The 72,089-nt window shown below is 45.5% G+C and overlaps 1 protein-coding gene across 1 annotated transcript; it reads right to left on the reverse strand.

Annotated features, from left to right (window-relative positions):
• Positions 1-37,367: 37,367 nt before the first annotated feature.
• Positions 37,368-58,723, reverse strand: LOC123731454 (guanine nucleotide-binding protein G(I)/G(S)/G(O) subunit gamma-4-like). The gene is made up of 3 exons (XM_045710266.1): positions 58,318-58,723; positions 49,956-50,057; positions 37,368-38,263 (listed from the first exon to the last, which is right to left on the reverse strand). The coding sequence occupies exons 2-3, from the start codon at positions 50,046-50,048 to the stop codon at positions 38,135-38,137; spliced, it is 222 nt and encodes a 73-aa protein (XP_045566222.1). The 5' UTR covers positions 50,049-50,057; positions 58,318-58,723; the 3' UTR covers positions 37,368-38,134.
• Between the last annotated feature and the right edge of the window lie 13,366 nt (positions 58,724-72,089).

Raw genomic sequence — 72,089 nt, forward strand, 5'->3', positions numbered from 1 at the left:
TGGAGAATCCAGCTACAACCGGTCCATTTTGTTTAAAGTTTGTGACCTCATTTAGAGACAATACAGCCACATTACCATAACTCTGTTTATACAAGAGTCTCAGTTATGAGATTTGCATCTAATTATTGTATAGAATGAATGAGTAAAGATGAAACTATTTGTGAAATTATGTAATGTGATTTTAAACTGTTTAATGAAAGAGAATCCAATTCCCTTTAAAGTTAACTAAGTCATTGGCCTGTTGAATATCGAGGGAGCTAAGGTTTGAGAAGAGATCATAAAACCTGAGTATAAGCTAAAGTTGTAATGGTTGTTGAAACTCTGAGACTATCGATTCCGACAGAATAAGAGCAACTCTTCGATACTAATTACTAGTCTGCAGCTAGGAATTCTCTACCATTGGATGCGAAGACAGACAACCGCCGAAACATCTATCCTATAAGAACATTTCTCAATGGGACTCTGAAGTATCCATTCTAACCACGAAAGACGGGCGGATGAACTTCCAACAGAAAGACGGACGATTCCAACAGAGATCATGACGACACACTGAGCGTAAATATATATATTGATTGCAATTATTCCCGAATGAGTGAGCGTTCATGTGCAAAGGATTAGCATTTAAATGATATAATTATCAACTCTGTAGTGACTTTTGTCTTTCACGCACTTCTCAGTCCACACCCACATTCCTTTTGTCCACCAAGCCGCCATACCGGTTAAGCCCACTAGGGCACATCCCCTATCATTTCCTAGTAGCTATATCTACTGTTTGTTTATGCATTTCTGTGATTTAGTTAGTTAGTAAATCAATTATTAAGACAATTGATGTATGGATGATTCATAGCAAAGACTGGGTTCGTGCAGATAACTAACATTTTACGACGTTTGGAATGAGACTAACGTGAGGTAAAGAATAATTCATTAATTAGAAGACGAATTGATCAGATATTAAAGTATCTGAAAAGTTATATTAGGAAAATTATAACTTTGTAATCTGAAGATTTTCCTTGGTGCCCCGACTTCCTAGTTAATTACATTTACATAATTAGTTTAATCACGTAATAATAGTTACAGAGAAATGATTTGATAAAGTAGCAGTCTTCACTTTAATGATGCCAAAGACACGACACATGAAATGGAAAATACCCTGACTAGCTCTTTAGTCATATCCTGGTTTACCTATTTGATTGTGGCCCTGCAACTTGTTTTTTTAAATTATATTAGCAAAAAAGATTCCATGTTATTTGCAATGGCAAGCCAGACAAAATTAAAAGGGCCTATTTATATACTGAATATGAATTCGGATGGCAGAAATGATTAAATATTAAAGCATTAGACCTCTCACTAAATGCTTCAGTCATACAAAATGTATACTTAAATCCAAAATGGTTCTCTAGTAAATTGGTAGGAATGTCTCACCCCATGTTCAAGAATGGCCTTTTTCCCTTTATTCAGATTACAACGGCTCACTTTCGGTTATTTGAAAATGAAATCATCTCCAAAATATCTCTATTTTTAAAACAAGCCATAGAAATTTGGTTTGCAATTTCAGTTTAATCCACCAGAAAAGACAGAACAAATAATACAACAAATATTGTGGTTAAACTCAAATATACTAATGTATTGATAAAAAAAAAGTTGTACTTTTTTTTATGTTATGAAAAAAATTATCTCTTGTAAATTATATCATAAATAGGACTGTTGGAGTTTATGTCTTACATGCAGCTAACAAAAATATATTACAATTAACTAATTGCAGCGTTACTCCAAAAGTGGAAGGGGAACTTGTCTGTTGCATTAAAGACCAAAATTGGTTTACAAAAGTATACCAGTTGGCAGCTGTGCCATATAGAATTTGGTGTCTTACTACATGATTCCATATGTTATTTCATAGTTTTAATGTCTTCACTGTTGTCTTCACTGTTTCTACAATGTAGAAAATTGTAAAAATAAAGAAAAACCCTTGAATGAGTAGGTGTCCAAACTTTTGACTGGCACTGTACATAAATACATACAATGCATTCGTAAAGTATTCAGACCCCTTGACCTTTTTCCACATTTTGTTACGTTACAGGCTTATTCTAAAATTGATGAGTTATAAAAAATTATCCATCTACGCGCATTACCCCATAATGAAAAAGTTGAACAGGTTTTTCGAAATTTTGCCAAAAGTATTAAAAATAAAAGACGTTTATCACATTTATGTAAGTATACAGACCCTTTACTGAAATTATATGTTATTTGTCACGTGCTGATTACCACAGGTGTAGACTTTACAGTGAAATGCTTAATTACAAGCCCTTAACCAACAATGCAGTTTTAAGAAAATACAAAAAAAAAAGTATGAGATAAGAATAACAAATAATTAAAGAGCAGCAGTAAATACAAATATTGGGGCTATATACAGGGGGTACCGGTACAGAGTCAATGTGGAGGCTATATACAGGGGGTACCGGTACAGAGTCAATGTGGAGGCTATATACAGGGTATTACGGTACAGAGTCAATGTGGAGGCTATATACAGGGGGTACCGGTACAGAGTCAATGTGGAGGCTATATACAGGGGGTACCGGTACAGAGTCAATGTGGAGGCTATATACAGGGGGTACCGGTACAGAGTCAATGTGGAGGCTATGTACAGGGGGTACCGGTACAGAGTCAATGTGGAGGCTATGTACAGGGGGTACCGGTACAGAGTCAATGTGGAGGCTTTATACAGGGGGTACCGGTACAGAGTCAATGTGGAGGCTATGTACAGGGGGTACCGGTACAGAGTCAATGTGGAGGCTATATACAGGGGGTACCGGTACAGAGTCAATGTGGAGGCTATATACAGGGGGTACCGGTACAGAGTCAATGTAGAGGCTATATACAGGGGTACTCGGTACAGAGTCAATGTGGAGGCTATATACAGGGGGTACCGGTACAGAGTCAATGTGGAGGCTATATACAGGGGGTACCGGTACAGAGTCAATGTGGAGGCTATATACAGGGGGTACCGGTACAGAGTCAATGTGGAGGCTATATACAGGGGGTACCGGTACAGAGTCAATGTGGAGGCTATATACAGGGGGTACCGGTACAGAGTCAATGTGGAGGCTATATACGGGGGTACCGGTACAGAGTCAATGTGGAGGCTATGTACAGGGGGTACCGGTACAGAGTCAATGTGGAGGCTATGTACAGGGGGTACCGGTACAGAGTCAATGTGGAGGCTATATACAGGGGGTACCGGTACAGAGTCAATGTGGAGGCTATATACAGGGGGTACCGGTACAGAGTCAATGTGGAGGCTATATACAGGGGGTACCGGTACAGAGTCAATGTGGAGGCTATATACAGGGGGTACCGGTACAGAGTCAATGTGGAGGCTATATACAGGGGGTACCGGTACAGAGTCAATGTGGAGACTATATACAGGGGGTACCGGTACAGAGTCAATGTGGAGGCTATATACAGGGGGTACCGGTACAGAGTCAATGTGGAGGCTATATACAGGGGGTACCGGTACAGAGTCAATGTGGAGGCTATATACAGGGGGTACCGGTACAGAGTCAATGTGGAGGCTATATACAGGGGGTTACGGTACAGAGTCAATGTGGAGGCTATATACAGGGGGTACCGGTACAGAGTCAATGTGGAGGCTATATACAGGGGGTACCGGTACAGAGTCAATGTGGAGGCTATATACAGGGGGTACCGGTACAGAGTCAATGTGGAGGCTATATACAGGGGGTACCGGTACAGAGTCAATGTGGAGGCTATATACAGGGGGTACCGGTACAGAGTCAATGTGGAGGCTATATACAGGGGGTACCGGTACAGAGTCAATGTGGAGGCTATATACAGGGGGTACCGGTACAATGTGCAGGGGCACCGGTTAGTCATGGTAATTGAGGTAATATGTACATGTTGGTAGAGTTATTAAAGTAACTATGCATAGATAACAGAGTAGCAGTAGGGGAGGGGGCAATGCAAATAGTCTGGGTAGCAATTTGATTAGATGTTCATGAGTCTTAAGGCTTGGGGGTAGAAGCTGTTTTTAGAAGTCTCTTGGACCTAGACTTGGCGCTCCGGTACCGTTTGCCGTGCAGAAGCAGAAAGAACATTCTGATCAGGGTGGCTGGAGTCTTTGACAATTTCTAGGGCCTTCCTCTGAACACCGCCTGGTGTAGAGGTCCTGGATGGCACGAAGCTTGGCCCCGGTGATGTACTGGGCCGTATGCACTACCCTCTGTAGTGCCTTGCGGTCGGAGGCTGAGCAGTTGCCGTACCAGGCAGTGATGCAACCCGTCAGGATGCTCTCGATGTTGCAGCTGTAGAACCTTTGGAGGATCTGAGGACCCATGCCAAATCTTTTCAGTTTCCTGAGGGGGAATAGGTTTTGTCGTACTTTCTTCACAACTGTCTTGGTGTGCTTGGACCATGATAGATTGTTGGAGATGTGGACGCCAAGGAACTTGAAGCTCTCAACCTGCTCCACTTCAGCCCGGTCGATGAGAATGGGGGCGTGCTCGGTCCTCCTTTTCCTGTAGTCCACAATCATCTCCTTAGTCTTGATTACATTGAGGGAGAGGTTGTTGTCCTGGCACCACACGGCCAGGTCTCTGACCTCCTCCCTATAGGCTGTCTCATCGTTGTTGGTGATCAGGCCTACCACTGTTGTTTCATCGGCCACCTTAATGATGGTGTTGGAGTCGTGCCTGGCCATGCAGTCATGAGTGAACAGGGATGACAGGAGGGGATTGAGCATGCACCCCTGAGGGGCCCCCGTGTTGAGGATCAGTGTGGCAGATGTGTTGTTACCTACCCTTACCACCTGGGGGCGGCCCGTCAAGAAGTCCAGGATCCAGTTGCGGAGGGAGATGTTTAGTCCCAGGATCCTTAGCTTAGTGATGAGCGTTGAGGGCACTATGGTGAATAGCATTCCCACATAAGTGTTCTTTTTGTCCAGGTGGGAAAGGGCAGTGTGGAGTGCAATAGAGATTGCATCATGGGTGGATCTGTTTGAGCGGTATGCAAATTGGAGTGGGTCTAGGGTTTCTGGGATAATGGTGTTGATGTGAGCCATAACCAGCCTTTCAAAGCACTTTATGGCTATGGACGTGAGTGGTACGGGTCATTTAGGCAGGTTACCTTAGTGTTCTTGGGCACAGGGACTATGGTGGTCTGCTTAAAACATGTTGGTATTACAGACTCGGACGGGAGAGGTTGAAAATGTCAGTGAAGACACTTGCCATTTGGTCAGCGCATGCTCGGAGTACATGTCCTGGTAATCCGTCTGGCCCTGCGGCCTTGTGAATGTTGACCTGTTTAAAGGTCTCACTCACATCGGCTATGGAGAGCTTGATCACACAGTCGTCCAGAACTGCTGATGCTCTCATGCATGTTTCAGTGTTACTTGCCTCGAAGCGAGCATCAAAGTTATTTAGCTTGTCTGGTAGGCTCGTGTCACTGGGCAGCTCTCGGGCTGTGCTTCCCTTTGTAGTCTGTAATAGTTTGCAAGACCTGCCACAGCCGACGAGCGTTGGAGCCAGTGTAGTACGATTCGATCCTAGTATATATCACTGGTCATCCCCAAAGCCAACACCTACTTTGGCCGACTTTCCTTCCAGTTCTCTGCTGCCAATGACTGGAACGAATTGCAAAAATCGCTGAAGCTGGAGACTTTTATTTCCCTCACTAACTTTAAACATCAGCTATATGAGCAGCTAACCGATCGCTGCAGCTGTACTGTTTATTCCATGTGTAACTCTATGTTGTTGTTTGTGTCGCACTGCTTTGCTTTATCTTGGCCAGGTCGCAGTTGTAAATGAGAACTTGTTCTCAACTAGCCTACCTGGTTAAATAAAGGACTTGTTCTCAACTAGCCTACCTGGTTAAATAAAGGGTTATATATATATATAATATATAAATACCTGGTTAAATAAAGGTGAAATCAAAAGAAATTACAAAAATAGTTCTGTATTGACAATTTGCCTGTTTGATGGTTCGTCGGAGGGCGTAGCGGGATTTCTTATAAGCTACCGAATTAGAGTCCCACTCCTTGAAAGCAGCAGCTCTACCCTTTAGCTCCGTGTGGATATTGCCTGTAATCCATGGCTTCTGGTTGGGGTATGTACGTACAGTCACTGTGGGGATGACGTAATCGATGCACTTATTGATGAAGCCAGTGACTGATGTTGTGTACTCCTCAATGCCATAGAAAGAATCCTGGAACATATTCCAGTCTGTTTTAGCAAAACAGTCCTGTAGCTTAGCATCTGCTTCATCTGACCACTTTTTTATAGACAGAGTCACTGGTGCTTCCTGCTTGAATTTTTGCTTTTAAGCAGGATTCAGGAAGATAGAATTATGGTCAGATTTGCCAAATGGAGGGCGAGGGGGAGCTTTGTACGCCTATCTGTGGAGTAAAGGTGGTCGAGAGTTGTTTTCCCTCTGGTTGCACGTTTAAAATGAAATTTGGTAAAACAGATTTAAGTTTCCCTGCATTAAAGTCCCCGGCCACTAGGAGCGTCACCTCTGGATAAGCGTTTTCCTGTTTGCTTATGGCGGAATACAGCTCATTGAATGAGGTGTTAGTGCCAGCATCCGTCTGTGGTGGTATGTAGACAGCTATGAAAAATACAGATAAACTCTCTAGGTAGATTGTGTGGTCTACAGCTTATCATGAGAGAGTCTACCTCAGGCGAGCAAACCTTGAGACTTACTTAGATTTCATGCACCAGCGGTTATTTACAAATATGCATAGGCCCCCGCCCCGCGTCTTACCAGAGGCTGCTGATTTGCTGGGAGGGCCACATAGTATTCCGCTGCCTGTTGTAGGCCATAAGCCCTACTGGCCATAAGCCCCACTGGCCATAAGCCCCACTGGCCATAAGCCCTACTGGCCATAAGCCCCACTGGCCATAAGCCCTACTGGCCATAAGCCCTACTGGCCATAAGCCCTACTGGCCATAAGCCCTACTGGCCATCGCAAGTCTTAACGAAAGGATGTTTTAGTGTTTCAAGTGTACTCTTTTAAGTTATGAATGAATGGATTCTGTTACTTCCAACCTTGTGTATTAAGGATAGTTATCATCCATTTAGGAGGACCATCTGAACTATTCCCTATATAGAGTTAAAGACGGCTGACTCTGTTGATGGTAGCATTAGGCTCCTGGTTAAGTGACAAGCTAAGTGCCTTCCTAGCTAGTCTCATTTTCACAGCCACTCCACTTACATCACAGAACTTCAGCTACAGTATGCTTGATGCTACAGTATGCTAGCTACACTATGCTAGCTACACTATGCTAGCTACAGTATGCTAACTATTAGCACACTATGCTGAGACTGTCGGATCATGTTAGCTGTCCTACAGGTCTCTCTCTGTCCTGAATGTTTTATATAGTCCTCTATAGAGTGACTGTCAGTTACTCAGGCTATCCCCCCCACAGGCTAACTACAGCTCCTCATATTCTGGTGAGCAGTTTTCCCCATATGGCTTGTGGTGAATAGACAATTCAAGTTTGTGTGAACAAAGATGCCCAATTAAGAAACATTTGTTCTGTTTGACTGGCATCGTTGGCATCCCAATAGCCTCCATTTTAAAAATGTATAACATTGGTGACCAGATTGTTGGAACAAACAGCTCCCTAAGTAATAGCTGACATGCTATCTTCATACACTATCTGTTATAATAGTGTCACAGTGATATTATTCAGGGGCTCACCAGCACAGCGATTACACAGCTCTCATCTCAAAGAGCCCTGCCTCTTACACCCTCCCGCCATCTCTTTCCATCTCTGCTTCATCTCTTTCCCTCTCTCAGCTCTCTCTCTCTCTCTCTGTGTGGTGGGCAGTAGCATGGTTTATATGGCAGTAAACCCGGCAGAGTGACTGAGCATGATTGCCGCTCGCTGTCATCAGTCGCCTCAACACCATGGAAACATCATCCTCGCCCCTAGATACAGCCATCCAGTGACTGACTGGTTCACGCCCCCCCAGATAAATCCAGTGACTGACTGGTTCACCCCCCCCCAGATAAATCCAGTGACTGACTGGTTCACCCCCCCCCCCAGATAAATCCAGTGACTGACTGGTTCACGCCCCCCCCCAGATAAATCCAGTGACTGACTGGTTCACCCCCCCCCAGATAAATCCAGTGACTGACTGGTTCACCCCCCCCCAGATAAATCCAGTGACTGACTGGTTCACCCCTTGGTCTGGCTGTTTTATTTATTGTCAATCAGTAAACACACCTCTCTTTCCATATCTATAATACAGAGCCTCCATAATACAGAACCTCCGTGACTCCTGAAAGCCTTTACCAGCTACAGCCTCTCTAGCAGCCTCTAGACTGCCTTGAGGTTGTCAACTGTCCCTGTCTGGGAACAGCAGCTAATAAGTAGTACAGTAGTTGGCTCTGTCTAGTGGTCTGTGGGCTAGCAGAGAGGCTCTGTCTAGTGGTCTGTGGGCTAGCAGAGAGGCTCTGTCTAGTGGTCTGTGGGCTAGCAGAGAGGCTCTGTCTAGTGGGTCTGTGGGCTAGCAGAGAGGCTCTGTCTAGTGGTCTGTGGGCTAGCAGAGAGGCTCTGTCTAGTGGTCTGTGGGCTAGCAGAGAGGCTCTGTCTAGTGGGTCTGTGGGCTAGCAGAGAGGCTCTGTCTAGTGGTCTGTGGGCTAGCAGAGAGGCTCTGTCTAGTGGGTCTGTGGGCTAGCAGAGAGGCTCTGTCTAGTGGGTCTGTGGGCTAGCAGAGAGGCTCTGTCTAGTGGTCTGTGGGCTAGCAGAGAGGCTCTGTCTAGTGGGTCTGTGGGCTAGCAGAGAGGCTCTGTCTAGTGGGTCTGTGGGCTAGCAGAGAGGCTCTGTCTAGTGGTCTGTGGGCTAGCAGAGAGGCTCTGTCTAGTGGGTCTGTGGGCTAGCAGAGAGGCTCTGTCTAGTGGTCTGTGGGCTAGCAGAGAGGCTCTGTCTAGTGGGTCTGTGGGCTAGCAGAGAGGCTCTGTCTAGTGGGTCTGTGGGCTAGCAGAGAGGCTCTGTCTAGTGGTCTGTGGGCTAGCAGAGAGGCTCTGTCTAGTGGGTCTGTGGGCTAGCAGAGAGGCTCTGTCTAGTGGTCTGTGGGCTAGCAGAGAGGCTCTGTCTAGTGGTCTGTGGGCTAGCAGAGAGGCTCTGTCTAGTGGGTCTGTGGGCTAGCAGAGAGGCTCTGTCTAGTGGTCTGTGGGCTAGCAGAGAGGCTCTGTCTAGTGGGTCTGTGGGCTAGCAGAGAGGCTCTGTCTAGTGGTCTGTGGGCTAGCAGAGAGGCTCTGTCTAGTGGGTCTGTGGGCTAGCAGAGAGGCTCTGTCTAGTGGTCTGTGGGCTAGCAGAGAGGCTCTGTCTAGTGGGTCTGTGGGCTAGCAGAGAGGCTCTGTCTAGTGGTCTGTGGGCTAGCAGAGAGGCTCTGTCTAGTGGGTCTGTGGGCTAGCAGAGAGGCTCTGTCTAGTGGTCTGTGGGCTAGCAGAGAGGCTCTGTCTAGTGGGTCTGTGGGCTAGCAGAGAGGCTCTGTCTAGTGGTCTGTGGGCTAGCAGAGAGGCTCTGTCTAGTGGTCTGTGGGCTAGCAGAGAGGCTCTGTCTAGTGGGTCTGTGGGCAAGCAGAGAGGCTCTGTCTAGTGGGTCTGTGGGCTAGCAGAGAGGCTCTGTCTAGTGGTCTGTGGGCTAGCAGAGAGGCTCTGTCAAGTGGGTCTGTGGGCTAGCAGAGAGGCTCTGTCTAGTGGTCTGTGGGCTAGCAGAGAGGCTCTGTCTAGTGGTCTGTGGGCTAGCAGAGAGGCTCTGTCTAGTGGGTCTGTGGGCTAGCAGAGAGGCTCTGTCTAGTGGGTCTGTGGGCTAGCAGAGAGGCTCTGTCTAGTGGGTCTGTGGGCTAGCAGAGAGGCTCTGTCTAGTGGTCTGTGGGCTAGCAGAGAGGCTCTGTCTAGTGGTCTGTGGGCTAGCAGAGAGGCTCTGTCTAGTGGGTCTGTGGGCTAGCAGAGAGGCTCTGTCTAGTGGGTCTGTGGGCTAGCAGAGAGGCTCTGTCTAGTGGGTCTGTGGGCTAGCAGAGAGGCTCTGTCTAGTGGTCTGTGGGCTAGCAGAGAGGCTCTGTGAACAACTTCTTTGCTCGCTTTGAGGACAATACAGTGCCACTGGCACGGCCCGCTACCAAAACCTGCGGGCCCTCCTTCTCCGCTGCCAATGTGAGTAAAACATTTAAACGTGTTAACCCTCGCAAGGCTGCCGGCCCAGACGGCATCCCTAGCCGCGTCCTCAGAGCATGCGCAGACCAGCTGGCTGGTGTGTTTACGGACATATTCAATCTCTCCCTATCCCAGTCTGCTATTCCCACATGCTTCAAGAGGGCCACCATTGTTCCTGTTCCCAAGAAAGCTAACTGAGTTAAACGACTATCGTCCCTTAGCACTCACTTCTGTCATCATGAAGAGCTTTGAGAGACTAGTCAAGGATCATATCACCTCCATCCTACCTGACACCCTAGACCCACTCCAATTTGCTTACCGCCCCAATAGGTCCACAGACGACATAATCACACTGCACACTGCCCTAACCCATCTGGACAAGAGGAATACCTATGTAAGAATGCTGTTCATCGATTACAGCTCAGCATTTAACACCATAGTACCCTCTAAACTCGTCATTAAGCTCGAGACACTGGGTCTCAAGACCCTGGGTCTCGACCCCGCCCTGTGCAACTGGGTCCTGGACTTCCTGACGGGCCGCCCCCAGGTGGTGAGGGTAGGTAACAACATCTCCACCCCGCTGATCCTCAACACTGGGGCCCCACAAGGGTGTGTTCTCAGCCCTCTCCTGTACTCCCTGTTCACCCATGACTGCGTGGCCATGCACGCCTCCAACTCAATCATCAAGTTTGCAGACGACACTACAGTGGTAGGCATGATTACCAACAACAACGAGACAACCCTACAGGAAGGCGGTGACGGCCCTCGGAGTGTGGTGTCAGGAAAATAACCTCTCAACGTCAACAAAACAAAGGAGATGATCATGGACTTCAGGAAACAGCAGAGGGAGCAGCCCCCCATCCACATAGACGGGACAGTAGTGGAGAAGGTTGAACGTTTTAAGTTCCTCGGCGTACACATCACGGACAAACTGAAATGGTCCACCCACACAGACAGCGTGGTGAAGAAGGCATAACAGCACCTCTTCAACCTCAGGAGGCTGAAGAAAGAAATTTGACTTGTCACCGAAAACACTCACAAACCTTTACAGATGCACAATTGAGAGCATCCTGTCGGGCTGTATCACCGCCTGGTACGGCAGCTGCTCCGCCCATAACCGTAAGGCTCTCCAGAGGGTAGTGAGGTCTGCACAACGCATCACCGGGGGCAAACTAGGAGCGATTTTATACATTGTTCAGCAGTCTTATGGCTTGGGGGTATAATCTGTAGAGGAGCCTTTTGGTCCTAGACTTGCCGCTACGGTAGCCGCTTGCTGTGCGGTGGCAGAGAAAACAATCTATGACTTGGGTGACTGGAGTCTCTGACAATCTTATGGGCTTTCCTCTGACACCGCCTATTATATAGGTCCTAGATGGCAGGAAGCTTGGCACCAGTGATGTACTGGGCCGTTCGCACTACCCTCTGTAGCGCCTTACGGTCAGATGCCGAGCAGTTGCTATACCAGGTGGTGATGCAACCGGTCAGGATGCTCTCGATGGTGCAGCTGTAGAACCTTTTGAGGATCTGGAGACCCATGCCAAATCTTTTCAGTCTTCTGAGTGTCGTGTCTTTGGCTATGCCGGATTAAGTGATATGACAATAATTTCTCTGTAATTACCGTATATGTACATGTATACCCCCCTGTATATAGCCTCCACATTGACTCTGTACCGTAACACCCTGTATATAGCCTCCACATTGACTCTGTACCGTAACACCCTGTATATAGCCTCCACATTGACTCTGTACCGGTACCCCCTGTATATAGCCTCCACATTGACTCTGTACCGGTACCCCCTGTATATAGCCTCCACATTGACTCTGTACCGGTACCCCCTGTATATAGCCTCCACATTGACTCTGTACCGGTACCCCCTGTATATAGCCTCCACATTGACTCTGTACCGGTACCCCCTGTATATAGCCTCCACATTGACTCTGTACCGGTACCCCCTGTATATAGTCTCCACATTGACTCTGTATCGGTACCCCCTGTATATAGCCTCCACATTGACTCTGTACCGGTACCCCCTGTATATAGCCTCCACATTGACTCTGTACCGGTACCCCCTGTATATAGCCTCACTATTGTTATTTTACTGCTGCTCTTTAATTATTTGTTACTTTTATTTCTTATTTGTATTTTTTTAAGCTGCATTTTTGTTTAGGGGCTTGTAAGTAAGCATGTCACTAAGGTCTATACCTGTTGTATTCGGCTCATGTCACTAATAAAATTAGATCTTGATTTCATTTGATTTGAATGTTGTAAATTGCTGCCCTACCCTGGCTGGCTAGGACACTCAGGGGAAGTGCTGCCTTACCCAGGCTGGCCAGGACACAGGGGAAGTGCTGCCCAAACCTGGCTGGCCAGGACACAGGGGAAGTGCTGCCCAAACCTGGCTGGCCAGGACACAGGGGAAGTGCTGCCCAAACCTGGCTGGCCAGGACACAGGGGAAGTGCTGCCCAAACCTGGCTGGCCAGGACACAGGGGAAGTGCTGCCCAAACCTGGCTGGCCAGGACAGTCAGGTGAATAATAATAAACACACAAACTGAAGAAGACTATTTTAGTATTTTATTACCTTAAGATTCAAGACAGGCAGACAGTCCAGACAGACAAACAGTACAGTAGGCTAAGCACAAGAAGTGTATACGCTATTTAAAATAATTGAGAAGCGTTCACTAGCCTGCAATTCAGTGGAGTGGGTGTGTGGTCCAAGTCTGGGTTTAAGGGTCTCTTTTCCAAGCTTAAAACGATAAACATTCAACACCATGGGCCAGAAAAGGTTGAATACATTGGCCATGCTGTCAATCCAGCATGACTTCTGCCGCGTTCAAAACAACGGGAAACTCTGAACTGGTAAATCTCAGACTTCAGTGAGTTCAAGACAACTGGAAACTTAGAAATGGTAAATCTCAGACTTCAGTGATTTCAAGACAACTGGCAACTCAGAACTGAGAAATCTCAGACTTCAGTGATTTCAAGACAACTGGCAACTTTGGGGGGAAAAAAAGAGCTCAGACTGGGAAAATACGTTTTGAAAGGTCATCCAACTCGGAATTCGAAGTCGGGATATGGTGCCTCTTTCTAGATCAGACGTCTTGATTCAACCTTGTTTTTTTCCCAGTTGTCTTGAAAGCACCATAAATCCAGAGAATGCCGGACTTTGATGACAAAATTTGCCCACAAGGACCACCGCGCCACCTTCCTGTTCAAGTGAGCACAGCATGTCTTGTATGCTGCTGCATAAATGATGTAATATGCCAGGGAAGGTGGTTCCAAACTTCTTCCATTTAAGACTGATGGAGGCCACTGTGTCCTTTGGGACCTTCAATGCTGCAGACATTTTTTGGTACCATTCCCCAGATCTGTGCCTCGACACAATCCTGTCTCAGAGCTCTATGGACAATTCCTTTGACCTCATGGCGTGGTTTTTGCTCTGACATGCACTGTCAACTGTGGGACCTTATATAGACAGGTGTGTGCCTTCCCAAATCATGTCCAATCAATTTAATTTATCACAGGTGGACTCCAATCAAGTTGTAGAAACATCTCAAGGATGGTCAATGGAAACAGGATGCTCCTGAGCTCAATTTCGAGTCTCATAGCAAAGGGTCTGAATACTTATGTAAATAAGGTATTTCATTTTTAAATTTTTTTAAAATACATTTGCAAAAATGTCAAACTGTTTTCAATTTGTCATTATGGGGTTGTAACGGTCGTCGTACGTAGTGGACCAAGGCGCAGCGGGTTGAGTGTGTCACGTTCCTCGTATTCTCCCTCATCGGAAGATATGTTGAAATCACTCGATGACCAATACGCAGCGGGTTGACTGTTCCACATCATATTTATTATAGATGGAAACGACAAAACAAAATAAACACGCAAAGGAGAAAGGTGACAGTTTCACAGGTGAAACGAAACACAGTGCAAAATACAATTACCCACAAACACACAGACAAACACACCCTACTAATATAGGACTCCCAATCAAAGGCAACTCAACACACCTGCCTTCAATTGAGAGTCCAGCACCCAACCTACACATAGAAAACCTAACCTAGAACCTAAACCAACACTCACAACCCCACTATACCATAACCAAACATAACTCTGCCACGTCCTGACCAAATATAATACAAAAATACCTAAGTATATGGTCAGGACGTGACATTACCCCCCCCCCCCTAAAGGTGCATACACTGAATGCACCAAACCAACAGAAAAAAAACCCACACACAATTAACCCCCTAACTAAAGGGAGGGAAGGGAGGGTGGCTGCCGTCAACGACGGCACAGTGCTACACCCCCCCCCCCCAATCCACCTATATTGGAGGTGGCTCCGGTTCTGGCCTACTGTCCTCCAGACTGTAGACAGACCTGTTGGGCTTAGGACAGTAGGCAGACTTCTTTGGTTCTGGGTCGTGGGCCGACTCCTTCGGTCCCAGGCTGTAAGCAGACTCCTTCGGTTCTGGGTTGTAGGCAGAATCATCACAGTCATAGTTAATCAACTTTACTTTAGAATTGTGACCAGACTCACCCGGTTCTGGTTCACAGGCAGCTCCCCTCAGTCCCGCGTCGCAAGCTGTTGTCGAATACTCTGGTCCGCACCCCGGTGTCGGATCCTCTGGGTCGCACCCCGGTGTCAGATCCTCTGGACCGCACCCTGGTGTCCCTGGCGGTTCCAGTGAGGCGGGCCACTCTGGCGGGTCCGGCGAGGCGGGCCACTCTGGCGGTTCCGGCGAGGCGGGCCACTCAGGCGTCGGATCCTCTGGGCTGCACACTGGTGTGGGATCCTCTGGACGGGGCCCAGTCTCCGTACTCTCGAGGCTGGACTGACGCGCTGGAAGCTTGGTGCGTGGAGCTGGTACAGGTCGTGCCAGACTGGAGGCATGCACTTCCGGGTCAGCACGAGAGGCGGGAACTGGCAAGACTGGGCCATGGAGACGCACAGGTGGTCTTGATCGCACCGCCTGCACAACCCGTCCTGGCTGGATGGAACTAGTAGCCCTGTACGAGCGGGGTACTGGTACGGGGCGAACTGGGCTGTGCAGGGGCTCGACAGTTACCGTGCGTAGAGCGGGCGTAGGGTAGCCTGGTCCTAGGAGGCGTACCGGCGGCCAGACGCGCTGCGCAGGCATCATCCTACCAGGCTGGATGCCCAATCTAGCACGGCATCTGCGCGGGGCTGGAATAGCTCGCACAGGACTGTGCAAGCGTATGGGCAAGATCGTGCGCACTTCTGCAAACTTCGGCGCCCTCAACTCCATACTTCTCTCCATGTAAGCACGGGTAGTTGGCTTCTGGCTATTCCTTGCCCTAGCCAATCTACCCTTGTGCCCCCCCCCCAAAAAAATGTATTGGGGGTGCCTCTCGTGCTCCTCCACCAGCGCGGTCATGGCCTCAAAACGCCTCCTCTCCGCCTTGGCTGCCTCAATCTCCGCCGGAGGAAGACGGTATTCCCCAGCCTGATGCCAGGGTCCGGCCCCGTCCAGAATCTCCTCCCAAGTCCATCTCTCACCATAATCCATATACTCAATGTGCAGCTCCTTCCCCTGCTGCTTGGTCTTGGTTTGGTGGGTAATTCTGTCACGTTCCTCGTATTCTCCCTCATCGGAAGATATGTCGAAATCACAGTGCAAAATACAAGATGGCTGCAGTGCAGAAAACAAGATGGCTGCTATTCCTTTGTTAGCTGTAGCATCTCGTGCCAGCTAGCTATTCTTATACTGTTCCCACAGCACAAAGGATTCCATACAACATGGAAAGGAGGTTTACTAGTGACGTCTCACATTAACCCATTCGGTATACTCTTTGCTAGCATTATATTACCGAAACGCACGGTACATAAAAACAGATACGCCTGTGGCCTAACCACGCTGGCTCATCGCGATAGGCAGACAGATAACACTTTGGCTCCGAACAGGTCTATCCCTAATTTGTAACATTACTGGATCTATGCCCTTGCTCTAGAAATTAATATTGAACGACAGATATAGTTTTAATTTTTTAATAACATTTTTTTATTTTTTTATTACAAAAACACAAGGAAGGGGTAACATTAAAGTATTAGAACATGTAGGACAAACAATACAGCATCAAGACACTATCAAACATGTATCAGTCTTTCCGCAGCAGAGCCATCCTTATGTGTGAGGGTGCGTGTGCATGATAGTGATATATACAACAGAGCCATCCTTATGTGTGAGGGTGCGTGTGCATGATAGTGATATATACAACAGAGCCATCCTTATGTGTGAGGGTGCGTGTGCATGATAGTGATATATACAACAGAGCCATCCTTATGTGTGAGGGTGCGTGTGCATGATAGTGATATATACAACAGAGCCATCCTTATGTGTGAGGGTGCGTGGGCATGATAGTGATATATACAACAGAGCCATCCTTATGTGTGAGGGTGCGTGTGCATGATAGTGATATATACAGCAGAGCCATCCTTATGTGTGAGGGTGCGTGTGCATGATGGTGATATAAAATATCATAGTTTCCTTTTTCATGATCACAATCTAGTGAAACCCGAACCCTCCAAGATCCCCCCACAGTTCCCTAATAGCTGCTCCCTCAACCCTCCAAGATCCCCCACAGTTCCCCAATAGCTGCTCCCTCAACCCTCCAAGATCCCCCCACAGTTCCCCAATAGCTGCTCCCTCAACCCTCCAAGATCCCCCCCACAGTTCCCCAATAGCTGTCCCTCAACCCTCCAAGATCCGCCCCACAGTTCCCTAATAGCTGCTCCCTCAACCCTCCAAGATCCGCCCCACAGTTCCCCAATAGCTGCTCCCTCAACCCTCCAAGATCCGCCCCACAGTTCCCCAATAGCTGTCCCTCAATCATTCGAGACCCCTCCCACAGTTCCCCAATAGCTGCTCCCTCAACCATTCCAGTCCCCCCCGTAAGAAAAAAAATACAATTAATTCCATTCCCCCCCAAGAACCCCCACAATGCACCAACAACCAAGAGAATGAACTAAAGAGACAAAGGAAAAGACAGAAGAAAACAGCAAACAACAATAATAAATAATCCATTTAAAACAAAGGACATCAAGGACAACTAAAATCATAACAGTAATTCCTACTTTATATGTTTGTGTGCATGTCTGGCACTATTACATGTATGTGTGTGTTCTTGTACGAGTTTATTTGAACGAGAGTGTGTGTATATGCATGTGTACAAACACCTGCACGGCATCAGCCTCAGGCAAACCGGCATTAGTTGTAAAAACACTGCCACTTACTGTCATTCAAATGTACTTTTAATATGTTTTATTTAGATTTTTTTCCCCCTTTATCTTTGACCATCATTCTCTCTCTTACACAGCAACTCCACTCCCACTTGTCTCCAGCCCATCCCATCTATCTCTGCTGGCCACCCACTTCCTGTTTCTACGCAACATATCTTTCAACTATGCTACGATATTTAATGTACAATTTCAATCTATCTAATCGAATAGAATCCACAGATTGCGAGTTGAAGATAAATACTTTTACTAAGAGTATTAGTATATTAGTAATTGACTGACCCGGTCTCTCCAGATCTCCTCACAGTACTATTTCTAGGGTCAATTTTAGACCAATGCTTTGCATTTTCAGCCATTCCTGAACCTGAGACCAGAAACAGGCTACCTGAGGGCAATACCATAATAAATGATCTATTGATTCTGTATCTGTCACGGGCGTCGTATTGATTAGACCAAAACGCAGCGGGAATGTGTATACTCATCTTCTTTTATTCGGCAGAAAGAAGGAAAACCAAAACAAAACACACGTAAACAAAAAACGACGACGACAAACAGTCCTGTCAGGCACACAGCTATACAAAGAACAACTACCCACAAAACCCCATGGGAAAAACACCCCTCTTAAATAGGACCTTCAATTAGAAGCAACTAGGAGCAGCTGCTTCCAATTGAAGGTCAACCCAACAAACACCACATAGAAATATACATACTAGAACTAACATAGAAATAGACTAACAAGAACATAACCCAACAAACCCCGAAACACTCTAAACAAACACACCCTCTGCCACGTCCTGACCAAACTACAATAACAAATAACCCCTTTATACTGGTCAGGATGTGACAGTATCCTTACAACAAAATATGCAGCGCTTCGATGATTTTATGCCCCAAATATTCAACATTTTGTTGGTGGCAAGAATTCTATATAATAATTTTAGCTGAAAAGCACGAAGTCTTGAATCTTGCGTAGTTTTATATATCAACTCATACACCCTGTACCATGGAATCGGTACATCAAAAATCTCTTACCAACTATTATGCAATCTGGTGGGCACAGTTGTCAACATCCTGGTCCTCAAATGAAACTGGTATACTTTCCTATTTATGCTATTTTTATTCCTCCGCCAGTTTTGATCCTTTATATTGGGCAGACAGACCAGTTCCCTACCTCCTCCCGCTGCCACCCGCCTCCTCCATTTTTGGGGTAATGCTGTAATCAATTGGTTGTACTCTTGGATTGAGCAGACCTTCCCGTACAATTCTGATAACTCCATGAAGGACATAACTCTACCATTACAATTTACAATATCATTTAAGAACAAAATACCCTTTTCAAACATCTTTCCCATAAATACAGGTATTTTATCAACCAGCACATTTGAGTTCAGCCATAATATTTGTTCTATCTTTTCAGGGGGATGAAATTGAAATTGTAGCCATGCAATGCTTGTTTGAAAAAGACAGACTTTGAAAAAAAGTATCATTTTCAATTAATAGAAAATGAGGCAATCTGCACAAAGGCAAAAAGGTCATTTTCAAACAATGGATGAGCTTTTCTTAGTAATCTACTGGAGAACCATTTAGGGTTCAAATAAAACTTTGAATAAGTGAAGCTTTTAGAGATTTAGTTTAGTGGTTTAGTGCTTTTATATTTAATAATCTCAACCCACCCAGTTCATATTCATTATGTAGATAGGCTCGTTTTATTTTGACTGGTTTAGCGTCCCAGATAAAGTGAAATATGTTTTGCTCATATGATTTGAAAAACGAATCATCAGTAGTAGGCAGCGCCATAAGTAAGTGAGTAAACTGAGATATGACTAAGGAGTTAATCAGGGCAATTTTTCCATAAATAGAGTGAACACTTAATTAGGTCTTAGTCCAGAGAGTACAGAAAATATATCTAGATTTTTAATGAGACATTGCAGGGATCTAGCTTGCGGACTTAACATAAAACTTGAGTCAGCGGCATGCATGGACACCTTTGTTTTTAAGCCTTGGATTTCTAATCCTCTAATGTTGTTATTGGATCTGATTTTAATAGCAAGCATTTCGATGGCCATAATGAATAGATATGGTGACAGCGGACACCCTTGTTTAACTCCTCTTGACAATTCAAAACTCTCTGAGAAGTAGCCGTTATTTACTATTTTACACCTGGGGTTGCTATACATTATTTTTTACCCATTTTATAAGAGAATTACTGAAATTGAAAAAATCCAGGCATTTATAATTAAAATCCAGTCTTACTTTATCAAATGCCTTTTCAAAATCCACTATAAATACCATTCCTGGCTTCTTAGATATTTCATGATCTATTATTTCTAGTAGTTGTCGTATATTATCTCCAATGTATCGTCCAAGTAAAAAAACCTGTCTGTTCAGGATGAACAATACCTGGTAAAGCCTTTTTAATTCTGAGTGCTATGCATTTTGCTAGTATTTTTGCATCACAACATTGACGTGTATAGATATAGTATATATAGAGCGTCTATCTCACGAATCCACTCTTAAAGATCTGTCGTGTCTTTGGCTATGCCGGATTAAGTGATATGACATGCTATTCTATGAAATAATTTCTCTGTAATTTAATATTACCTGATTAAGCTAATCATAAAGAGAATAAACTCTTAAAGACCTAGTAGTCTTTTACATCAATAGCAGTCAATATTTAATCGTTGCCTTATTCAGTCTCATTTGAAAGTTGTAAATTCTTGGTTATCTTCACAAACCCTGGCTAACAAGTTGAATCAGCAATACAAAATTTGGTTTAATTATTTATTTACTAAAAACCTAAATAATCACACAGAAGTACATCTACACAGAATGGATCATACATTGATTACAAATTATGTCATAAAGGAAACCGTCCCTAGCGGACAGAACAGGTATGACGGCTGTTTACACAAAGAAAGGGGGTTGGGTTTTGAATGAAAGAGCGGGAAGACTGAGGAACAAAAATATTTTGTCTCTATCGGGCCATAGGCAGCTATGCTATCATAAATACAGTATCTTATGCATTCTAAATAACCGCCCATTTGAAAAAGGAGAATGCAATAAATATTTACTCTGAGCTGCGCTTCGGTAGATTGGTCGTAGATAGAAGGCCGGGTTTCCCAGCAGGGATCTCTTGTCCTCTGAAGAATGTCTCTGGTGGTAAACTGGATACGTTGTAGTATCGTTGTGTGTTAGACTGGATACGTCGTCCGTCCTTTCCTAGCCCACATTTACAGCGGCTGCTGCTAACTCAATGGCTAGGAGGTATCACTTCTAGAGTGAATAATAGTTCAAAGTTCATCCAAGTTGCCATACTTTTAAGCTCGTGCTATATTCTGGCTGGTATAGTCAAAATGTATCCTTTCGGCGTGTCGATCGTCACCTAAACATTGAACACGTTGCTAATTTCGTTAGGTTATTATCTGAGCCCTTTTAACGTAGGACCGTCGTCCTCACATCCTCGGAACAGGAAGTTGAATTTTCGTCAACGGGTTTATATAGTGGTGAAAGAAGGGCGTGTTTCATAGTTAACAACCAGTGTCTGTTCACTTGGGCCTCTGAGTGAGCAGAGTTTCTCTATGACAAACCGTTCTCTCATTTAAGAAGTTAAAATTACATTTAATCTTTTCACAAATAGTTTCATATTCAAACATTTAAATTGCACAACAATTCCATGTGAATCTGATAACTAGAATGTGTCGACTTTCCAAGATACAGTTTATGTCATCCTGTCATTAGTAGTAATGTCTCAGACAACAACTGATCTGAGATCATATTCATTAAATACCAACGCATGTTTTCAACTGGTTGGATTACCGAAATATGGTTCCATTTCCCACCTTTCGATGTTACGACTCTCTATGTTACAAAGGCTTTACAAGAGTGAACTCTATAGAGTAGTAGAGAGAGAAAAAGGGGAAAGGTATTTATGGGGGTCATAAACCTCCCCCAACAGGCCAACGTCATGACAGATCTGAAGATCTTTTATCAATAGCAGTCAATTAGTCATTAATAACTAATTAATTAGTCATTAATCATTAATTAATTAGTCATTAATCATTTTTTACCTAATATCAGTATCATCTGAATGTCGTAAAATTCTTGGTTATCAGCCTTTACTATGAGTCATCCATACTGTCATACAATAGATCTGCAGGAGGGGTGAAGTCAGGCGCAGGAGACTCAGGTACGTGAAACACGTTTTAATGAAGAATGCAAGTCCAAAGAACCGAACCGACAAGGCAGGGTAAAAATGATTCCATACAAGACAAACACAGTCTAGGAACGTAGTGGGACTCAGCCCAGCAACCCAAATGCCAAAACGCGTAATGCTTAATAAGACAAGAAAAAATAAATCCCCAACCTACAACAACAGACACGAAACAATCCCGCACATCCCCAAACACAAAACAGACAGACTAAATACTAATTACTAAACACAAAACAAACAGACTAAATACCCCACTAATTACTAAACACAAAACAGACAGACTAAATACCCCACTAATTACTAAACACAAAACAGACAGACTAAATACCCCACTAATTACTAAACACAAAACAGACAGACTAAATACCCCACTAATTACTAAACATAAAACAGACAGACTAAATACTAATTACTAAACACAAAACAGACAGACTAAATACCCCACTAATTACTAAACACAAAACAGACAGACTAAATACTAATTACTAAACACAAAACAGACAGACTAAATACCCCACTAATTACTAAACACAAAACAGACAGACTAAATACCCCACTAATTACTAAACACAAAACAGACAGACTAAATACCCCACTAATTACTAAACACAAAACAGACAGACTAAATACTAATTACTAAACACAAAACAGACAGACTAAATACCCCACTAATTACTAAACACAAAACAGACAGACTAAATACCCCACTAATTACTAAACACAAAACAGACAGACTAAATACTAATTACTAAACACAAAACAGACAGACTAAATACTAATTACTAAACACAAAACAGACAGACTAAATACTAATTACTAAACACAAAACAGACAGACTAAATACTAATTACTAAACACAAAACAGACAGACTAAATACCCCACTAATTACTAAACACAAAACAGACAGACTAAATACCCCACTAATTACTAAACACAAAACAGACAGACTAAATACCCCACTAATTACTAAACACAAAACAGACAGACTAAATACCCCACTAATTACTAAACACAAAACAGACAGACTAAATACCCCACTAATTACTAAACACAAAACAGACAGACTAAATACCCCACTAATTACTAAACACAAAACAGACAGACTAAATACCCCACTAATTACTAAACACAAAACAGACAGACTAAATACCCCACTAATTACTAAACACAAAACAGACAGACTAAATACTAATTACTAAACACAAAACAGACAGACTAAATACTAATTACTAAACACAAAACAGACAGACTAAATACTAATTACTAAACACAAAACAGACAGACTAAATACCCCACTAATTACTAAACACAAAACAGGTGCTACCAGACATTACGAAACTAAAACAGAAAAGGAAACCGGTGGCGACGACGACCGCCGAGCGCCGCCCGACCGGGGAGAGGCGCCACCTTCAGTGGACGTTGTGACACATACACAAATTGGCTCAATTTATTTACTAACTAATTAAACATTTACAGAATATACAGTAAATACTTCCCCTAGTGGACTAAACAAAAACAGTTTGGTTATAACACGATGGATTCAGAGAGAAGAGAAAGGGGTTTTGGAAGGAAGACTAAGGAACATGGGTCTCTATCGGACCTCGGAAGCTATTCTCACATATATATATATAGATATGCCACTAACGATCGCTCATTCGGAAAAGCAATGCATTGTATTTACGTGAAGCTGGTGATGTGAGGCTCTGGTTTGCCCAGTCGATGTTGGCATCGTCCTTTGTGGAATCGTCCGGGTCGTCGTGTGAGAGGTTCACGTGGTCTGAGAGGTTCATCTCACTCTGGAGATGCTTCCTCGTCGGTCAGTGTTCTCGTACTAGATTTGCACATATGTTCAGCTGCAGTCTGATATATGCTAGTTTAGTATGCACTTCTTCTTTAGGTGATCAATAGTTCAGAGTTCATTTCATTTCACATGTGGTGCACGCTCTCACATTTCCTGGCCTGTAGAGTTGAAATTAGAATGAGCCCTTTTTAAACGTGAGGACAAGTCCAGTATCCAGTCAGTATTTGTAACTTAGGTGACTTTTCATCACGGGGGGCTTTTATTCTAGAGTGGAAAAGGGGTTGGTTCATCATTTCCAACCAATGTCTATTCACTTGGACGGGGCCACTGACTGGGCACACGTTACCATAAAACAAACACTTTACATTTTAGAAGACTAAATCACATGATCTTTTCAAAGTATTCTTATACTTGGTCAAACATCTTATCCAACACTCAGATACAAGCCTCATAACTGAGGAACCTGTATAAACAGAGTTAGGGTAATGTGGCTGTCTTTCATGATGTCACCGGGTCGTAGCTGGCTTCTCCACCGTCTGCTTCCACATTCTCTAAATTAGGAAAAATGTTTAATTCTCCAAAATCGGGAGGTAGGAGTATTTGGCAGGAGAGTTATTTTGTTCTACTGTGACCCTCTCTCTCCCATACTGCATTGTCAGGAAGAGAAGAGTCTCTGGTTGTTAAATTCATAAAACTGCTTAACAGGAGGGGGGGGTCACATCTCTGCTAGAGGGCTAGCATCATGACACTGGTAAGGTGGAGGTGATATGGTCCTTGGCTAGCCTCTCAAAGCACTTCATGATGACAGAAGTGAGTGCTACGGGGCGATAGTCATTTAGTTCAGTTACCTTTGCAGTCTTGGGTACAGGAACAACGGTGGCCATCTTGAAGCATGTGGGGACAGCAGACTGGGATAGGGAGAGATTGAATTTGTCTGTAATCACACCAGCCAGCTGGTCTGGGCATACTCTGAGGACTCGGCTAGGGATGTCGTCTGGGCCGGCAGCCTTGCGAGGGTTAACACGTTTAAATGTCTTACTCACGTCAGCCATGGAAAAGGAGAGCCCACGGTCCTTGGTAGCGTGCCACGTCGGCCACGGAGATGGAGAGCCCACGGTCCTTGGTAGCGTGCCACGTCAGCCATGGAAAAGGAGAGCCCACGGTCCTTGGTAGCGTGCCACGTCGGCCACGGAGATGGAGAGCCCACGGTCCTTGGTAGCGTGCCACGTCAGCCATGGAAAAGGAGAGCCCACGGTCCTTGGTAGCGTGCCACGTCGGCCATGGAAAAGGAGAGCCCACGGTCCTTGGTAGCGTGCCACGTCAGCCATGGAAAAGGAGAGCCCACGGTCCTTGGTAGCGTGCCACGTCAGCCATGGAAAAGGAGAGCCCACGGTCCTTGGTAGCGTGCCACGTCGGCCACGGAGATGGAGAGCCCACGGTCCTTGGTAGCGTGCCACGTCAGCCATGGAAAAGGAGAGCCCACGGTCCTTGGTAGCGTGCCACGTCAGCCATGGAAAAGGAGAGCCCACGGTCCTTGGTAGCGTGCCACGCTGGTGGCATTGTATTATCCTCAAAGCGGGCAGAGAAGGTATTTAGTTTGTCTGGAAGCAAGACGTCGGTGTCTGTGACGTGGCTGATTTTCTTTTTGTAGTCCGTGATTGTCTGTCCGTGATTGTGAGTTTCTGCCTATCGGAAGGGAGGAGCAAAATGGAGTCGTGGTCATATTTGCCAAAAGGAAGGCGGGGGAGGGCCTTGTATGCATCGCGGCAGTTAGAGTAGCAGTGATCCAATTCTAGGTCAGGTGAACAAAAGGACTTCTGTTCCTGTATGTTGTTACAATTACGCCATGAGTCATTAATCATGAAACATACATCACCGCCCTTCTTCTTCCCGGAGAGATGTTTATTCCTTTCGCTCGCGACACAAAGATTCCCGCTGGCTGTACCGACTCCAACAGCATACACCGAGAGAGCTATGTTTCCGTGAAAACGGAGTATGTTTCAATCCCTGATGTCTCTCTGGAAAGCAACCATTGCCCTAATTTCGTCTACCTTGTTATCTAGAGACTGGACGTTAGCAAGTAATTTACTCGGAAGCGGTGGGTGGTGTGCGCGCCTCCGATGTCTGACCAGAAGACCGCTCTGTCTGCCTCTTCTCTGGCGGCGTTGTTTTGGGTCAGCCTCTGGAATCAGTTCAAATGCCCTGTGTGGTTCGGACAAAGGATCCGCTTTGGGAAAGTTGTATTCCTGTTCGTAGGGCTGGTAAGATGACGTCGCTCTAATATCCAATAGTTCTTCCCGGCTTTATGTAATAACACTTAAGGTTTTCTGGGCTAACAATGTAAGAAATAATACACTGTTGTTCTGAAACAGACTAAGTTCCCAAAGAACTAAATCAAATGTAAGAACATGAACTAGCAGGTTGAATTGCACGTGTATTGCAGTTGACAATGTCTGTACTGGTCTGTGTTCACTGACAGCTATGAATAACTAGCCTCTAGTCAGGGGGCTGCACCTGGGTCATGTTAGGACATTCTGAACATGCTGACACAGCACCCCCACCAGCCATATGCTCAGTGTTATGGGCCTTTTCCATTGAGACATACCCCCACACCAGTGGGTCGCCAGTGCTTTATGTTAATGCAGCTCTAAACAATACGGACTTGTGGCGAGCAGAATCAACAACCAACCTCTGCATCATCAAGGCTGCTGCTTTGTGAGAAGATGTTAAGGTCACAGTTATGTAAATGACAGCTGAAATGTACCCCGGGCCTTGGCTCCAAGTGGGAGCGGGTCCTCCGGAACCATGGCCCAGTAAGACACGGGTGCCGGCCCGCGTAGATGGAAACAATCTGAGCCTTTTGGATAAAACACTGTGGTAAATCTGCTGCTACAGTGTCTAGTCTGGGTTCAACAGCAGGCCAGTGTGTGTCCCAAATAGTTCCCTATACCCTATGTAGTGCACTACTTCTTACCAGGGCCCATGGCACGCCATTTGGGGCACAGGCTAGGTTAGTATCAGCCCTACTACAGCTTCTACTGTTGTCTAGGAGGAGGTCATTCACTGCTGTCTTTAGCTTCACCTTACGTAACCAGGGCTCCATGTCCACTGTATGCCAGTCCGTCTGCTAGCTCAGTGAATCTGAGTCTCTCAGATCACTCCCTACCATACAGCCATTGCTCCATACTGAAGCAGAGCCTTGTCAGGTAGCTCCCTCTACTGAAGAATAGCTGTGACACAACACCACAGCAGGACTTCACTGAACATGACTAGACAGTACAGGAGAATCTCAATTGAATTTCTTTGATTTCCTCACGTCACACTGAGACTCTGCACAACGCCAGTCCCCTGATAGATGACATTGAGGACAGTTTTACACTGAAGAGAGGTTTCCCTGTAGCCCACAGCATCTATGGAGTCCCCTGTGTTATCAACCCTGCCAACTACGTCTACTTCCTGGGACTGGAGAAGGTGAGTCCTTGATTGGTTGATTGATGGGTACTGTTTAAAAGTACAACATCTCAGGGGATAACACACTTTCTGTTTCCTTGGTTACCTGGGTTCAAGACAAAGGGCTATATAAGAACTATGCATTATTATTATTATTATTATTATTATTAAGCATTAAACAACATTTCTTTCCAATGTGTTCCTCTGTGTGTAGGTGTTGACCCTGCAGCCCCCGGACTCACTGTGTATTATTGTTATAAAGTGTATCGTCATCCTGTAGGTCCTGACCCTGGATCACCCCGAGGCGGTTTGTGTGTTCACCCGTCATCTTGTGGAACTCCACCGTGGCCTTGACATCCACTGGAGAGATACCTACCCATGCAGAGATACCTACCCATGCAGAGATACCTACCCATGCAGAGATACCTACCCATGCAGAGATACCTACCCATGTTTTACTGAATACTTTTTTATAGCAAATGACGAGAGTATTCAGTATTTACTATAGTAGTTTATATGGATCCCCAATAGCTAGTGATAAAGAAGCAGCTACTCTTCCTGGGGTCCAAACAAACATGAAACATAATACAGAACATTAATAGACAAATACCAAGTTCACTATTGGCTCAGTTCCCCTGAAGTGAAACGAGCCACATACACTGTGTACAAAACATTAGGAACACCTGCTCTTTGACAGATTGACCAGGTGAATCCAGGTGAAAGCTATGATCCCTTATTGATGTCACTTGTTAAATCCACTTCAATCAGTGTAGATGAAGGGGAGGAGACATGGTTAAAGAAGGATTTTTAAGTCTTGAGACCATTGAGACATGGATTGTGTATGTGTGTCATTGAGCGTGAATGGGCAAAACAAAATATTTAAGTGCCTTTGAACGGGGTATGGTAGTAGGTGCCAGGCTCACAGGTTTGAGTGTGTCAAGAACTGCAACGCTGATGGGTTTTTCACGCTCAACAATTTCCTGTGTGTATCAAGAATGGTCCACCACCCAAAGGACATCCAGCCAACTTAACATCTGTGTGAACATGGGCCAGCATCCCTGTGGAAATCTTTCGACACCTTGTCGAGTCGATTAGAGTGGCTCTAGTGGTTAGTGTCTAGAGGCGGCAGGTAGCCTAGTGGTTAGAGCATTGGACTTGTAACCGAAAGGTTGCAAGATCGAATCCCCGAACTGACAAGGTTAAAATCTGTCGATCTGCCCCTGAACAAGGCAGTTAACCCACTGTTCCTAGGCCGTCATTGAAAATAAGATTTTGCTCTTAACTGACTTGACTAGTTAAATAAGATTCAAAAATGAAGGCTGTTCTGAGCGCAAAAGGTGTCGCAACTCAATATTAGGAAGGTGTTCCTAATGTTTTGTACACTCAGTTACACACTGGAGTTGAATGTTTCTGAGTGGCCTAGTTACAGTTTTGACTTAAATCGGCAAGACTTGAAAATGGCTGTCTAGCAATGATCAACAACCAACCTGACAGAGCTAGAATAATTTGTAAAATAATAAAGTGCAAATATTGTACAATCCAGGTGTGCGAAGCTCTGAGAGACTTACCCAGAAAGACTCACAGCTGTAATTGCTGCCGAAGGTGATTCTACCATGTATTGACTCAGGGAGGTTGAATACGTTTTCACTTTGTCATTCTAAACTATATACTGGAGGCTGAGACAGGAGGGATCAGGAGACACTGTGGCCCCATCCGATGATACCCCCGGACAGGGCCAAACAGGTAGGATATAACCCCACCCACTTTGCCAAAGCACAGCCCCCACACCACTAGAGGGATGTCTCCAACCACCAACTTACCGTCCTAAGACAAGGCCGAGTATAGCCCACAAAGATCTCCGCCACGGCACAACCCAAGGGGGGGGCGCCAACCCAGACAGGAAGACCACGTCAGTGACTCAGCCCACTCAAGTGACGCACCCCTCCCATAGACGGCATGGAAGAACACCAGTAGGCCAGTGACTCAGCCCCTGTAAAAGGGTTAGAGGCAGAGAATCCCAGTGGAGAGAGGAGAACCGGCAAGGCAGAGACAGCAAGGGCGGTTCGTTGCTCCAGCCTTTCCGTTCACCTTCACACTCCTGGGCCAGACTATACTTAATCATAGGACCTACTGAAGAGATGTGTCTTCAGTAAAGACTTAAATGGACTGTACTGCATAGTGATAATGGACTGTACTGCATAGTGATAATGGACTGTACTGCATAGTGATAATGGACTGTACTGCATAGTGATAATGGACTGTACTGCATAGGGATGATGGACTGTAATGCATAGTGATGATGGACTCTCATAGTGATAATGGACTCTCATAGTGATAATGGACTGTACTGCATAGGGATGATGGACTGTACTGCATAGTGATAATGGACTGTACTGCATAGTGATAATGGACTGTACTGCATAGTGATAATGGACTGTACTGCATAGGGATGATGGACTGTAATGCATAGTGATGATGGACTGTACTGCATAGTGATAATGGACTGTACTGCATAGGGATGATGGACTGTAATGCATAGTGATGATGGACTCTCATAGTGATAATGGACTCTCATAGTGATAATGGACTGTACTGCATAGGGATGATGGACTGTACTGCATAGTGATAATGGACTGTACTGCATAGTGATAATGGACTGTACTGCATAGTGATAATGGACTGTACTGCATAGGGATGATGGACTGTAATGCATAGTGATGATGGACTCTCATAGTGATAATGGACTCTCATAGTGATAATGGACTGTACTGCATAGGGATGATGGACTGTACTGCATAGTGATGATGGACTCTCATAGTGATAATGGACTGTACTGCATAGTGATAATGGACTGAACTGCATAGTGATAATGGACTGTACTGCATAGTGATAATGGACTGTACTGCATAGTGATGATGGACTCTCATTGTGATAATGGACTGTACTGCATAGTGATAATGGACTGTACTGCATAGTGATGATGGACTCTCATAGTGATAATGGACTGTACTGCATAGTGATAATGGACTGAACTGCATAGTGATAATGGACTGTACTGCATAGTGATAATGGACTGTACTGCATAGTGATGATGGACTCTCATAGTGATAATGGACTGGACTCTCATAGTGATAATGGACTGTACTGCATAGTGATAATGGACTGTACTGCATAGTGATGATGGACTGTACTGCATAGGGATGATGGACTGTACTGCATAGTGATGATGGACTGTACTGCATTGTGATGATGGACCCTCATAGTGATAATGGACTGTACTGCATAGTGATAATGGACTGTACTGCATAGTGATAATGGACTGTACTGCATAGTGATGATGGACTGTACTGCATAGGGATGATGGACTGTACTGCATAGTGATGATGGACTGTACTGCATTGTGATGATGGACCCTCATAGTGATAATGGACTGTACTGCATAGTGATAATGGACTGTACTGCATAGTGATAATGGACTGTACTGCATAGTGGACTGTGATTACAGCTGTGAGTCTTACTGGGTTAGTCTCTAACAGCGATTACAGCTGTGAGTCTTACTGGGTTAGTCTCCAACAGCGATTACAGCTGTGAGTCTTACTGGGAGGGAGGGAGGGAGGGAGGGAGGGAGGGGGAGGCAGTGCATTGTATAATGCGACTAATGATCCATTTATTAAAGTGGCCAGTGATTGGGTCTCAGTGTAGGCAGCAGCCTCTTTGTGTTAGTGATGGCTGTTTAACAGTCTGATGGCCTTGAGATAGAAGCTGTTTTTCAGTCTCTCGGTCCCAGCTTTGATGCCCCTGTACTGACCTCGCCTTCTGGATGATAGCGGGGTGAACAGGCAGTGGCTCGGGTGGTTGTTGTCCTTGATGATCTTTTTGGCCTTCCTGTGACATCGGGTGCTGTAGGTGTCATGGAGGGCAGGTAGGTTGCCCATGGTACAGCCCGACAGGATGCTTTCGATTGTGCATCTGTAAAAGTTTGTGAGTGTTTTAGATGACAAGCCAAATTTCTTCAGCCTCCTGAGGTTGAAGAGGCGCTGCTCCTTAAAGTTTGCAGTTGTCTAGAAAACACTATTTTACTGCAAACATTTTTTTTTTACAAAAAACATTCCCCTTAACCTTAACCTTAACCTTAACCTTACCCCAGGATACTTCAACTGATGACTATCTGGGAGAACGAAGAACTCTGCAGAAACTCGGTTGCTGCATGAATCTGTTAAATTTATTGACAGGACAAGTAAACAATCGGCTCAAATGATTTTGAGACTAAAGCTGAAATTAGGGGAAAAAGATGTCCCTGGAACGCTGCTACAGCGATAGTCTCCTCAACGTCACTCATAAGCCGTCAAAAGAGAGACTGATAGAGCCGCCTTCTCACCAAAAAAGACACGTGAGGAATCTGCTACGGTTTGTATTTCCACTGAATACAACCTGTCTACAGAGCAGTTAATAAAAAGCGTGATCCTCAAACACTGGCACATTCTTCAGAGTGACCCCCTCACTCAGACTTTGAATCTAACCCTTCCTTGATATGCTTTTTGAAGGGGGCGCAACATCAGCGATGGCCTCATGCACAGTGTCCCTAATCCTGCACCTGCGCCCACTACCTGGCTGCCAGGTCCTCCTAATGGGTTCTACCATTGTTCTAACTCAAGTGAGGAACGTTTTGGGGATTTTTAAGTCCCTCAGTCGAGTAACTGATTCCTCAGTTTTTGATTCGCTGGGCTGAAGCGCGTTTGGGTACACCTTCTCTATACCTTCCGTATACCTTCTTTATACCTTCTGTATACCTTCTCTATACCTTCTGTATGCCTTCCGTATACCTTCTCTATTCCTGTATACCTTCTCTAAACCTTCTCTATACCTTCTCTATTCCTGTATACCTTCTCTAAACCTTCTCTATACCTTCTGTATACCTTCTCTAAACCTTCTCTATACCTTCTATACCTTATCTAAACCTGTATAACTTCTCTAAACCTTCTCTATACCTTCTGTATACCTTCTCTATACCTGTATACCTTCTCTATACCTGTATACCTTCTCTAAACCTTCTCTCTACCTGTATACCTTCTCTATACCTTCTCTATACCTGTATAACTTCTCTAAACCTTCTCTATACCTTCTCTATACCTGTATAACTTCTCTAAACCTTCTCTATACCTTCTCTATACCTGTATACCTTCTCTAAACCTTCTCTATACCTTCTATACCTTCTCTATACCTTCTCTATACCTTCTCTAAACCTTCTTTCCATATTTCTTTACCCTTTAGTGTGTGTACTTTACTGTATTTATACTTGGGATATCACTTTTCAACAGGAAAGGTTTAAAAAGAATCTCTGAAGGACGTGTTTAAACTATACTGGCTTTGTCACATTTATATAAATGAACTGCAACTATACGCTATTTCCTATAAAGGGACCACAGACCACTTGGGTTTCCATTTCCTTTCATTCATGTTCATCCTGCTAGGAGATGAATACAAAGCCTGCAATTCATTTATACATTTTATTTTTCAAATAAGTAATTCCAGTGATTTGTACAGCTGCACGTCTATACACCCAAACCTCTACACAATATGTGCATTTAGTAACACACCCATAATCTATACACAGGATGCGTCCCAAATAGGACCGGATTCCATATATAGTGCACTGCTTTTGACCAGGGCCAATGGGCCCTTGTCGATGGGCCCTGGTCAAAAGCAGTGCGCGACGTGGCGAATAGGGTTCCATTTGAAAGTAGTGCACTACGTGGCGAATAGGGTTCCATTTGAAAGTAGTGCACTACGTGGCGAATAGGGTTCCATTTGAAAGTAGTGCGCGACGTGGCGAATAGGGTTCCATTTGAAAGTAGTGCACTACGTGGCGAATAGGGTTCCATTTGGAAGTAGTGCACTACGTGGCGAATAGGGTTCCATTTGGAAGTAGTGCGCTACGTGGCGAATAGGGTTCCATTTGGAAGTAGTGCACTAAGTGGCGAATAGGGTTCCATTTGGAAGTAGTGCACTACGTGGCGAATAGGGTTCCATTTGGAAGTAGTGCACTACGTGGCGAATAGGGTTCCATTTGGAAGTAGTGCACTACGTGGCGAATAGGGTTCCATTTGGAAGTAGTGCGCTACGTGGCGAATAGGGTTCCATTTGGAAGTAGTGCGCTACGTGGCGAATAGGGTTCCATTTGGAAGTAGTGCACTACGTGGCGAATAGGGTTCCATTTGGAAGTAGTGCACTACGTGGCGAATAGGGTTCCATTTGGAACGAAGACAGTAAAAAGAGCCAACATTTTTTATCACAAGATTTCTCAGTTAATAATATAAATAAATCCATGTAAATTTCACGTTTGAGACATGAAATCCATGGCAGGAATCCCAAAATTGCACTGTATTCCTTACATATAGTGCACTACTTTTGACCAGGGTCCATCGACCAGGGCCCATCGACCAGGGCCCATCGACCAGGGCCCTCCCTCCCTCCCTGGTCGAAAGTAAAGCACTATGGATAAGAGTAACATTAGGCACAGAGACCATGTTTAATGTTCAGATTAGGCACCACCTTGGAACTGAGGTCTGGGGGATTTAGAGACCCTGAGAAACGGCTCAGGTCACTAAGACAGAAAAACACTCAGCATAGTTCTACTAAAACAAAGTGAGTTAAATGTACTATCTGGTTTCAGTGATAGGAACGGTGTAGCCTGAGTACCAGTCTATGCCGTCATGCCACTGACAGCGTGTGGCATAGAGTGACATGATGACACAGACTGTTATGCAGGCTAGGAAATGTGCATGATACCTACAACAAACCCCTACTACTGTAAAATACAGAGAACCAAATTCAACTACGATAGTGTCGCAAAATTCCGCTTAATGTCCCCAAAGTTCCAGATTACCCAGAAATCCTGGGTGGAAGAATCTGGATTTCCAGCCTATTTTTTTTTTTCTTGATTCCATGAATTATCCAACTGGGACTTGTGGGTAACCTGAGGATTTGGGGAAAGTTTACATAACGTGAAGTGTAATACTGAGAGAGAAGTAACAATAATCATTATTTATTATTATTACCCATTACTTCTACTTTGCACTTTCTTCTACTACAAATCTACCATTCCAGTGTTTTTCTTGCTATATTGTATTTACTTTGCCACCATGGCCTATTTATTGCCTTTACCTCCCTTATCTCACCTCATTAGCTCACATTGTATATAGACTTATTTTTCTACTGTATTATTGACTGTATGTTTGTTTATTCCATGTGTAACTCTGTGTTGTTGTATGTTTCAAACTGCTTTGCTTTATCTTGGCCAGGTCACAATTGTAAATGAGAACTTGTTCTCAACTTGCCTACCTGGTTAAATAAAGGGTTAGGGTTATAATATATAAATACCTGGTTAAATAAAGGTGAAATTAAAATAAATAAAATAATAACACATTTTCTAAACGGTTTAAACCTAATATCTCCAGTCGGCAGCACTACACACCATGATGTTGTCATGCTCAGTGCTGTGCCACAGGTATATCAAAGTAATAATAAATACAACTAATAATAATTTAAACATAAAAAAAATGCTAATAATAAATAAGTAACTATCATCATGAAAAGGATACATTTGACATATTGTGGTTTTTAAAAACAGAATTAAAAGTCTGTGGGTTGAGATTTTCTTAGAGAATAGGCCTCCTACCAGGGTTGGGGTGAATTCCATTTCAGTCAATTAAGGAAGTACACTGACATTTTAATTCCAATTCTAATTCTCTTCATTGCTTTTCATTGAGGAAAATGTGGATTTGGAATTTGGTTAACTTTGTGAATTGACTGGAATTGATCCCAACCCTGCCACCCACAGACGTTGGCACTAATGACCGACACACTAAATGACTGTACTGTACACTCCAGCAGAAGCACAAATGGTACCCTATTCCCTAAAGAGTGCACTACTTTTGACCAGAGGCTTATGGGAACTATATCACAGGGATGTTATAGCCTGAAACAAAATAAACACTGTTCCTACAGAAACTGTCTCAGTGGCTGATCAAAGGCAGTGCACTATATAGGCAATAGGGTTCCATTTAGGACATATCCACCCTGTAGGAGGCAGAGGCGGCTGTAGGGTTGCAAAATTCCCTTAACTTTCCCCAAGTTCCCAGGTTTTCCAGAAATCCCGGTTAGAAGATTCCAAAAATCAGCAGGAAATCCAGAATCCTGCTACCAGGATTTCTGGAAGAACTAGGGATTTTGGGAAATGTAAGGTCATTTTACAATCCTAAACTCGAATGGAGCAAAACAGAGTGACACGCAGGCCTCTGGGTTGGCTGGATGGTATAAAGCCTTTCACAACAATGTATTCATTCACTTAGGACAGACAGGCAAAATACATTTAAAATGATACAGGCTCAGGAAACACATTTTGCTCTTATACTTACCTAAAAATAAAGAAATAAACAACATAAGACATTAAAGGGGACCCTGGGGGACACCAGTAGAGAGACATTAAAGGGGACCTAGTGTCGAGCCCTGGGGGACACCAGTAGAGAGACATTAACCTGTTGGGGTTAGGGGGCAGTATTGACACGGCCGGATAAAAAACGTACCCGATTTAATCTGGTTACTACTCCTGCCCAGTAACTAGAATATGCATATAATTATTGGCTTTGGATAGAAAACACCCTAAAGTTTCTAAAACTGTTTGAATGGTGTCTGTGAGTATAACAGAACTCATATGGCAGTCAAAAACCTGAGAAGATTCCATACAGGAAGTGGCCTGTCTGACAAGTTGTTGTTCATCTTGGCTCTTTTTATTGAAGACTGAGGATCTTTGCTGTAACGTGACACTTCCTACGGCTCCCATAGGCTCTCAGAGCCCGGGAAAAAGCTGAATGATATCGAGGCAGCCCCAGGCTGAAACACATTTACGCTTTTGGCAAGTGGCCGATCAGAGGACAATGGGCTTAGGCGCGTGCCCGAGTCGACCCCATGCTTTATTTTCTTTCGTCTGTTTACCTAAATGCAGATTCCCGGTTGGAATATTATCGCTTTTTTACGAGAAAAATGGCATAAAAATGGATTTTAAACAGCGGTTGACATGCTTCGAAGTACGGTAATGGAATATTTAGAAATTTTTGTCACGAAATGCGCCATGCTCGTCACCCTTCTTTACCCTTTCGGATAGTGTCTTGAACGCACAAACAAAACGCCGCTATTTGGATATAACAATGGATTATTTGGGACCAAACCAACATTGTTATTGAAGTAGAAGTCCTGGGATTGCATTCTGACGAAGAACACCAAAGGTAATAACATTTTTCTTATAGTAAATCTGACTTTGGTGAGTGCTAAACTTGCTGGGTGTCTAAATAGCTAGCCCTGTGATGCCGGGCTATCTACTTAGAATATTGCAAAATGTGCTTTCACCAAAAAGCTATTTTAAAATCGGACATATCGAGTGCATAGAGGAGTTCTGTATCTATAATTCTTAAAAGAATTGTTATGCTTTTTGTGAACGTTTATCGTGAGTAATTTAGTAAATTCACCGGAAGTTTGTGGGGGGTATGCTAGTTCTGAACGTCACATGCTAATGTAAAAAGCTGTTTTTTGATATAAATATGAACTTGATTGAACAAAACATGCATGTATTGTATAACATAATGTCCTAGGTGTGTCATCTGATGAAGATCATCAAAGGTTAGTGCTGCATTTAGCTGTCTTCTGGGTTTTTGTGACATTATATGCTAGCTTGAAAAATGGGTGTCTGATTATTTCTGGCTGGGTACTCTGCTGACATAATCTAATGTTTTGCTTTCGTTGTAAAGCCTTTTTGAAATCGGACAGTGTGGTTAGATTAACGAGAGTCTTGTCTTTAAAATGGTGTAAAATAGTCATATGTTTGAGAAATTGAAGTAATAGCATTTCTAAGGTATTTGAATAACGCGCCACAGGATTCCACTGGCTGTTACGTAGGTGGGACGATTTCGTCCCGCCGGCCCTAGAGAAGTTAAAGGGGACCTAATACTAAGCCCTGAGGGACACCAGTAGAGAGACATTTAAGGGGACCTAATACTAAGCCCTGGGAGACACCAGTAGAGACATTATAGAGGACCTAGTATCTCACCATCTCCCCTTCCATCTCCCCCTCCCTCCCCATCTTCTTTCTTTCTTTCTTTCTCCCTCCCTCCCTCCCTCCCTCCCTCCCTCCCTCCACCCATCTTCTTTCCCTATCCCTCTCCATCCCCTCTCCTCTCCCTCCCCTCTCCCCTCCCTCCCCATCTCCCCCTCCCCATCTCCTCTCCCTCCCCATCTCTCCCTCTCCTCTCCCTCTCCCCATCTCCTCTCCCCTCCCTCCCCATCTCCTCTCCTCTCCCTCTCCTCTCCATCTCCTCTCCCTCCCCTCTCCCCTCCCTCCCCATCTCCGCTCCCTCTCCCCATCTCCGCTCCCTCTCCTCTCCCCATCTTCTTTCCCTTTCTCTCTCCCCCCTCCTCCCCCATCTCATCTCCCTCCTTCCTGATGGTAATGTGAAATGGATAGTGGGGACTAACATGCTATATGGTATGTTGGTTCGATCCTATATAAAATACTGGGCTTTAGAAATACATTTAAAAAACATTCCCACGGTTTGTGTTTGTTTCCTGAGGCGTGTAAATAAAATAAGCTAGTGTAAACAAAAACAAAAAAGACATGTTAATAAAAAGATAATCTCATCATGCTATCATAAAGCTTCTCTCTAACAACGAAGAAGAAGCTATAACAAACCAACCAATGAAACGACACTGGAGACTAACACGCAGACGCAGTCACTGGGTTGCCAGATGGAAAAGTATGTAAACCCTCCCCAATGCAGCCACCTGGGACAGAGCTGCCCAACAACACAGTGTCCACCTGGCAACCTCAACCCAACTCAACAGTAGCCAGAAGGATGTTATTAAGCTAGTGGCAGTAACGTTAGTTAGTTCGCTGTTAAAGAGAAGACCACTTCCGCTTTACTTCCGGGTACTGGGCTTTGATTGGGCGTAAAGGTTGAATTTACTTCTAAAAGATGCCTTTTATGAAGATTCTTTTTAATGAAGAAAATGTATCTATGTTTTTTGTACTTGAAGACCATAAAAAAAAAATTAAAAAAAATACAAAAGTTTAAAAACTACAAGGCTGAAAGGGCATTCACTTCCTGGTTACTTTCACAGCGTTTTGTTAGCTTGGTACGGTGAAGACAGAAGAGGAGACACCAGGCTGGTCTGCCCCCGACTGGGCATCAGAGGATGGTGCAGAATAACTTCTTCTCCCTAAAGGGGTTCTCCGAGGCTGGCACGGGCACGATGAGGGGGTCGTCACGTATGTGGGCGTCGCAATACACCATCAGATCCGCTGCTGCTTTGGAGACCTGGGATGGTGAGACAGGAACAGGGGAGAAAGACCGTTAGGATTAGGTATGATAAGGCAGAGGAGAGGAGAGGAGGAGAAGGAGGGGAGAAGGAGAGGAGGAGGAGAAGAGAGGGATGGTGAGACAGGAACAGGGGAGAAAGACCGTTTATGATTAGGTATGATAAGGCAGAGGGGAGGAGGTGAGGGGAGGAGGAGGAGGAGGGGAGAAGGAGAGGGGAGGAGGAGAAGAGAGGGGAGGAGGAGGAGGAGAGGAGGGGAGGATGAGAAGAGAGGGGAGGGGGGAGGAGGGGGGAGGAGAGGGGAGGAGGTGAGGGGAGGAGGAAAAGAGATGGGAGGAGGGGAGGAGGAGGAGGAGGGGAGGAGGTGAGGGCAGGAGGAGAAGAGAGGGGAGGGGGGAGGAGGAGGAGGAGGAGGAGGGGAGAAGGAGAGGGGAGGAGGAGGAGGAGGGGAGAAGGAGAGGGGAGGAGGAGAAGAGAGGGGAGGAGGAGGAGGAGAGGAGGGGAGGATGAGAAGAGAGGGGAGGGGGGAGGAGGGGAGGAGGAGAGGGGAGGAGGTGAGGGGAGGAGGAAAAGAGATGGGAGGAGGAGGAGGAGGGGAGGAGGTGAGGGCAGGAGGAGAAGAGAGGAGGGTCCCATACTGTCTACAGTGCATTCGGAAAGTGTTCAGACCCCTTGACTATTATAACATTTTGTTGCATTACAGCCGCATTCTAAAATGTATTACACATTTTTTTTCCCTCATCAATATACACACCAACACCCCATAATGACATCACAACACCCCATAATGACATCACAACACCCCATAATGACATCACAACACCCCATAATGACATCACAACACCCCATAATGACATCACAACACCCCATAATGACAAAGCAAAAACGGGTTTATTCGAAATTTTTGCAAATGTAATATCACATTTCAATAAGTATTCAGACCATTTACTCAGTACTTTGTTGAAGCACCTTTGGCAGCGATTACAGCCTCGAGTCTTCCTGGGTATGACGCTACAAGCTTGGCACACCTGTATTTGGGGAGTTTCTCCCATTCTTCTCTGTAGATCCTCAAGTTCTGTCAGGTTGGATGGGGAGCGTCGCTGCACAGTTATTTTCAGGTCTCTCCAGAGATGTTCGATCGTCCTGAGCGCTCTGGAGCAGGTTTTCATCAAGGATCTCTCTGTACTTTGCTCCGTTCATCTTTACCTTGATCCTGACTAGTCTCCCAGTCCCTGCCGCTGAAAAACATCCCTACAGCATGATGTTGCTACCACCACGCTTCACCGTAGGGATGGTGCCAGGTTTCCTCCAGACGTAACGCTTGGCATTTCAGGCCAAATAGTTCAATCTTGGTTTCATCATACCAGAGAATCTTGTTTCTCATGGTCTGAGAGTCTTTAGCTCCAAGCAGGCTGTCATGTGCCTTATACTGAGGAGTGGCTTCCGTCTGGCCACTCTACCATAAAGGCCTGATTGGTGGAGTGCTGCAGAGATGGTTGTCCTTCTGGAAGGTTCTCCCATCTCCACAGAAGAACTCTGGAGCTCTGTCACAGTGATCATTGGGTTCTTGGTCACCACCCTGACCAAGGCCCTTCTCCCCCGATTGTTCAGTTTGGCCGGGCAGCCAGCTCTAGGAAGAGTCTTGGTGGTTCCAAAACTTCTAAAATAAGGTATTTCTGTTTTTACCTTTTTTTTTTACATTTGCAAACATAAAAAAAAAACTGTTTTCACTTTGTCATTATGGGGTATTGTGTCATTATGGGGTATTGTCTGTAGACTTTTTTTAATATACATTTTAGAATAAGGCTGTAATGTAAAATATGGAAAAAGTCAAGGGGTCTGAACTCTTTCCGAATGCACTGTATCTGTAATTACAGTAGAGCCTCGTGATGGAGAGGAGGGGTCCAGACTGTCTATCTGTAATTACAGTAGAGCCTCGTGATGGAGAGGAGGGGTCCAGACTGTCTATCTGTAATACAGTAGAGCCTCGTGATGGAGAGGAGGGGTCCAGACTGTCTATCTGTAATTACAGTAGAGCCTCGTGATGGAGAGAGAGGAGGGGTCCAGACTGTCTATCTGTAATTACAGTAGAGCCTCGTGATGGAGAAGAGGGGTCCAGACTGTCTATCTGTAATTACAGTAGAGCCTCGTGATGGAGAAGAGGGGTCCAGACTGTCTATCTGTAATTACAGTAGAGCCTCGTGATGGAGAGGAGGGGTCCAGACTGTCTATCTGTAATTACAGTAGAGCCTCGTGATGGAGAGGAGGGGTCCAGACTGTCTATCTGTAATTACAGTAGAGCCTCGTGATGGAGAAGAGGGGTCCAGACTGTCTATCTGTAATTACAGTAGAGCCTCGTGATGGAGAGGAGGGGTCCAGACTGTCTATCTGTAATTACAGTAGAGCCTCGTGATGGAGAGAGGAGGGGTCCAGACTGTCTATCTGTAATTACAGTAGAGCCTCGTGATGGAGAGAGAGGAGGGGTCCAGACTGTCTATCTGTAATTACAGTAGAGCCTCGTGATGGAGAGGAGGGGTCCAGACTGTCTATCTGTAATTACAGTAGAGCCTCGTGATGGAGAGAGAGGAGGGGTCCAGACTGTCTATCTGTAATTACAGTAGAGCCTCGTGATGGAGAGGAGGGGTCCAGACTGTCTATCTGTAATTACAGTAGAGCCTCGTGATGGAGAAGAGGGGTCCAGACTGTCTATCTGTAATTACAGTAGAGCCTCGTGAGGAGAGGAGGGGTCCAGACTGTCTATCTGTAATTACAGTAGAGCCTCGTGATGGAGAGAGAGGAGGGGTCCAGACTGTCTATCTGTAATACAGTAGAGCCTCGTGATGGAGAGGAGGGGTCCAGACTGTCTATCTGTAATTACAGTAGAGCCTCGTGATGGAGAGAGAGGAGGGGTCCAGACTGTCTATCTGTAATTACAGTAGAGCCTCGTGATGGAGAGGAGGGGTCCAGACTGTCTATCTGTAATTACAGTAGAGCCTCGTGATGGAGAGGAGGGGTCCAGACTGTCTATCTGTAATTACAGTAGAGCCTCGTGATGGAGAAGAGGGGTCCAGACTGTCTATCTGTAATTACAGTAGAGCCTCGTGAGGAGAGGAGGGGTCCAGACTGTCTATCTGTAATTACAGTAGAGCCTCGTGATGGAGAGGAGGGGTCCAGACTGTCTATCTGTAATTACAGTAGAGCCTCGTGATGGAGAGAGAGGAGGGGTCCAGACTGTCTATCTGTAATTACAGTAGAGCCTCGTGATGGAGAGGAGGGGTCCAGACTGTCTATCTGTAATTACAGTAGAGCCTCGTGATGGAGAGGAGGGGTCCAGACTGTCTATCTGTAATTACAGTAGAGCCTCGTGATGGAGAGAGAGGAGGGGTCCAGACTGTCTATCTGTAATTACAGTAGAGCCTCGTGATGGAGAGAGAGGAGGGGTCCAGACTGTCTATCTGTAATTACAGTAGAGCCTCGTGATGGAGAGGAGGGGTCCAGACTGTCTATCTGTAATTACAGTAGAGCCTCGTGATGGAGAGAGAGGAGGGGTCCAGACTGTCTATCTGTAATTACAGTAGAGCCTCGTGATGGAGAGATAGGAGGGGTCCAGACTGTCTATCTGTAATTACAGTAGAGCCTCGTGATGGAGAGGAGGGGTCCAGACTGTCTACCTGTAATTACAGTAGAGCCTCGTGATGGAGAGGAGGGGTCCAGACTGTCTATCTGTAATTACAGTAGAGCCTCGTGATGGAGAGGAGGGGTCCAGACTGTCTATCTGTAATTACAGTAGAGCCTCGTGATGGAGAGGAGGGGTCCAGACTGTCTATCTGTAATTACAGTAGAGCCTCGTGATGGAGAGGAGGGGTCCAGACTGTCTATCTGTAATTACAGTAGAGCCTCGTGATGGAGAGAGAGGAGGGGTCCAGACTGTCTATCTGTAATTATAGTAGAGCCTCGTGATGGAGAGAGAGGAAGGGTCCAGACTGTCTATCTGTAATTACAGTAGAGCCTCGTGATGGAGAGGAGGGGTCCAGACTGTCTATCTGTAATTACAGTAGAGCCTCGTGATGGAGAGGAGGGGTCCAGACTGTCTATCTGTAATTACAGTAGAGCCTCGTGATGGAGAGGAGGGGTCCAGACTGTCTATCTGTAATTACAGTAGAGCCTCGTGATGGAGAGAGAGGAGGGGTCCAGACTGTCTATCTGTAATTACAGTAGAGCCTCGTGATGGAGAAGAGGGGTCCAGACTGTCTATCTGTAATTACAGTAGAGCCTCGTGAGGAGAGGAGGGGTCCAGACTGTCTATCTGTAATTACAGTAGAGCCTCGTGATGGAGAGGAGGGGTCCAGACTGTCTATCTGTAATTACAGTAGAGCCTCGTGATGGAGAGGAGGGGTCCAGACTGTCTATCTGTAATTACAGTAGAGCCTCGTGATGGAGAGAGAGGAGGGGTCCAGACTGTCTATCTGTAATTACAGTAGAGCCTCGTGATGGAGAGGAGGGGTCCAGACTGTCTATCTGTAATTACAGTAGAGCCTCGTGATGGAGAGAGAGGAGGGGTCCAGACTGTCTATCTGTAATTACAGTAGAGCCTCGTGATGGAGAGATAGGAGGGGTCCAGACTGTCTATCTGTAATTACAGTAGAGCCTCGTGATGGAGAGGAGGGGTCCAGACTGTCTACCTGTAATTACAGTAGAGCCTCGTGATGGAGAGGAGGGGTCCAGACTGTCTATCTGTAATTACAGTAGAGCCTCGTGATGGAGAGGAGGGGTCCAGACTGTCTATCTGTAATTACAGTAGAGCCTCGTGATGGAGAGGAGGGGTCCAGACTGTCTACCTGTAATTACAGTAGAGCCTCGTGATGGAGAGGAGGGGTCCAGACTGTCTATCTGTAATTACAGTAGAGCCTCGTGATGGAGAGGAGGGGTCCAGACTGTCTATCTGTAATTACAGTAGAGCCTCGTGATGGAGAGGAGGGGTCCAGACTGTCTATCTGTAATTACAGTAGAGCCTCGTGATGGAGAGAGAGGAGGGGTCCAGACTGTCTATCTGTAATTATAGTAGAGCCTCGTGATGGAGAGGAGGGGTCCAGACTGTCTATCTGTAATTACAGTAGAGCCTCGTGATGGAGAGGAGGGGTCCAGACTGTCTATCTGTAATTACAGTAGAGCCTCGTGATGGAGAGAGAGGAGGGGTCCAGACTGTCTATCTGTAATTACAGTAGAGCCTCGTGATGGAGAGGAGGGGTCCAGACTGTCTATCTGTAATTACAGTAGAGCCTCGTGATGGAGATGAGGGGTCCAGACTGTCTATCTGTAATTACAGTAGAGCCTCGTGAGGAGAGGAGGGGTCCAGACTGTCTATCTGTAATTACAGTAGAGCCTCGTGATGGAGAGGAGGGGTCCAGACTGTCTATCTGTAATTACAGTAGAGCCTCGTGAGGAGAGGAGGGGTCCAGACTGTCTATCTGTAATTACAGTAGAGCCTCGTGATGGAGAGATAGGAGGGGTCCAGACTGTCTATCTGTAATTACAGTAGAGCCTCGTGATGGAGAGGAGGGGTCCAGACTGTCTATCTGTAATTACAGTAGAGCCTCGTGATGGAGAGGAGGGGTCCAGACTGTCTATCTGTAATTACAGTAGAGCCTCGTGATGGAGAGAGGAGGGGTCCAGACTGTCTATCTGTAATTACAGTAGAGCCTCGTGATGGAGAGGAGGGGTCCAGACTGTCTATCTGTAATTACAGTAGAGCCTCGTGATGGAGAGAGAGGAGGGGTCCAGACTGTCTACCTGTAATTACAGTAGAGCCTCGTGATGGAGAGGAGGGGTCCAGACTGTCTATCTGTAATTACAGTAGAGCCTCGTGAGGAGAGGAGGGGTCCAGACTGTCTATCTGTAATTACAGTAGAGCCTCGTGATGGAGAGGAGGATAGAAGTTCGAAGGAGAGCTCCACTCATTAGCACAGATCACATTCCTCTGTGTGATTAGGCAATTAATGACACCAGTGATCCCTCAATAAGACGCACAGAGAGTGAATACGCTGTATAGAGGAGAGGAGTCAGGAAACAATATACACAGTCCGTTAGGAAAGCTAAGGCTAGATTTTTCAAATTGAAATTTACATCCTGTAGCACAAACTCCAAAAAGTTTTGGGACACTGTAAAGTCCATGGAGAATAAGAGCACCTCCTCCCAGCTGCCCACTGCGCTGAGGATAGGAAACTCTGTCACCACCGATAAATCTACGATATTTGAGAACTTCAATAAGCATTTTTCTACGGCTGGCCATGCTTTCCACCTGGCTACCCCTACCCTGGTCAACAGCACTGAGCAACTTGCCCAAGCCTCCCCATTTCTCCTTCACCCACATCCAGATAGCTGATGTTCTGAAAGAGCTGCAAAATCTGGATCCCTACAAATCAGCCGGGCTAGACAATCTGGACCCTCTCTTTCTAAAATTATCTGCCGAAATTGTTGCAAACCATATTACTAGCCTGTTCAACCTCTTTCGTATCATCTGACAACCCCAAAGATAGGAAAGCTGCCGTGGTCATCCCCCTCTTCAAAGGGGGGGACATTCTAGACCCAAACTGTTACAGACCTAAATCTATCCTACCCTGTCTTTCTAAAGTCTTTAAAAGCCAAGTTAACAAACAGATCACCGACCATTTCGAATCCCACCGTACCTTCTCCGCTATGCGATCTGGTTTCAGAGCTGGTCATGGGTGCACCTCAGCCATGCTCAAGGTCCTAAACGATATCATAACCGCCATCGATAAGAGACATTACTGTGCAGCCGTCTTCATCGACCTGGCCAAGACTTTCGACTCTGTCAATCACAACATTCTTATCGGCAGACTCAATAGCCTTGGTTTCTCTAATGACTGCCTCGCCTGGTTCACCAACTACTTCTCAGATAGAGTTCAGTGTGTCAAATCGGAGGGCCTCTTGTCCGGACCTCTGGCAGTCTCTATGGGGGTACCACAGGGTTCAATTCTCAGGACGACTCTTTTCCCTGTATATATCAATGATGTCGCTCTTGCTGCTGGTGATTCTCTGATCCACCTCTACGCAGACGACACCATTCTGTATACATCTGGCCCTTCTTTGAACACTGTGTTAACTAACCTCCAGACGAGATTCAATGCCATGCAACTCTCCTTCCGTGGCCTCCAACTGCTCTTATATACAAGTAAAACTAAGTGCATGCTCTTCAACCGATCGCTGCCTGCACCTGCCCGCCTGTCCAGCATCACTACTCTGGACGGTTCTGGCTTAGAATATGTGGACAACTACAAATACCTAGGTGTCTGGTTAGACTGTAAACTCTCCTTCCAGACTCACATTAAGTATCTCCAATCCAAAATTAAATCTAGAATCGGCTTCCTATTTCGCAACAAAGCCTCCTTCACTCATGCTGCCAAACATACCCTCGTAAAACTGACTATCTTACCGATCCTCGACTTCGGCGATGTCATTTACAAAATAGCCTCCAACACTCTACTCAGCAAATTGGATGCAGTCTATCACAGTGCCATCCGTTTTGTCACCAAAGCCCTATATACTATCCACCACTGCGACCTGTATGCTCTCGTTGGCTGGCCCTCGCTTCATACTCGTCGCCAAACCCACTGGCTCCAGGTCATCTACAAGACCCTGCTAGGTAAAGCCCCGCCTTATCTCATCTCACTGGTCACCATAGCAACACCCACCCGTAGCACGCTCTCCAGCAGGTATATTTCACTGGTCATCCCCAAACCCCCTTAGGTCTTAAACTTACTTAGGTCGCCTTTCCTTCCAGTTCTCTTCTACATTTGCACACACTGTACATAGATTTTTCTATTGTGTTATTGACTGTATGTTTGTTTATTCCATGTGTAACTCTGTGTTGTTTTTGTCGCACTGCTTTGCTTTATGTTGGCCAGGTCGCAGTTGTAAATGAGAACTTGTTCTCAACTGGCCTACTTGGTTAAATAAAGGTGTGTCGTGTCTTTGGCATCATTAAAACTGAAGACCTATTCATCAAATAACTCTCTGTAACTATTATTATGCGATTAAACTGATTAATCATGTAACTGTAATTAACTAGGAAGTCGGGGCACCAAGGAAAATCTTCAGATTACAAAGTTATAATTTTCCTAATATAACTTTCAGATATTTTAATATCTGATCAATTAGTCTTCGAATTAATGAATTATTCTTTACCTCACGTTAGTCTCATTCCAAACGGCATAAATTGTTGGTTATCTGCACGAACCCAGTCTTCACTATGAGTCATCCATACATCAATTGTCTTAAAATCATTTATTTACTAACTAAGTAATTCACAGAAATGTATAACAAACAGATATGGTTACAAGGAAATGATAGGAGAATGTGCCCTAGTGGGCTAAACTGGCATGGCGGCTTGTTAGACAAAAGGGGGTTGGGGTCAGCTGAGAAGGCACTACAGAGTTGAATATTATAACAATTGAAATGCTAATCCTTTGCACATGAACGCTCACTCATTCAGGAATAATTGCAATCAATATATATATTTACGCTCAGTGTGTCGTCGGGATCTCTGTTACAAAGTTTGTTTCTGTTGGAGAGTTTGTCCACTCTCTCTCTCCGTCGTGGTTAGAATGGATAATTCAGAATAACATTCATTCATGTCGTTATAGAATTGCTGTTTCAGCGGTTGTCGGTCTTCGCGTTCAATGATACCGAATTCCTAGCTGCAGGCTAGTAATTAATATCAAAGACTTGTTCTTATTCTGTCGGTATCGATAGTCTGAGTTTAACCACGTGGTATGGTTAAAAGTTCAGCAAGAGAAATGCATGGTCTGCAAACCTTGGCCCTCTCGTTATCGAGGTAAGCTGGTCTGGTGATAGAAAACCTAGGTGGGGGGTTTTATTCGGAAGAGCAGAAAAGGGCCTGTCCCATGACGCCAGACCATAACTGTGCTCATGGGGCGGTCCTCTGATTTAGTTAAACTCCAAAGGGAATTGGAGTTTCCTTCATTAAACAGTCCAAAATCACATTACACAATTTCACAAATAGCTTCATCCTTATTCATTCATTTTATACACCATTAGATGTACGCCTCATAGCTGAGGCTATTGTATAAACAGCGTTATGGTAATGTGGCCGTATTGTCTCCCATGAGTTTCACAAAATTGTACCAAACGGACCAGTTCGTAGCTGGATTCTTCACCGATCTTTTATACCTTCTCCAGAACATAAATGTCGTTCAGTTCTCCAGTTCTGTGAGCTGGAAGAAATTCCTTTGTCCTCTCTATGAAACTCACTCTCTCTCTATACTGTGGCCATGAGGAGAGGGTCTCCTCATAGGAATTTACGACCTCTTTTGACCACAGCAGCCTGGGTGTGGGAGACAGAGGTAGGGGGATGGTGCATAGAAAAGGGCTGGTGCAGAGGGAGGGGGAAATAGTGCTCGCTGTACCCAAAGAGGGCAATGTCATGACAGGTGGAATAAAAATAAAATAGAGATCTGTGATCCCTGTCCAACTGCTTCGCTCCTGTCACGTCCTGACCAGTAGAGGGAGTATTAGTTATTGTAGTTTGGTCAGGATGTGGCAGAGGGTATTTGTTTTATGTGGTTCGGGGTTTATGTGTATTGTAGAGGGGTGTTTTATTTATGTGTTCCGGGGTTTTGGTGTATGTTGTGGTTTTTGTATTCTAGGGTTTTTCTAGTGGTTGTATTTCTTTGTTGGTCTGTGTGGCTCTCGATCAGGAACATCTGTTCATCGTTGTTCCTGATTGAGAGTCATATTTAAAGAGCTTGTTTTCACCTGTTTGTTTGTGGGTAGTTGTTTTAGCACTGCTTTTTAGTTAGCCTGCTAAACTGTTCCTGTCGTTCTTTGTTTATTGTTTTTTTCGTGTTCACTTTAATAAATAAGTATGATTATTCACGTACCCGCTCGGTCTCATCTATACGACAGCCGTGACAACTCCCTCTCCTTTTACAGACACACTATCCCACCATCTGGGGAAAGGGAGGAGTGGGAGGAGGTTCTTTCCACTGTGAAATATCGGGAGTCATCAAGGCAAAGGGTGGCTACATTGAAGAATCTCAAATATAAAAATCTATGTTTATTTTTTTTGGTTACTACATGATTCCATATGTGCTATTTTATAGTTTTGATGTCTTCACTGTTATTCTACAATGTAGAAAATAGTCAAAATAAAGAAAAAAAACCTGGAATGAGTAGGTGTCCAAATATATATAGAGAGCCCTCCCTTGGATCCTATCCAACTGAATAACTTGTTGAATCTGTAAACATATATTTATCTCCCAAGGTCAATTTTATGAGCTGCCACTTTTCGAATGAAAGTCAAGTTTTGCTTTGAACAATTATCATCCATTAAATAATCTAAACACGCCCCAAAATATAGGTTTCCAGATATAAATACACCGGCCCAGACCTTAGACCTCACGGCACTACGCTGACAGGGATCTGTTATGATCAACATGATTATACTGGTCAATCTGTCACTCTGCACCTATAGTGCACTACATAATGACCCCCTATTCCCTATGTAGTGCACTACATAATGACCCCCTATTCCCTATGTAGTGCACTACATAATGACACCCTATTCCCTATATAGTGCACTACATAATGACCCCCTATTCCCTATGTAGTGCACTACATAATGACCCCCTATTCCCTATGTAGTGCACTACATAATGACCCCCTATTCCCTATGTAGTGCACTACATAATGACCCCCTATTCCCTATGTAGTGCACTACATAATGACCCCCTATTCCCTATGTAGTGCACTACATAATGACCCCCTATTCCCTATGTAGTGCACTACATAATGACCCCCTATTCCCTATGTAGTGCACTACATAATGACACCCTATTCCCTATATAGTGCACTACATAATGACACCCTATTCCCAATATAGTGCACTACATAATGACCCCCTATTCCCTATGTAGTGCACTACATAATGACACCCTATTCCCTATGTAGTGCACTACATAATGACACCCTATTCCCTATATAGTGCACTACATAATGACCCCCCTATTCCCTATGTAGTGCTCTACATAATGACACCCTATTCCCTATGTAGTGCACTACATAATGACACCCTATTCCCTATGTAGTGCACTACATAATGACACCCTATTCCCTATGTAGTGCACTACATAATGACACCCTATTCCCTATGTAGTGCACTACATAATGACACCCTATTCCCTATATAGTGCACTACATAATGACCCCCTATTCCCTATGTAGTGCACTACATAATGACACCCTATTCCCTATGTAGTGCACTACATAATGACCCCCTATTCCCTATGTAGTGCACTACATAATGACCCCCTATTCCCTATGTAGTGCACTACATAATGACCCCCCTATTCCCTATGTAGTGCACTACATAATGACACCCTATTCCCTATGTAGTGCACTACATAATGACCCCCCTATTCCCTATGTAGTGCACTACATAATGACCCCCTATTCCCTATGTAGTGCACTACATAATGACCCCCTATTCCCTATGTAGTGCACTACATAATGACCCCCTATTCCCTATGTAGTGCATAGGGTGTCATTTGGGATAAATGTCGCCAAACCTGGAGGATCACTCTCAGTTCCAACACACACACACACACACACACACACACACACACACACGCACACACCCCTGCAGTGCCTTACTTTCATCCTGTCCATACAAGCCTCCATCTTGAGCTGTTCCACAGCTTTCCTGGCGTGGGAGATGCTGTTGTTGTTGACCACACTGTCCTTCATGATGATGACCTGGCAGCACAAACACACATGGAGTCAAGAGGCTGGGTGTGGCCCTGTGTGTGTGTGTGTCCCTGTGTGTGTCCCTGTGTGTGTGTGTGTGTGTGTGTGTCCCTGTGTGTGTGTGTGTGTGTGAGTAGAAGAAATCTAGAAAGAAAGAAATATGACTGATGAAGCCAGAACCAGGTCATACATCAGCCCTGAGGGGCATTCCATCCACCTCTACATCAGCCCTGAGGGGCATTCCATCCACCTCTACATCAGCCCTGAGGGGCATTCCATCCACCTCTACATCAGCCCTGAGGGGCATTCCATCCACCTCTACATCAGCCCTGTGGGGCATTCCATCCACCTCTACATCAGCCCTGAGGGGCATTCCATCCACCTCTACATCAGCCCTGAGGGGCATTCCATCCACCTCTACATCAGCCCTGAGGGGCATTCCATCCACCTCTACATCAGCCCTGAGGGGCATTCCATCCTCCTCTACATCAGCCCTGAGGGGCATTCCATCCTCCTCTACATCAGCCCTGAGGGGCATTCCATCCACCTCTACATCAGCCCTGAGGGGCATTCCATCCTCCTCTACATCAGCCCTGAGGGGCATTCCATCCTCCTCTACATCAGCCCTGAGGGGCATTCCATCCTCCTCTACATCAGCCCCGGGGGCATTCCATCCTCCTCTAGATCAGCCCCGAGGGGCATTCCATCCTCCTCTACATCAGCCCTGAGGGGCATTCCATCCTCCTCTACATCAGCCCCGAGGGGCATTCCATCCACCTCTACATCAGCCCTGAGGGGCATTCCATCCACCTCTACATCAGCCCTGAGGGGCATTCCATCCACCTCTACATCAGCCCTGAGGGGCATTCCATCCTCCTCTACATCAGCCCTGAGGGGCATTCCATCCACCTCTACATCAGCCCCGAGGGGCATTCCATCCACCTCTACATCAGCCCTGAGGGGCATTCCATCCTCCTCTACATCAGCCCTGAGGGGCATTCCATCCTCCTCTACATCAGCCCTGAGGGGCATTCCATCCTCCTCTACATCAGCCCTGAGGGGCATTCCATCCTCCTCTACATCAGCCCTGAGGGGCATTCCATCCTCCTCTACATCAGCCCTGAGGGGCATTCCATCCACCTCTACATCAGCCCTGAGGGGCATTCCATCCTCCTCTACATCAGCCCTGAGGGGCATTCCATCCTCCTCTACATCAGCCCTGAGGGGCATTCCATCCACCTCTACATCAGCCCTGAGGGGCATTCCATCCTCCTCTACATCAGCCCTGTGGGGCATTCCATCCACCTCTACATCAGCCCTGAGGGGCATTCCATCCACCTCTACATCAGCCCTGAGGGGCATTCCAGCCACCTCTACATCAGCCCTGAGGGGCATTCCATCCACCTCTACATCAGCCCCGAGGGGCATTCCATCCACCTCTACATCAGCCCCGAGGGGCATTCCATCCACCTCTACATCAGCCCCGAGGGGCATTCCATCCACCTCTACATCAGCCCCGAGGGGCATTCCAACCATCTCTACATCAGCCCTGAGGGGCATTCCATCCACCTCTACATCAGCCCTGAGGGGCATTCCATCCACCTCTACATCAGCCCTGAGGGGCATTCCATCCTCCTCTACATCAGCCCTGAGGGGCATTCCATCCTCCTCTACATCAGCCCTGAGGGGCATTCCATCCTCCTCTACATCAGCCCTGTGGGGCATTCCATCCACCTCTACATCAGCCCTGAGGGGCATTCCATCCTCCTCTACATCAGCCCCGAGGGGCATTCCATCCTCCTCTACTTCAGCCCTGTGGGGCATTCCATCCTCCTCTACATCAGCCCCGAGGGGCATTCCATCCACCTCTACATCAGCCCTGAGGGGCATTCCATCCTCCTCTATATCAGCCCCGAGGGGCATTCCATCCTCCTCTACATCAGCCCTGAGGGGCATTCCATCCTCCTCTACATCAGCCCTGAGGGGCATTCCATCCTCCTCTACATCAGCCCTGAGGGGCATTCCATCCTCCTCTACATCAGCCCTGAGGGGCATCCCAACCATCTCTACATCAGCCCTGAGGGGCATTCCATCCACCTCTACATCAGCCCTGAGGGGCATTCCATCCACCTCTACATCAGCCCTGAGGGGCATTCCATCCTCCTCTACATCAGCCCTGAGGGGCATTCCATCCTCCTCTACATCAGCCCCTGTGGGGCATTCCATCCACCTCTACATCAGCCCTGAGGGGCATTCCATCCACCTCTACATCAGCCCTGAGGGGCATTCCATCCACCTCTACATCAGCCCTGAGGGGCATTCCATCCACCTCTACATCAGCCCTGAGGGGCATTCCATCCACCTCTACATCAGCCCTGAGGGGCATTCCATCCTCCTCTACATCAGCCCTGAGGGGCATTCCATCCACCTCTACATCAGCCATGAGGGGCATTCCATCCTCCTCTACATCAGCCCTGAGGGGCATTCCATCCTCCTCTACATCAGCCCTGAGGGGCATTCCATCCTCCTCTACATCAGCCCCGGGGGCATTCCATCCTCCTCTAGATCAGCCCCGAGGGGCATTCCATCCTCCTCTACATCAGCCCTGAGGGGCATTCCATCCTCCTCTACATCAGCCCCGAGGGGCATTCCATCCACCTCTATATCAGCCCTGAGGGGCATTCCATCCACCTCTACATCAGCCCTGAGGGGCATTCCATCCACCTCTACATCAGCCCTGAGGGCCATTCCATCCTCCTCTACATCAGCCCTGAGGGGCATTCCATCCACCTCTACATCAGCCCCGAGGGGCATTCCATCCACCTCTACATCAGCCCCGAGGGGCATTCCATCCCTCCTCTACATCAGCCCTGAGGGGCATTCCATCCTCCTCTACATCAGCCCTGAGGGGCATTCCATCCTCCTCTACATCAGCCCTGAGGGGCATTCCATCCTCCTCTACATCAGCCCTGAGGGGCATTCCATCCTCCTCTACATCAGCCCTGAGGGGCATTCCATCCACCTCTACATCAGCCCTGTGGGGCATTCCATCCTCCTCTACATCAGCCCTGAGGGGCATTCCATCCTCCTCTACATCAGCCCTGAGGGGCATTCCATCCACCTCTACATCAGCCCTGAGGGGCATTCCATCCTCCTCTACATCAGCCCTGTGGGGCATTCCATCCACCTCTACATCAGCCCTGAGGGGCATTCCATCCACCTCTACATCAGCCCTGAGGGGCATTCCATCCACCTCTACATCAGCCCTGAGGGGCATTCCATCCACCTCTACATCAGCCCTGAGGGGCATTCCATCCACCTCTACATCAGCCCTGAGGGGCATTCCATCCACCTCTACATCAGCCCTGAGGGGCATTCCATCCACCTCTACATCAGCCCCGAGGGGCATTCCATCCACCTCTACATCAGCCCCGAGGGGCATTCCATCCACCTCTACATCAGCCCCGAGGGGCATTCTAACCATCTCTACATCAGCCCTGAGGGGCATTCCATCCACCTCTACATCAGCCCTGAGGGGCATTCCATCCACCTCTACATCAGCCCTGAGGGGCATTCCATCCTCCTCTACATCAGCCCTGAGGGGCATTCCATCCTCCTCTACATCAGCCCTGTGGGGCATTCCATCCACCTCTACATCAGCCCTGAGGGGCATTCCATCCTCCTCTACATCAGCCCCGAGGGGCATTCCATCCTCCTCTACTTCAGCCCTGTGGGGCATTCCATCCTCCTCTACATCAGCCCCGAGGGGCATTCCATCCACCTCTACATCAGCCCTGAGGGGCATTCCATCCTCCTCTACATCAGCCCTGAGGGGCATTCCATCCTCCTCTACATCAGCCCTGAGGGGCATTCCATCCTCCTCTACATCAGCCCTGAGGGGCATTCCATCCTCCTCTACATCAGCCCTGAGGGGCATCCCAACCATCTCTACATCAGCCCTGAGGGGCATTCCATCCTCCTCTACATCAGCCCTGTGGGGGCATTCCATCCACCTCTACATCAGCCCTGAGGGGCATTCCAACCTTCTCTACATCAGCCCTGAGGGGCATTCCAGCCACCTCTACATCAGTCCTGAGGGGCATTCCATCCTCCTCTACATCAGCCCTGAGGGGCATTCCAGCCACCTCTACATCAGCCCTGTGGGGCATTCCATCCACCTCTACATCAGCCCTGAGGGGCATTCCAACCATCTCTACATCAGCCCTGAGGGGCATTCCATCCTCCTCTACATCAGCCCTGTGGGGGCATTCCATCCACCTCTACATCAGCCCTGTGGGGCATTCCATCCACCTCTACATCAGCCCTGAGGGGCATTCCATCCACCTCTACATCAGCCCTGAGGGGCATTCCAGCCACCTCTACATCAGCCCTGTGGGGCATTCCATCCACCTCTACATCAGCCCTGAGGGGCATTCCATCCACCTCTACATCAGCCCTGAGGGGCATTCCAGCCACCTCTACATCAGCCCTGTGGGGCATTCCATCCACCTCTACATCAGCCCCGAGGGGCATTCCATCCTCCTCTACATCAGCCCTGTGGGGCATTCCATCCACCTCTACATCAGCCCTGAGGGGCATTCCAACCTTCTCTACATCAGCCCTGAGGGGCATTCCATCCTTCTCTACATCAGCCCTGAGGGGCATTCCAGCCACTCACCTAACTCCACAGTCTACCCCTAACTCCACAGTCTACCCCTAACTCCACAGTCAACCCCTAACTCCACAGTCGAACCCTAACTCCACAGTGTAACCCAGTCTACCCCTAACTCCCCAGTCTAAACCAGTCTAACCCAGTCTAACCCTAACACCACAGTCTACTCCAGTCTACTCCAATCTACTCCAGTCTACTCCAGTCTAACCCTAATGCCACAGTCTAACCCAGTCTACTCCAGTCTAATCCAGTCTAATCCAGTCTAACCCAGTCTAACCCAGTCTACTCCAGTCTACTCCAGTCTAACCCAGTCTAACCCAGTCTACTCCAGTCTACTCCAGTCTACTCCAGTCTAACCCAGTCTACTCCAGTCTACTCCAGTCTAACCCAGTCTACTCCAGTCTACTCCAGTCTAATCCAGTCTAACCCAGTCTAACCCAGTCTACTCCAGTCTACTCCAGTCTACTCCAGTCTAACCCAGTCTAATCCAGTCTAATCCAGTCTACTCCAGTCTACTCCAGTCTACTCCAGTCTACTCCAGTCTAACCCAGTCTAACCCAGTCTACTCCAGTCTACTCCAGTCTACTCCAGTCTACTCCAGTCTAACCCAGTCTAACCCAGTCTACTCCAGTCTACTCCAGTCTAACCCAGTCTAACCCAGTCTAACCCAGTCTACTCCAGTCTACTCCAGTCTAACCCAGTCTAACCCAGTCTACTCCAGTCTACTCCAGTCTACTCCAGTCTAACCCAGTCTACTCCAGTCTACCCCAGTCTAACCCAGTCTAACCCTAACAGAGATATCACCTAGACGTTGGGCTTGTGAGGTTGTTCATCATTTTTCTTCATAATGGGGAAGAGATGTTGTATGTCTCTTGCAATCGGAAAGTATTCAGACCCATTAACTTTATACACATTTTGTTACATTACAGCCTTATTCTAAAATTGATCAAATCGTTTTTTCCCCTCATCGATCTACACACAACACCCCATAATGACAAAGCAAAAACAGGTTTTTAGAGATTTGTAAAACATTTATAAAAAATAAAAACTGAAATATTATATTTACAAGTATTCAGACCATTTACTCAGTACTTTGTTGAAGCACCTTTGGCAGCGATTACAGCCTTGAGTCTTCTTGGGTATGACGCTACAAGCTTGGCACACCTGTATTTGGGGAGTTTCTCCTATTCTTCTCTGCAGATCCTCTCAAGCTCTGTCAGGTTGGATGGGGAGCGTCGCTGCACAGTTATTTTCAGGTCTCTCCAGACTTTCGATCGGGTTCAAGTCCGGGCCCTGGCTGGGCCACTCAAGGACATTGAGAGACTTGTCCTGAAGCCACTCCTGCGTTGTCTTGGCTGTGTGCTTAGGGTCGTTGTCCTGTTGGAAGGTGATGGTGAATGTTCACCCTAGTCTGAGGTCCTGAGCGCTCTGGAGCAGGTTTTCATCAAGGATCTCTTCGTACATTGCTCTATTAATCTTTCCCTCAATCCTGACTAGTTTCCCAGTCCCTGCCTCTGGAAAAAATCCCCACAGCAAGATGCTGCCACCACCATGCTTCACCGTAGGGATGGTGCCAGGTTTCCTCCAGACGTGATGCTGGCATTCAGGCCAAAGAGTTCAATCTTGGTTTCATCAGACCAGAGAATCTTGTTTCTCATGGTCTGAGAGTCCTTTAGGTGCCTTTTGGCAAACTCCAAGAGGGCTGTCATGTGCCTTTTACTGAGGAGTGGCTTCCGTCTGGCCACTCTACCATAAAGGCCTGATTGGTGGAGTGCTGCAGAGATGGTTGTCCTTCTGCAAGGTTCTCCCATCTCCACAGAGGAACTCTGGAGCTCTGTCAAAGTGATCATTGGGTTCTTGGTCACCACCCTGACCAAGGCGCCGCTGAGCTCTGGGAAGAGTCTTGGTGGTTCCAAACAAGAATGATGGAGGCCACTGTGTTATTGGGGACCTTCAACGCTGCAGACAAGTCATTTAGCAGACGCTCTTATCCAGAGCAACTTACAAATTGGTGCATTCACCTTATTATATCCAGTGGAACAACCACTTTACAATAGTACATCTATATCTTTTTGGGGGGGGGGGTTAGAAGGATTACTTTATCCTATCCCAGGTATTCCTTGAAGAGGTGGGGTTTCAGGTGTCTCCGGAAGGTGGTGATTGACTCCGCTGTCCTGGCGTCGTGAGGGAGCTTGTTCCACCATAGGGGTGCCAGAGCAGCGAACAGTTTTAACTGGGCTGAGCGGGAACTGTGCTTCCGCAGCGGTAGGGGGGCCAGCAGGCCAGAGGTGGATGAACGGAGTGCCCTTGTTTGGGTGTAGGGCCTGATCAGAGCCTGAAGGTACGGAGGTGCCGTTCCCCTCACAGCTCCGTAGGCAAGCACCATGGTCTTGTAGCAGATGCGAGCTTCAACTGGAAGCCAGTGGAGAGAGCGGAGGAGCGGGGACCTTATATAGACAGGTGTGTCCCTTTCCAAATCATGTCCAATCAATTGAATTCATCACAGCTGGACTCCAATCAAGTTGTAGAAACATCTCAAGGATGATCAATGGAAACAGGATGCACCTGAGCTCCATTTCGAGTCTCATAGCAAAGGGTCTGAATACGTACGTAAATGCATTTCTGTTTTTCATGTTTCATAAATTTGCAAAAATATCTAAAAACCTTTTTTCACTTTGCCATTATGTGTAGATTGAAGAGTAAACCTTTTTTAAATCCAAGTTGTAAGGTAACAAAATGAGGAAAAAGTCAAGGGGTCTGAATACTTTCCGGATGCACTGTAAATGGTTGAACTGAACTCCTGCCTCTCATCTCAACATTGGTTTATATGTTGAGATGAGACAACTAGGCTACTAGGTTATTCAACTGAATCATTTTCCATGGTGGGTGCGCACAAAACAACCTGTTATAACCCGGTACCAACTGATAATGTTGTTATAGACCGGGTCATCATGTATCATCATCTAGCTACTGTGTAATAACCTATAGGGCTTATTATAGGGCTTACTATAGGGCTTATTATAGGGCTTATTATTAGGGCTTATTATAGGGCTTAATATAGGGCTTATTATTAGGGCTTATTATAGGGCTTAGTATAGGGCTTAGTATAGGGCTTAGTATAGGGCTTAATATAGGGCTTAGTATAGGGCTTAATATAGGGCTTACTATAGGGCTTACTATAGGGCTTAATATAGGGCTTAATATAGGGCTTAATATAGGGCTTAATATAGGGCTTATTATAGGGCTTAATATAGGGCTTATTATAGGGCTTACTATAGGGCTTAATATAGGGCTTACTATAGGGCTTAATATAGGGCTTATTATTCAACCAGATCTAACGGTGGAACTAAGGCTGGTTATTACACAACTAAATATGGTTATTTATCACCACGGCAATATGGGCTGTTCTCCTGCTATAATACCCCCTACGCCCTTCCTTAGCCTACAATGGTTTTACATGACTTTAAAGCCAATAAGCTATAATCCACTACTGTTTCATAATTAACATATCCAATTGAACTTACAATATTTGAATATATCATAATGCATGTAGGAGCCCTGAAAACAACTGTTATGAACGCGATTTGTTTCACCCACCTGAAATGATGCCAGTGATGATTCCAATATAGAAAATTGCGGACTTGACTCCACCCAACAAAGGGACCTGTCAAATATCACACCGATGGGGATGAACGGTCTCGAAAGGTAAACCCCGGAACGTTCCAGACCGGATGGAATGACGACAGACCACGAAGCACGATACGTGTTATTGTTGACGGTGAGCTGTAGGCTATAGTCTCATCAGCGGCTTGCTGTGGCTGTGCCGTTTCTCTCCCCAAAATGTCCCTTGTGTTTATGCATATTCCGTTTGAGGAGGGAGCTCCATCAGGAGGCAAGCAGCTTGATCCGGAGGTGAGAGAATTACACATTCAGCTGGGGGAGACCTCGCTATGACGAGGAAATATGGGTCAGGTCCGTCTGTCGCCAGCTGCTGAAGCGAGGACCAAACACTTGGTGGTTGGAACAGAACAGGTTGGCTTGGGGAAGAAATCAGAGACGTCATGCTAACAGGGGACACAGGGGCATGTGCCCCATGATTTGTCCCTTAAAATGTTTTATAATTCACGAAATAATTGGTACATTATTTTGTTGTTATTTCTCTGTAATACTACTAGCCACCTACCAATTTTATAAAGTTGGCTAGCCCAGATAGGTTCCCAATCTCCCGAACTCATAACTAGCTACCAAGAAGCCACCAAGTAGCTAGCTTGTCTAAGTTTCTTAGCTTGCAAGCAATTACTAAATTTACTAAATAATACCCACATTCCTTTAAATCTTTTACTCAGATTTTAGCAGAGATGCAGAGAAGCATATTTAGTTTCTTTAAAAAATAACCCCCAGTCAGGAGGTATGCTTATACAGTACCCGTCAAATGTTTGGACACACCTACTCATTCAAGGGTTTTTCTTTATTTTTTACTATTTTCTACATTGTAGAATAATAGTGAAGACATCAAACTATGAAATAAGACATATGGAATAATGTAATAACCAAAAACGTGTTAAACAAATCAAAATATATTTTTGTATTATTCTTTAAAGTAGCCACCCTTTGCCTTGATGACAGCTTTGCACACTCTGGGCATTCTCTCAACCAACTTCACCTGGAATGCTTTTCCAACAGTCTTGAAGGAGTCCCCACATACAGTTGAAGTCGGAAGTTTACATACACCTTAGACAAATACATTTAAACTCAGTTTAACAATTCTTGACATTTAATCCTAGTAAAAATTCCCTGTCTTAGGTCAGTTAGGATCACCACTTTATTTTAAGAATGTGAAATGTCAAAATAATAGTAGAGAGAATGATTTATTTCAGGTTTTATTTCTTTCATCACATTCCCAGTGGGTCAGAAGTTTACATACACTCAATTAGTATTTGGTAGCATTGCCTTTAAATTGCTTAACTTGGGTCAAACGTTTCGGGTAGCCTTCCACAAGCTTCCCACAATAAGTTGGGTGAATTTTGTCCCTATCCTCCTGACAGAGCTGGTGTAACTGAGTCAGGTTTGTAGGCCTCCTTGCTCGCACACGCTTTTTCAGTTTCACAAATTTGGGAATGAGGTCAGGGCTTTGTGATGGCCACTCCAATACCTTGACTTTGTTGTCTTTAAGCCATTTTACCACAACTTTGGAAGTATGCTTGGGGTCATTATCCATTTGGAAGACCCATTTGCGACAAAGCTTTAACTTCCTGACTGATGTCTTGAGATGTTGCTTCAATATATTGTGGCAAACCTCTTCAAAGTTAGGAGCGTTTGTCACAAATTAAGTGGGAAACTGTCACCAAAGTCAGCCCAGAATGAAAGTTCTTTCGAACATGACAGTACCTGTGTGTTTGTTTCGCTGTCCTGGTCCACCCAGGCCGCAGGTAAGGTCAAGGATAGCAGGGTTCGGTACACAAATCTGGTTCTCGGTAGGTCCAGGTCTAAACGCCAACAGGTAAGTCCATAACAGTCCAGCTCGTACACGGTAAATCCAGCCAATGTAGATTGTCTCTTTCTCTATGGTTCATAGATCCTTCCCGCCCTCTCTCTCTCTTCCTGGTTTTTCTTGACCTTTTATCTGTGGGTCGGCTCCACCTTCTGAGGGTTCCCCTTGCTTCTGGGAATTGTAGTTTTGGCAGTCGGCCATTTTGTGATCTGTAGTTCTGATCGGGGTGGCCATTTTAGTGATCGGGCAGAGCCCGTTTATTAGTTCTGCCCTCACATATCTGCCATTTATCACTCGACCCCCTTCTTTGCCACAATATCCACATAATTTTCCTCCCTCATGTTGCCATCTATTTTGTGAAGTGCACCAGTCCCTCCTGCAGCAAAGCACCCCCACAACATGATGCTGCCACCCCCGTGCTTCACGGTTGGGATGGTGTTCTTCGGCTTGCAAACCTCCCCCTTTTTTCCTCCAAACATAACGATGGTCATTATGGCCAAACAGATACCTATTTTTGTTTCATCAAGCCAGAGGACATTTCTCCAAAAAGTACGATCTTTGTTCCCATGTGCAGTTGCAAACCGTAGTCTGGCTTTTTTATGGCGGTTTTGGGGCAGTGCCTTCTTCCTTGCTGAGCGGCCTTTCAGGTTATGTCGATATAGGACTCGTTTTACTGTGGATATAGATACTGTTGTACCCGTTTCCTCCAGCATTTTCACAAGGTCCCTTGCTGTTCTGGGATTGATTTGCACTTTTTGCTCCAAAGTACGTTCATCTCTAGGAGACACAACGCATCTCCTTCCTGAGCGGTATGACAGTGGAGTGGTTGAAAAATGACTTTTAATGACTCCAACCTAAGTGTATGTAAACTTCTGACTTCAACTGTATGCTGAGCACTTGTTGGCTGCTTTTCCTTCACTCTGCAGTTGAACCAAACTATCTCAATTGGGTTGAGGTCAGTTGATTGTGGAGGCCAGGTCATCTGAGGCAGCACTCCATCCCTCTCCTTCTTGGTTAAATGGCCCTTAGAGAGTTACTGAACGGCGCAAAGAAAACAGGAGCTGCCTCCATTATTCCAGGACCTTTTCAACATCATCTAATCACCTCTGCTTTGTCTAATACAGTGACAACTAAAAGATACCAAAAACATTTTAGTCCAATCAACGTAAGCTAAATATGATGTGGCTGTCTGTGGTTCTGATTTCTGTGTGTGTGTGTGTGTGTGTGTGTGTGTGTGTGTGTGTGTGTGTGTGTGTGTGTGTGTGTGTGCAAGTAGAAAAGCATGTTGACTCACCTTACTTTTAGAGAAACACTAGGCTACCAGGGTTAAATTCTTGTTCGCTAGCATGGGCAACGCTCGCTAGTTAACATTATCCTTCTACATATAGCTACATATTGAACTTCCATCCTCTCAGGCCAGGGAGGGGCACAACAATGTATGAATTAATGGTTAGATCAGAATTGCAATTATAATCATTGGCCAGTACGGAGAATGAAGTAAAACCACAAGTCCAAATCCCCTATCTCCATCCATGAGTAATTTAGGAAAGGGCCCGTTTTACTGTAGCTAGCTGGCTAATTAGACACCAGAGGATTACAACACAACGAGATGCAACAATTCAAGTTTTTCTGTCACTGACGTATGTCAATGGGATTTGATAGGAGTGACACCAAATCTGAGCTAGCTTCCCTTGACACGTTTTTTTGATGCGCCAGGAACATTCACAGTTGAGCTCAATGCTAATTGGCAAATGTTTTATACTTTTTTTGTCAAGGGGGGCCAGATGCTGACTGCCTTCAATGCTACGGGCGGCAACAATGTCATACTCTTTATGACCAGACTGCATCAGATAGATGGGCTCTACGTAGAGAGACAGAGGGGCGGTGTTTTGCCCGATCAAATGCTTTCTCCTGTGAGATACATTCAGCCTCTTGGCAACTGAAGGTACATTATGAAATGCAGAGACACCAAAGATGAATTATTTTTAAGTATTTTTTTTTTTTATACTCAATTTTTTTGGGGAAGGCTGGCTTACCTTGGCAACCATGAATACAGATCACCGAATGAAGGTCACCATGAAATGATAAGAAACATATTTTCCTTTCTATTTTCTCTGAGTCAGAACTCACAGACAGGCAAAATAAAAATGGATGCTGGAACATGGTAGCTATGTTCATTAGAGAAGAGAACATGGCTAGTTTATCATTTATTTATTACCTAGAGATGGTAGCTATGTTCATTAGAGAAGAGAACATGGCTAGTTTATCATTTATTTATTACCTAGAGATGGTCATGTTCATAACAGAAGAGAACATGACAGCATACTGTATCTTGAAAGAGTCCCACCCTGTCTTTCATGACGTTTGTTTGAGCTCTTCTCCTGTGTCGTGGACATTTGAGCTCTACTCCTGTATCGTGGACATTTCAGCTCTACTGTCTCTACCGTGTCCTGGTGCAGAATCACCTATGACCTTTCACCACTTGACCTCTCAGGAGTTTAAACTGAACATGATTGGCAAGCTTAAATGCTAATAATAATTTAAAAAAATGTGTTGACTTTCCTTTTCTCTGGTGGCCACTAACAACCTACTTTGTTTTAAGTGCCGGACTTTAAGATGGAATGTAGTGTAACGCCCTGGCCATAGAGAGGGGTTTTTGTTCTGTATTTTGGTTAGGCCAGGGTATTACATTGGGTGGGCGTTCTATGTTCCTTTTTCTATGTTTTGGTATTTCTTTGTTTTGGGCCGTGTGTGGCTCCCAATCAGGCACAGCTGAAGTTCGTTGTTGCTGAGTCACACATAAGGAGCATGTTTTTCCTTTGGGGTTTTGTGGGTAATTGTTTCTGTTTCTGTTAGTGTTTTGCACCTGACAGGACTGTTGGCTGTAGTTTTTTTCTTATTTCTGCTATTAAATATTCAATGATGAACACTAACTCTGCTGCACCTTGGTCTACTCTCTCTCACGACAGCCGTTACATGTAGGTGTTGGAGTGTCTATGGAGTGTGTATACAGTGCCTTCAGAAAGTATTCATACCCCTTGACTTATTCCACATTTTGTTGTTTTACAGACTGAATTCAAAATGTATTAAATTAATTTTGTTTTCACCCATCTACACACAATACCCCATAATGACAAAGTGAAAACATTTGTCATTACAAAACTGTAACTCGGCCAATCGGGAACATTCATTGTCTTCTTGGTAAGCAACTCCAGTGTATATTTGGCCTTGTGTTTTAGGTTATTGTCCTGCTGAAAGGTGAATTTATCTCCCAATGTGTGGTGGAAAGCAGACTGAACCAGGTTTTCCTCTAGGATGTTGCCTGTGCTTGGCTCCGTTCCATTTCTTTGTTATCTTGAAAAATGCCCCAGTCCATAACGATTACAAGAATACCCATAACATGATGCAGCCACCAATGTGCTTGAAAATATGGAGAGTAGTACTCAGTGTTGTATTGGATTTGCCCCAAACATAACGCTTCGTATTCAGGACCAAAAGTTAATTGCTTTGCCACGTTCAGGGGTGTGAATACTTGTGTAAATTTGATATTTCTGTATTTCCTTTTCAATACATTTTCCAACATGCCTAAAAACCTGTTTTCACTTTGAATTTAGGCTGTAATAAAATGTGGAATATGTGAAGGGGTTATGAATGCTTTCTGAAGGCATTGTAACCAGGTAGAAAAATTAACTGAAGAGTTTTGATTCTTAGGGAAAGTGGCTCTGATCTAGAATGACATAACATGATGCTATTTCAGCAAGCTGTAAGAAACAACTCATGGCTGTTTCAACTGTTCTGCCTGCAGCTATTGAACCCTGACCTGTTCACCGGACGTGCTGCTGCTCCAGTTTCAACTGTTCTGCCTGCGGCTATGGAACCCTGACTTGTTCACCGGACGTGCTACCTGTCCCAGACCTGCTGTTTTCAACTCTCTAGAGACAGCAGGAGCGGTAGAGATACTCTCAAAGATCGGCTATGAAAAAGCCAACTGACACTTACTCTTGAGTTGCAGACTTGTTGCACCCTCGACAACCACTATGATTATTATTATTGAACATCTTGGCCATGTACTGTTATAATCTCCACCCGGCACAGCCAGAAGAGGACTGGCCACCCCTCATAGCCTGGTTCCTCTCTAGGTTTCTTCCTAGGTGCTGGCCTTTCTAGGGAGTTTTTCCTAGCCACCGTGCTTCTACACCTGCATTGCTTGCTGTTTGGGGTTTTAGGCTGGGTTTCTGTACAGCACTTTGAGATATCAGCTGATGTAAGAAGGGCTATATAAATACATTTGATTGATCGATTGATGGCTGTAGTGCATTGGAGAGGATAGGCATGAGTTTAAGGACAGAACACTGAATTATCAGCTTTCATTGATAATAAGAAATAATGACAACAAGCCGATCCAAACAAAGAGAGATAGCTGAATGACACCAACACAAAACCAAGAGACTGTAACGCCCTGGACTGTGTGCCCTCAGGCCCCTACTCCACCACTATGTAACGCCCTGGCCATAGAGAGGGGTTTTTTGTTCTTTATTTTGGTTAGGCCAGGGTGTTACATTGGGTGGGCGTTCTATGTTCATTTTCTATGTTGTCTGTTTCATTGATTTTGTCCGTGTGGCTTCCAATCAGGCACAGCTGTAGTTGGTTGTTGCTGATTGGGGAGTCACACATAAGGGCCTGTTTTTCCGTTGGGGTTTTGTGGGTAATTGTTTCTGTTTCGTTTCGCACCTGACAGGACTTGTTTTGGCTGTTCGGTTTTCTTGTTTTTTGTATCGTGTTCTTACGTTAATTAAATAACTATGATGAACACTAACTCCGCTGCGCCTTGGTCTACTCTCTCTCCCGACAGCCATTACAGAGACAGGATTGAAACAAGGAACACAGCCTAATGGAGTGTTTTAAAACTCCTACACATCCAAACCCACTCATGTTAAATACTGTTAATAATGACTACAGGTTCATCTGTCCTCACCTAAAGCCCATTCTGGTGGGAAGCTGCTATAGACCACCAAGTGCTAACAGTCAGTATCTGGATAACATGTGTGAAATGCTTGATAATGTATGTGATATCAACAGATATCAATATTTTCTGGGTGATTTTAAATATTGACTGGCTTTCATCAAGCTGCCCACTCAATAAAAAGCTTCAAACTGTAACCAGTGCCTGCAACCTGGTTCAGGTTATCAGTCAACCAACCAGGGTTGTTACAAACAGCGCAGGAATTAAATCATCAACATGTATCGATCACATCTTTACTAACGCTGCAGAAATGTGTTTTAAAGCAGTATCCAAATCCATAGGATGTAGTTATCACAATATAGTAGCCATATCTAGGAAAACCAAAGTTCCAAAGGCTGGGCCTAATATAATGTATAAGAGGTCATACAGTACGTTTTGTTGTGATTCATATGTTGTTTATGTAAATAATATTTGCTGGTCTGTGGTGTGTAATGAGGAGCAACCAGACGCTGCACTGGACACATTTATGAAACTCCTGATCCCAGTTACTAATAAGCACCCATTAAGAAAATGACTGTAAAAACTGTTAAATCCCCGTGGATTGATGAGGAATTGAAAAATTGTATGTTTGAGAGGGATGAGGATGAAAGGAAAGGCAAATAAGTCTGGCTGCTCAACCGATTGGTAAACGTACTGCAAATTAAGAAATCATGTGACTAAACTGAATAAAAATAAACTATACTATGAAAAAATAAACGATAGAAAGAATGATAGTAAAAAGTTTTGGAGCACCTTAAATTACACTTAAAATTAAAAAAAAAAGGCAAACTCAGCTCCATCATTCATTGAATCATATGTCTCATTCATCACAAAACCCACTGATATTCCCAACTACTTTAAAAAATAATAAGAATCATTGACAAGATGAGCAAATTTAGGCATGATATGCCAGCAACAAACGCTGACACCACATCCAAGTATATCTGACTAACTTATATCTGACTAACTTATGAGAGACAAGCATTGTGTGACGATGGTCGTAAGGAGAAGGCCAAGGGGCAGCGTGGTAAGTGTTCATATTTCTATTTTATTTAACTCAGAACACTAAATTAAAATAATGAAAAACCGAACGTCACGTTCTGCAGGCTCACTGAGCTGTACAAAAACAAGATCCCAAGACTGAAGGAGGGAAAAAGGCTGCCTAAGTATGGTTCCCAATCAGAGACAACGAATGACAGCTGCCTCTGATTGGGAACCATACTAGGCCAATCAAAGGAGAAAAAAATAACATAGAAATATAACACATAGAATGCCCACCCCACACCCTGACCGAACAAAATAGAGAAATAAAACGTCTCTCTCAGGTCAGGGCGCGACACATTGTCATTTTGAATTCTGTAAAGTGAGTGTGGAAGAGGTTGTCTATCAACAATGACAAGCCACCAGGGTCTGACAACTTGGATGGAAAATTACTGAGGATAATAGTGGACAATATTGCCCCTCCTATTTGCCACATCTTCAATTTAAGCCTACTAGAGAGCAGTGCCCTCAGGCCTGGAGGGAAGCTAAAGTCATTCCGCTACCCAAGAATAGTAAAGCCCCCGTTACTGGCTCAAATAGCCGACCAATCAGCCTGTTACCAACACAGGAAATGTGTTCACCAGATACAGTGCTATTTAACTGTAAACAAATTGACAACAGACTTTTAGCACACTTATAGGGAAGAGCATTCAACAAGCAAAGGCACTTACACAATTGACTGATGATTAGCTGAGAGAAATTGATGATACAATGATTGTGGGGGCTGTTTTGTTAGATTTCAGCACGGCTTTTGATATTATCGATCATAGTTTGCTGCTGAAAACACATCTGTGTTATGGCTTTACACCCCCTGCTATAATGTGGATAAAGAGTTACTTGTCTAATAGAACACAGATGGTGTTCTTCAATGGAAGCCTCTACAACATAATCCAGGTAGAATCAGGAATTCCTTGTTTAGGCCCTTGCTTTTTTCAATTTTTACTAACCACATGCAACTGGCTTTGAGTAAAGCCAGAGTGTCTATGTATGAGGATGACCCAACACTATACACGTCAGCTACTACAGCGACTGAAATGACTGCAACACTTAACAAAGATCTGCAGTTAGTTTCAGAGTGGGTGGCAAGGAATAAGTTAGTACAAAATATTTCTAAAACTAAAAGCATTGTATTTGGGGCAAATCATTCACTAAACCCTGAACCTAAACTACACCTTCTAATAAATAATGTGGAAATTGAGCAAGTTGAGGTGACTAAACTGCTTGGAGTAACCCTGGATTGTAAACTGTCATTGTCAAAACATATTGATACAACAGTAGCTAAGATGGGGAGAAGTCTGTCCATAATAAAGCGCTGCTCTGCCTTCTTAACAACACTATCAACAAGGCAGGTCCTCCAGGCCCTAGTTTCTACCTTCTTAACAACACTATCAACAAGGCAGGTCCTACAGGCCCTAGTTTCTACCTTCTTAACAGCACTATCAACAAGGCAGGTCCTACAGGCCCTAGTTTCTACCTTCTTAACAGCACTATCAACAAGGCAGGTCCTACAGGCCCTAGTTTCTACCTTCTTAACAGCACTATCAACAAGGCAGGTCCTACAGGCCCTAGTTTCTACCTTCTTAACAACACTATCAACAAGGCAGGTCCTACAGGCCCTAGTTTCTACCTTCTTAACAGCACTATCAACAAGGCAGGTCCTACAGGCCCTAGTTTCTACCTTCTTAACAGCACTATCAACAAGGCAGGTCCTACAGGCCCTAGTTTCTACCTTCTTAACAACACTATCAACAAGGCAGGTCCTACAGGCCCTAGTTTCTACCTTCTTAACAACACTATCAACAAGGCAGGTCCTACAGGCCCTAGTTTCTACCTTCTTAACAACACTATCAACAAGGCAGGTCCTACAGGCCCTAGTTTCTACCTTCTTAACAACACTATCAACAAGGCAGGTCCTACAGGCCCTAGTTTCTACCTTCTTAACAGCACTATCAACAAGGCAGGTCCTACTGGCCCTAGTTTCTACCTTCTTATCAACACTATCAACAAGGCAGGTCCTACAGGCCCTAGTTTCTACCTTCTTATCAACACTATCAACAAGGCAGGTCCTACAGGCCCTAGTTTCTACCTTCTTAACAACACTATCAACAAGGCAGGTCCTACAGGCTCTAGTTTTATCGCACCTGGACTACTGTTGTCATGTGGTCAGGTGCCACAAATAGGGACTTAGGAAAGTTGTAATTGTCTCAGAACAGGGCCTCACGGCTGGCCCTTGGATGTACACAGAGAGCTAATATTAATATGCATGTCCATCTCTCCTGGCTCAAAGTGGAGGAGAGATTGACTTCATCACTACTTGTATTTGTGAGAGGTATTGGCATGTTGAATGCACCGAGCTGTCTGTTTAAACTACTGGCACACAGCTTGGACACCCATCCATACCGTGGTAGTGGAGTAGGGCTCTGAGGGCACACACTTAGTGTGTTGTGAAATATGTTATGAATATATTGCAATATTCTTTCAATTGTATAACTGCCTTAATTTTGCTGTACCCCAGGAAGAGTAGCTGCTGCTTTGGCAGGAACTAATGGGGATCCATAATAAACCCCCAGGAAGAGTAGCCGCTGCCTTGGCAGGAACTAATGGGGATCCATAATAAACCCCCAGGAAGAGTAGCCGCTGCCTTGGCAGGAACTAATGGGGATCCATAATAAACCCCAGGAAGAGTAGCTGCTGCCTCGGCAGGAACTAATGGGGATCCATAATAAACCCCCAGGAAGAGTAGCTGCTGCCTTGGCAGGAACTAATGGGGATCCATAAAACCCCAGGAAGATAGCTGCTGCCTCTGCAGGAACTAATGGGGATCCATAATAAACCCCAGGAAGAGTAGCTGCTGCCTTGGCAGGAACTAATGGGGATCTATAATAAACCCCAGGAAGAGTAGCTGCTGCCTTGGCAGGAACTAATGGGGATCCATAATAAACCCCAGGAAGAGTAGCTGCTGCCTTGGCAGGAACTAATGGGGATCCATAATAAACCCCAGGAAGAGTAGCTGCTGCCTCGGCAGGAACTAACGGGGATCCATAATAAACCCCAGGAAGAGTAGCTGCTGCCTTGGCAGGAACTAACGGGGATCCATAATAAACTCCAGGAAGAGTAGCTGCTGCCTTGACAGGAACTAATGGGGATCCATAATAAACCCCAGGAAGAGTAGCTGCTGTCTTGGCAGGAACTAACAGGGATCCATAATAAACCCCAGGAAGAGTAGCTGCTTCCTTGGCAGGAACTAATGGGGATCCATAATAAACCCCAGGAAGAGTAGCTGCTGCCTTGGCAGGAACTAATGGGGATCCATAATAAACCCCAGGAAGAGTAGCTGCTGCCTTGGCAGGAACTAATGGGGATCCATAATAAACCCCAGGAAGAGTAGCTGCTGCCTTGACAGGAACTAATGGGGATCCATAATAAACCCCAGGAAGAGTAGCTGCTGCCTTGGCAGGAACTAATGGGGATCCATAATAAACCCCAGGAAGAGTAGCTGCTGCCTCGGCAGGAACTAATGGGGATCCATAATAAACCCCAGGAAGAGTAGCTGCTGCCTTGGCAGGAACTAATGGGGATCCAAAATAAACCCCAGGAAGAGTAGCTGCTGCCTTGGCCGGAACTAATGGGGATCCATAATAAACCCCAGGAAGAGTAGCCGCTGCCTTGGCAGGAACTAATGGGGATCCATAATAAACCCCAGGAAGAGTAGCTGCTGCCTCGGCAGGAACTAATGGGGGATCCAAAATAAACCCCAGGAAGAGTAGCTGCTGCCTTGGCCGGAACTAATGGGGATCCATAATAAACCCCAGGAAGAGTAGCTGCTGCCCTGGCAGGAACTAATAGGGGATCCAAGATAAACCCCAGGAAGAGTAGCTGCTGCCCTGGCAGGAACTAATAGGGATCCATAATAAATACAAATACTCAGTCTCTTACAAACACATTCCCTCCATTAGTCTGTTCCAGTCCAGTCTCTACTCATCCCCTCCATTAGTCTGTTCCAGTCCAGTCTCTACTCATCCCCTTCATCAGTTACCTGGTAGACCCCAACACTGGGCTTATAAAGGATGAAGTCATTGCTGTGGGCTCTGGTAGCCATAGAGAAGAGTGACTGCGTCTTCCGGAGGTCAGTGAAGAGGATCTTCAGCTTCACATGGGCCATGTCTGACACCACGGGGAAGGTGAAAACCTTACCTGGCCGGTCTGATGACCAACACAGAGGCAGAGAAATTGTGATTAGTGTAAGATTCTGGGATATATTTATTAAATCTCTTTGTGCAAATCTGTTTATTCTATTCTTCTAAACTCCTTGTCAGTTGTTACTCAGCACTTTACAGTCTGCAGACAGAAACACACAGGTAGTTAGTTGGTCAGGGTTTAAAATGGACAGGGTTCGTACAGTGCATTCAGACCCTTTGACTATTTCCACATTGGTTACATTTCAGCCTTATTCTAAAATTGAATACATATTTTTTTCCCCCATTAATCTACACACAATACCCAATAATGACAAAGCGAAAACTGTTTTCATAAATACCTTATTTTCATAAGTATCCATACCCTTTCCTATGAGACTCAGAATTGAGCTCAGGTGAATCCTGTTTCCATTGATCATCCATTTTACATTTTAGTCATTCAGCAGACGCTCTTATCCAGAGCGACTTACAGTAGTGAATGCATACATTTCATACATTTTTTTTCTTCCGTACTGGTCCACCGTGGGAATCGAACCCACAACCCTGGTGTTGCAAACACCATGCTCTGAGCCAGCTGAGGTAGATTCAATTGATTGGACATGATTTGGAAAGGCACACACCTGTCTATATAAAGTCCCAAAGTTGACAGTGCATGTCAGAGCGAAATTGTGTCGAGGTTCGGGTCTGGGGAAGTGCACCAAAAAATGTCTGCAGAATTGAAGTTCCCCAAGAACACAGTGGCCTCCATCATTCTAAAATGGAAGAAGTTTGGAACCACCAAGACTCGTCCGAGAGCTGCCCGCCCGGCCAAACTGAGCAATTGCGGGAGAAGGGCCTTGGTCAGGGACGTGACCAAGAACTCGAAGGTCACTCTGACAGAGCTCTAGAGTTCCTTTGTGGATTGTCCTTCAGGAAGGTTTTCCAATCTCTGCAGCACTTCACCAATCAGGCCTTTAATGGTAGTGGCCAGATGGAAACTACTCCTCAGTAAAAAGCCCATGACAGCCCGCTTGGAGTTTGTCAAAAGGCACCTAAAGACTCTCAGTCCATGAGAAACAAGATTCTCTGGTCTGATGAAACCAAGATTGAACTCTTTGGCCTGAATGCCAAGCATCATGTCTGGAGGAAACCTGGCACCATCCCTACAGTGAAGCATGGTGGTGGCAGCATCATGCTGTGGGGATGTTTTTCAGTGGCAGGGACTAGGAGACTAGTCAGGATCGAAGGAAAGATGAACGGAGCAAAGTACACAGATCCTTAATGAAAACCTGCTCCAGAGCGCTCAGGACCTCAGACTGGGGCGAAGGTTCACCTTCCAACAGGACAACGAACCTAAGCACACAGCCAAGACAACGCAGGAGTGGCTTCGGGACATGTCAAAGCCCGGACTTGAACCCAATCAAACATCTCAGAAGAGACCTGCAAATAGCTGTGCAGCAACATTCCCCATCCAACCTGACAGAGCTTGAGAGGATGTGCAGAAAAGAATGGGAGAAACTCCCCAAATACAGGTGGGCCAAGCTTGTAGCGTCATACCCAAGAAGACTCGAGGCTGTAATCGCTGCCAAAGGTGCTTCAAGAAAGTCCTGAGGAAGGGGTCTGAATAATTAGTCAAAAGTAAGTACACTCCCTGGAAAGT

The sequence above is a fragment of the Salmo salar genome, chromosome ssa28 (genome assembly GCF_905237065.1).
Source record: "Salmo salar chromosome ssa28, Ssal_v3.1, whole genome shotgun sequence".
NCBI classification, from domain to species: Eukaryota; Metazoa; Chordata; class Actinopteri; order Salmoniformes; family Salmonidae; genus Salmo; species Salmo salar.

Coding starts and splice junctions, on each gene's coding strand:
- LOC123731454 (XM_045710266.1), bottom strand. CDS start 50,048: ATGAAGGACAGTGTGGTCAACAACAACAGCATCTCCCACGCCAGGAAA. Junction 38,264..49,955: donor CTTGTATGGACAGGATGAAA/GTAAGGCACTGC, acceptor TCACCATCCCAG/GTCTCCAAAGCAGCAGCGGA.